The sequence below is a fragment of the Rhipicephalus sanguineus genome, chromosome 5 (assembly GCF_013339695.2).
Source record: "Rhipicephalus sanguineus isolate Rsan-2018 chromosome 5, BIME_Rsan_1.4, whole genome shotgun sequence".
NCBI lineage: Eukaryota > Metazoa > Arthropoda > Arachnida > Ixodida > Ixodidae > Rhipicephalus > Rhipicephalus sanguineus.
In genome coordinates this window covers 127,912,774-127,984,862 of record NC_051180.1, presented here as the reverse complement: position 1 = coordinate 127,984,862, position 72,089 = coordinate 127,912,774, and the positions used below count along the sequence as shown (strand labels likewise).

Genomic DNA, 72,089 nt, shown 5'->3' with positions numbered 1-72,089 from the left:
GTTTCGCAGCTCCTTTGCGTCTGCGAGCTCTATTTTAACATACAGTCAGTTTGTCATTTCCTGCAATTTATTCACAATTTTAACGACTTGCTTTAAGTGAGATTGACACTGTTTCAAAGCAAGTGCTATGCTTGCAAGAAATTATAGGCTGAAAGAAATCGCAACGTGAAAACAAGACTTGGGTAAACAATAGCATTTTTGAAATTTTAAGATATTTTCCCTTTTCAGTCCACCCAGAGTAGCGTAACACTTTTATTTTGTACAAGCGGTGCAAGAGAAAACTTAAATGCCTAAATATATTCGTTTATGGTAATGCGCAAATCCGCACCAATGTGTTGCGCTACTTCATACCCTAAAACATTTTACACCCTTATGGGCGTTCTGTTATCCGGTAAGTTCTGTTGTTCTCCTTTACTCTTACTACTATGAATATTTTTATGTGATATGTGAAAAAATATTTATATTGCGTATTTCGCGTCGTCTATAGCAGCTACCATAATTTTTCCCTAAAGAGTTTGCATCAGAGCTGGGCAAAGATACTTTGAAATTGTATCGCGATACGATACAAGATACTCAGGCAAGAAGTATTTGAGATACAGATAGAAGATACTACAACACCGATTGTATCCGATACGATACATTCCAATTGTATCTTAAGATACTTAGATACATTCGCAAATTTCTTACTATATATTCATATAATGTAGCACTAAAGGCCTATACATAACAATTTTCGCTCGAAAATTTATTAACTGCGAGCAATTTTGTTCCATTTGAATAAATGTCAGTTCGTATCTCATAAGTTTTGTACTTCTAGCTCAAGCTATGCCAGTTTCATTCCGAAACAACTTATGGTGTTTCTTTAGCTGCTTAACATAATAGCTCTTTATACACTTCGCTGATGGCGGTTCTTGCTTGTCTCTTTTCCAATTAATGGAAGTCGCTGCTATGCTTGCCGACCAGCTAGCGGGTTGCCATCTAATTACAAGAACGTCAACAAGAAGCCTCTGCACGGTGGTGCAAATACCGCTGTGGAGTTCTACCTTGCCCGTAAACGTATTACGGTTTTCAGCATAGCGGATCACCGGACAGGTGTACGCCACCAAGAACATGTGCAGCCCAGAAACCTTTCAGACGTATTGTACAGTTGTACAAACGCCGCAGGACGTCGCCCTGTACACACTATTAATGAGAACTAACGGACAATAACGCCAAGGAAAGTACTTTCCTTGGCGTTATTGTCTGTTAGTTCTCATTAATATTGTGTCTAACAAAGAAAACGAGCCCTTAAGTGTCATCTTCTTTCCTTTGTACCACTATTGGCACTTATAGCTACGATTATCTGGTGATTAGTAACAGTATACAGAAGAATTTAGGGAATCTTAAACGAGGAAAACAAATATATCTAAGTAAAATAGAAAAGCGGTTCCGTATCAAACACAGTGAAAAAGTATAGAAACACAATACAGACGGCCACCCCAAGAACTGGTGATATTTTAGGAGCTAATAATACGATTAAGAATAATTGTTGCGTTTTCCATCGCAAAGCCACGATACGATTATGAGAGATGCTGTAATGGAGGGCTCCGGAAATTTCGACCACCTGGGATTCTAAAACCTCAATATAAGCGTACGGGCCTCGAGTATTTTCCCTCCATCGAAATGCGGCCCCCGCGACCTTCGGGACAGCAGTCAAGCACCATAACCACTAGACCACCGCCGCCAGTGACCCCTATAGCTATGCCAATCAGGCATTTAAAGGGGTCATGAAGCACCCCTTGGGCTTGTTGAAAAAACACATCCTGTGGAAAGCTGACACGGCTATGAACTGCTCTGCCAAATATTACAGTCGTGCGCGCCGCGTAAAGGCCACAAGCGGAGCAGAGGCCGGTTCTCAGTCTCGTCGGTGGGCGGAGCGTCTGCACGTTGACGTCGCGGATCTGCCAGTTTACGTCGCAAGAGACATAGCATGCTTACTGGTCGATAGCCGACGTAAATCGAGAGCGGCGTTCAGATCAGATGCGCTTCTTGCCACGGGGTGCCGCCACTTGCCGGCGCCGCACTCCTCAGTACATGGTATCCGCACTCGCGCGCGCGAATCACAGCGGGAGAGCGATCGCATTTCATGACGCGCGCTGACGTAACTTCTTTCCCCCGTTCCATCCCTCCCTATGTAGCTTCCAGTGCGCTGGTCGGCACGAGAAAAGAGAGAAAGCGCTGAGAGCGTGCGCCAAACCCCCGTAACTCCGCTCATTCTTGACGGATTCGAGAAATTTTTGCGGCAATCGATTCGGGAGGCAGTAAACTCCGATACTGAGGTCATTAGATCATTACTTGGAAAAGTGGTTCATGACCCCTTTAAGGTAAGACCATTGAAAATTCAATGTCTACGGAAAATAGCGTAAAACGGCTCGCATAGAAAAACGGAGCATTTGGTTTCTCAAATTCCTTTGCTAACAGCTTAAAGATGGTTATTATAATGAAAACTTATTTCGCTAATTTAGTTAGCAGTAAGCAGAAGTTGTTACTGTATACTCTAGACACGCCCGGATAATTATATATTTGTTCTCAACATCGCCTTTACGTGACAGCAAATTCAAGTGGAATATAAGTTTGTAAACAGTAGCACAAATGAAGCAGACATCTCAAAGGTAAGCGTAAAACAAAGAGCTTACCTTGGCACCACGTTAAAGACATATTGCAGTAAGCAGACCGAAAAAAAAAACGACATAGAGACATAGGTAATGTATGGGATGGAAAACAAGGAAAAGAAGGACAGCTAAGAATGAACTTGAGCTTGTGATTTTAAGCACATGATTGTGGTTTTTTGTGCTTATGGTTTCGTGCGTATGACTTTTTTATGATTTTGTGCTCATGATTCTAATTATAATTTTAAAAACTTTTTCAATAAAAGAAGAGACGTACGCCACGATAGCTTCGGTTAGGTGGATGCCTGTTCTGTTAGATCCAGCATCTGTACCGGTGCGCGGTGCTATAGCTGTTAGAATGTTGTTTGCATATAAGTCAATCTCATTGCATGTAAACCAAACTTACATCCGCGAAATCCTTCCAATCACCGATGTGTGAAAGTCACAATACGCAAAGCAACCCCCCATTCTCGCATCACTTAGACTTCGCAACGAAGCACCACGCTAGAGAAACTTTGACAACGATACTACAGCGGCATCAGGATGTGTGCGAAAGACGCCGCACGCATTGGAGTACGCGGCACAGGAAGGGCTAAGTGCCAATCGTCATGGCACTGAGACAACTAAAGAGAAAAAAAAGCGAGGAAAGAAAATGTCGGCTAGGCATAAACGTTCGCGTGCATGTCTGTCGAGACGATGCGAACGCCACCACGTGACTCTGCTCCACCAATAGAGACGCTCAGAGCTCTTCGCCTATCCTCGCAGGAAAACTCTGGCGTAAAGGTAAAATAATATGTCACTGCCTTCAGTTTTATTCTGGGGACAGTGGCAGCAGTACCAGCTTGAGAAGCGGAGTTCAGCCAACGTTTATTGTTTCGCCCGGTGGTGGTGCGACCGTATTATCTTGTATCTTAAGATACACGGTACATTCTTCAATGTACCGGAAATACAGATACTGATACACGTCTTGCGAGACGTATCGCGATACAGATACAAGATACCCAAAGAGTATCTAAGATAGTATCGAAGATACATGTATCTTCGATACTGCCCAGCACTGGTTTGCATAAAAGAACGCCATATTTGTTCTTCCCTACGGTGCGATCTTATACCCATTAAACATGAGGTTGTCAGCCATACAATAACTAAGCACCCTTTATACACACTTAAAGCTGTTCGTTGTTAGTGTGAAAGACACAATACACCCTTCGTTGTCAGCTTGAACAGTCAATAACCATTTCGAAGTTAGAGATGATGTAAATTTAATAAGGATAGTGTATAATAAGAAATGTTGATTATAACTGTACATAATAGCCTATTTTACCCTTACCTCCCAAACGCCATGGTTTCTGCAGTGCATCCATCGGTGGGAGCAATGGCACACGGGGCACCTCCCCAAAGCTTCTCACTTTCAACAAATCGGCCGATTTGTTAGGAAACGCCTTCTCCTTTACCGCACCCGTGCTACCCAAAGCGCCGCGGCACTGCACCGACATAAGAAGCAACGAAGTGCGGGCCCCGTTGAGCCTTCCCGGGAAAATCCGGAAAGCGTACAGCGCCATGTGAATGTGTAAAGCTGTTCGCCGAAGTCCAGCAAAACGCCAGCGTCTTCACAACTGAACTGCCCGTTTGATGTTTTCACGCAGGTTGCTCTCACGCAAACACAAGTGGCTTCTTCGCATGTGTTGGCGACGTTGCCACAAACAAGCAGATAGCACTGGCCTTTATCGTCTTCGGAAAAGTAAACAGTATATTCAGCCGCATATTGATCTGCCGACTGCCCCCGACGTCGGATGTTGAAACGTCACTGACAAGAGTTCAATGTTAGCGCAACATGTTGACCTCTTATCTGAGGGCAATCGGTCCTCGTAGTCCGCGAAGTGCACTTATGAGCGGAGGTCAAATTCCGACGGCGTAATCTTTGTGCGATAAATATGCACTCATTTGCCTCCAGGTCGATATGCTGACAGTTTGGGTCGGCCGGTATTCAACGGCTTTTTTATAATCAGGCAATGAACCCGTACCCACTAAAGCAAGCAAACGGGCACTTTGCTCACTTTGTTTACGCGCGAGCGTACATGTAGCTCACAGAGGTTAAGCAGGCTCCTCATAGCTCCATAAAGTAGAATACATAGTGCCCCATAATCGTACTCTTTCTCACGTTAATAGGTATTCGAAAGGAGAGAGCAAAGCAAGTTGTGAAATAATAAGGAAGAACTTATATGTTCTTACAACATTCCGCTGGCATTTAAGACGTCCTTTGTTTGGCCTACATGCAATGTTTCAGATGGCACTTTGCTGTATCGGCACGCCTTCTCTCATGTCTGATAACGTGCTCACCACCTCTGCTTCGTGATCTCTTTGACCAAGCCATGAAACAGAACAACAATATACAGTCGACCGCAAAAGTTGACGGACCGCACGAGCGCGTGCTAAACTGCCGGTCCCCTCCACCTAGCAGTGCGTCCCCCCCCCCCCATTCCCTTCTACCGTCGACTGCAGTGCTGGACCCGATATGGGTGTTCTTGTTATTCCCTATCATAACAGTTTGGCAGTGCCGTGCAGCGTGTAGTTAGCTTGTTTTTTAACGCGAAGCGCTCGTCTGCAGTAAGGTCATCGCACTTGTACTTTGATAGCAGAATCAGAGCAATCATGGAGTGCGGTTCATTTATCAGTTTGTGTGAAGGGCGGCAACTGATAACAGTTATACTCGTATACGGTTTTCAAGAGGTAACTACGTAGCGAAGGCTGCCGAAGAGCGCGTAGCCTTAAATGTAGACCGGGAATATTTGTGACTAGTAATAAAATGGACAGTCCATCGATTAAGAGAGCTACGCGTCTTGGACGTAAAGCAGCGGTCGATCACCGCTGACGTAGAGAAAAATGTGAGAAAGATGTCGTTGGCTCCACGCTCGCGTAGTTCGTGAAGTCTTGCGGTTATGTGTACAGTGAATCTAGCTATTCACAGTTGCGTGCAAGGTATTTGTTTTCTTAAGACTTAATTGTTCACTTTTCATGCAATAAGTCACGCCAAGTCATGCTGTAAACAGTGTCATTTAGTATTTTCACTCCAATCGCCTTTTTATGGACGATGTAGGCGACCGCATCAGGTGTTCATCGGAGCTGTCGCCCGTTGCAAGAAAAACAAAATACCAATGTTTGCACCGGGACCGAACCCAGGCACACTGCGGGAAGAAAAACTATTTGGCGCTGGGCATAAGGGCGAAGCTCTTTATGCCGTGGGTCTGTCCATCATCCGTTTGTTTGTAGCGTTGTAATAGCCACCTCTGGCTCGTGAGAAGCGCGCGTTCTGGTATGCAGTAGAGGAAGAAGAAGACGTTGACGAGTGAGACTCTCGTGCGTGTTCGCCTGTGTGGCATTCTTTCTTCTTTACTGCGCACGTTCTGGTATGCAGTAGAAGAAGAAGACGACGTTGACGAGTGAGACTCTCGTGCGTGTTCGCCTGTGTGGCGTTCTTTCTTCTTTACTAAGACCCCGCCGTTCGAGCCCGCGAAGCCGAAGCTGCTCGACAAGCTGCACGGCTGCGGCGAGAAGACCCCGCCGTTCGAGCCCGCGAGACCGAAGCTGTTCGACAAACTGCAGGGCTACGGCGAGAAGATCCCGCCGTTCGAGCCCGCGAGGCCGAAGCTGCTCGACAAGCTGTACGGCTGCGGCGCGAAGACCCCGCCGTTCGAGCCCGCGAGGCCGAAGCTGCACGGCTGCGGCGCGAATCGGATCTTCAAAATGTGAAGGACCGTGAAGCGGCGAGAAAGCGCGCGTACCGGCAGGCAGAGCCAGAGGCTGTGCGAGCACGTGAAGTGGCTGCAAAACGCATCAGGCGGGCTCTGCCCGAAGGCGCCGAGGCGCGCTTCTAGCGAGACTTCCCTGATAACAGTTTCGGCCATAGTTGCGGTGTGTGCAACAGATTGTGGTTCTCAAACAGTCTAGTCACAATATCTTCCATGAAGAAGAACCACGCTCGCGCCAATGCCATCGCCGTGCTGCAGCGCGAGTTCGCTTCGCCCCAATCATCATTCACCACATGGATATGCTGTGATTTTTTTCGCTTCTTTCTTTCACGGTGTCTATTTCGAGCAAAAGGGGCGCTTCCAGGAAACTTACTCATTCAGAGTCAAGGCAATGCTTCGAAACCGCTCTGAGAATATTCAAGATGTCATGCTGAGGCGTCATATCTGGCGAGAAGTCACGTGTGCTGCTGCGTAATTTCTCGGTGCATTCAAATTGTGTACTATCCAGCAGCGTGATTGCTAAGCGAAATACGCTCGTTAAGTCATAGGGTATCACCATCAGTGGCCGGGCCATACCTTTCGCTATGACACGGCTAGCGGGGGTGTTTCGACAGTCTCGATAGCAGTGCACAGACTCCTATGGCTCTTCCATCCCTGTCTTCTTGCGCTGTTTTCTTATTACAATGCCTATATTGAAGGAACATAAAAGAAAGCGGAGGAGGGGGGATGTGAATTTTGATCTTAAGGGCACGGCCGCGATCGTCGGCGCGCGCACTATCTCGGCAGGCAACAGCAGACGGCTCGTATACCCTTCTACGTGTTGTGCTCCAACGCGAAGAGACTGTGCGAAGACCACAGCTGCCTCTGGAGCTGCCGTATTCTCTTACACTAGCGTTTTGTAGAGTTACGCGAGATCGGACCCAAAAGAGTTAGCGGCCAGCTTTACTCCTATACTTCTATAAAATAACAATACGTTGGAATAACAGAGAGCTGAGCTAGTTGGTAAGTATTCATTCTAAAAAGACAGGGCGTGCAAACACGGACACAAGACAGAAGTCAGGACACCACAAACGCCGACTAACAACTGAAGAGACGCACAACGGCTGAAAAGAAAGAAGACACGAAAACTTATCTGCGCATGTCCATGCAACAGGCGAACCTATCAATCCGGCACGCGTGGCGGTCTACGTGGAAGGTAACTGTTAAGGCATTTTATTTCATCTTTATGCAAGTTAATCGACGGTTGGCTCACGCATGCGCTACCACTATTCTCGATATGCCATGCTTCAATCATCAGGCGCGTTTCTTCATTTCTATGACGGTACAACACTTGCCATTCATCGAATTTTGGCGTGCACTTACAATCTCGACAATGTAACGATAGATTAGAAGGTGAGCCTCCGGTTAGCGATCTCTGTCTTTTTAGAACAATACGTTGCTATCGCATTCATTGACTTTTTTTTTCATGAACAACAAAGTATGAAAATTTCACACTGCGTGTCATTCGCAGCGTACCTTTCAGAGGGCAATCCGCATCTGATTGTATTTCGGTAAAACTACGTTGATTAATCCGCTGCATCATCATTTGCTCGGAACTTGCAGTGCGCGCCCTCAGAACGTAAAAAATGACCACCTACGACGACGACGCTCGTCCTGGTTACGCTGTGATTGTGCAGCGTGTTCCACGTAGTGTTGGTCTTTTTTTGTTTTGTTAGAATTTTCTAGCACTTAATATAAAGCAACAATTACGCAGTGTAGGCCGTAGAGATTGCTTCTAAATCATAAATGAAGTGAAAATTGAAGCACAAAGAGCAATAATAATAATAATAATAATAATAATAATAATAATAATAATAATAATAATAATAATATTAATAATAATAATAATAATAATAATAATAATAATAATAATAATCAAATCAAACGTAAACGTTTATTTAATGTGCCCAGGAACAACCGTAAGGTCTTTGTACTGGCGCACGAAAAAAACAAAAAAAAACAAAAAAACAAAGGAAACATTCATAATAAAATATCAGGGATAAAAAACGTTACAAAATTGCACATATACAACTATGCGCAGGCAGAAAAAAAAATATCAACAGTGTACAAGGCTATGTAAGTACAGTGCAAAGCTCGGAGCAGAACAACGACTGGGAGCTGTGAAAAACATCGAGCTCCAAAAAGTAAGCATTGTAAAGACGTTGTATCCTGCCAATGGTCGAATGTTCACAGAAGCAGGCGGTTACATGAAAAGGTCTATTCTCTCTGGTCAGCTTACGTGGAATTCGGAAATTAAGACAGTTGAGCAGTACAGGGCAGGATATGATACCATGCACAAGCTTGTAAAGAAATAACAGATCAGCGCGATTTCGTCGGCAGCAAAGTGATGGCAATGATAATAATCCAGCAGCGTTAGAACGAGATCCAGAGTCATTTGTAGCGAAACGATGGTTGTAAATGCTTAGGAATTTTTTCTGGACTCGCTCAATGGCGTTGCTGCTGGAATTAGGAATGCCATTCCAGATCACAGATGCATACTCTAGTTGAGGAAGACATAGCGCGGTGTACAATTTTCGGAAGTGCACAGGAGAACGGAATTCTCTAGACATTCTGCAAACACAGCCTAGGGTGCGAAGACCCCGCAAAGCAACACGCTTAACGTGAGCAGAAAAGTGTAAGGTGCTATCAAAAAGAACACCTAGATCATTGATCTCACATACCTTACACAACGACACAGAATTGACAGAATATAAAAATGGCACACTAGATGTTTTTCGAGTGAAACTCATTACCTTAGTTTTTGAAATATTTAGGGAGAGGTTATTGCTCCTGCACCATTCAGAAAAAGAACACAAATCAGATTGCAGCAAGCGACAATCGATAACTGAATGAATTTCCTTAAATATCTTTATGTCATCGGCATACAAAAGGAAAGAAGAATTCCGAATGACAGAAGAAACATCATTAACATAAATTAAAAAGAGGAGTGGGCCCAGTACCGACCCTTGAGGAACCCCACTAGTAGCTTTATACAAAGAGGACGTTTGGCCATTAACGGCAACGTAACATGATCTATCCAGAAGATAGCTATGGAGGAGATCCACAATTGAAGAATCAACATCAAAGTGTGCAAGTTTATCCACAAGCAGCGAATGGCTGACAACATCAAAAGCTTTGCTAAGGCCACAGTAAATAGCGTCAACCTGTCCTCTCTGCGAAATAGGCGTGGAGACTTGCATCATGAAACTGGCAAGATTAGTGACAGTTGAGCGGCCAGCAAGAAACCCATGCTGATTCATAATCAATGAATTTTTTACATCAAAAGACAATATTTTGTGAAGAGCAAGCTCAAAGATTTTGGATGCGGCACAAAGAAGGGAAATAGGGCGGTAGTTCGAGACGTCACTTTTACAGCCAGACTTAAACACTGCGAAAACACGAGCAGTTTTCCACATGCTAGGAAACGTTGAAGCATGCAGACACTTATTAAATATGGCAGTCAATACTGGGACAAGTATACTGCCATAGGCTTTTAGTATGGCAGAGGGGATGCCATCTGGGCCAGCTGAAAAGGATGGTTTCAAGCGCTTAATGCATTCTGAAATGGAATCTTCATCTAGCGACACAGCATCAGCTGTGCCAACTGCCTTAACCTGTCGACCGTTACTAGCTACAGAGGCTGGAGACTTATAGACAGATGAAAAATGCATGGCAAAACAGTCAGCAACGGCTTGAACTTCTACTCCATGTGGGTCCAGTATCCTGAAGGACTCGCCACTTTTGCTCGACCGTTTGCGCACATACTTCCAAAACTCAGCCGGCCTGTCAGACGCGCTTTTTTTCTAAAAATGAAATATATAGACTGTGATCCCGTTTATAAAGGCGTTTACAAAGAGTAGGAAAACGACAGAATTCTTCCTTCAAATGAGTTGATGCAGAACGTTTATACTTCCTGTGTGCACGATCTTTATGTTTCAGTGCACTTATAAGTTCTGATGAGAACCAGGAGGGATATTTACAATGATGAGGTGTATACTGGGGAATGAACTTGCGCATGCTGGTCAAGATAAGCTCCGTAAACTGATCGACTTGATCATCAACATTGGGTTTGTCAGTTACCAGTGACCAATCTGTGGTGGACAAGTCATGGTACAAGCCAACGTAGTCACCTCGCTTGAAGGCAAATCTGGGCGTTTTGTCGATTTTTCTGGGAAAGCTTGGTTTTTCTGGTGAAATACAGAGTGTTAGTTTGAGTGGTGGGTTAAATTTGTCAGGACAAACAAGAGAGATGTGAGAGAGTGATACTTCGATAGGTTGATTATTAGAAATACACAGATCTAAGACGTTACCACAGGAATTGGCAATACTATTGTGCTGCTGTAGGGAATTAAAAGCGAGAAAATCTAACAATACGCTGCATTTGTTCTTTAAGAAATGATGATAATGAGAAAATTTAAGTGTGGTCCAGTCAATTCCTGGTGTGTTAAAATCGCCAAGTACAAGAATTTTGTGCTTCTTATGTGAAATTACCACATTTTCAATAGAAGAGACGATCTGATTAAAAGCAACTGGTGAAACGCTAGGCGATACATAGAAACATCCAATCAACAATTTTTCACAGTGCTCAAGACTAATTTCGATCCAAATTGATTCAGAAATTGTCTCTATGTCCTTGCGTCTAACAGATCTTAGAGAACTGTCTATAGCCATCAATACACCACCACCTTTTTGTTTAGTTGCACAGAAGTCCCGATCACTGCGGAAGGTGGTGTAGTTCGACGGAAGATAGTCACAGGAAGGAATTTCACTGCACAGCCACGTTTCAGAAATCGCAATAAGGTCAAAAGAAGACGAAACAACATTAGCAAAGAATTCGCGCGTTTTAGTGCGAAGACCACGAGCGTTCTGATAAAATATATCCAAATTACACGGCACCGTTGCTTACGGGTGCGCACTCTGAGGGATGGAGCATGTCATCGTGGAGAATCCCACGGAATGGTTTGAAAATGCAACCGCACGGCCACATTGACGGGTCATTCAGACGTTTCGATGTATCTTCGTCAACTGTAACGCAGAACGAGGAGTAAGAAGGATATTTTGTTTTGAGCCGCCGGCAGGAAATGGCAGAAAGGTCAACAGACTCAATGTGTTTCTTGAGGTCAGCAGATGTAGTGTCAGGGCTCAATTTGGACACAAATATAGCCCACTGCCGCTGGGGTCGTTGGGGGATTTGAGCCACTAACAAAGTGGACGAGTCCATGGCTCCAGTAGATATATGTGTTTTTCTTTTCGTTTCCTTTCTTGCACTCACTGTGACATTGGCCGAAGAGCTTTCCGTACGATCCACAACGCGGAGCTTCAAATCACGCTGAAAACCTGGTGGTGGGGTAAAAGGTGGGAGCGTTTCGGTGTTATGAGTCGTATCAGAGGTCGCAGGGGTGTCGGAGTTCACGGAAGACTTTGCCGTTGGAGACGTTGGAGAATTTGCAGCCGTTGGAGACTTTGCAGCCGTTGGAGACTTTGCAGGACGTTCCCCTAGCTTGGGGGTGACGCAGCGTGTCAGCTCATCGCGCAGAAAACGAACCTCACCACGAAGGGAGGCGACGATACGGACCTGCTGCTCAGCCACTCGGGAATGTTCCTTTCGCAGGCGCTCATTGTCCTCCCGCAGCTGTGAGACCTCGTCACTCAGGAACGAAATCCCTTCCAGCGCGTCGAGGAGCAGGCGGCGAAGGCCGGCTACCTCCTCACCCAGGTCACCCGAAGGGGCGAGAGGTGGACCGGTTGGGGAACCACGTGGCGGCAGGGAACACGCCGCCGGCGCGCATACCTTGGTCTCGTCGATAGGCCTGTCACCATGCTGGGCGGAATCGCACAAATTGCACGAAAATGTAGGCGATCCGGACTTCAAGAGCTGCAGTTGGTCATCCGGCCAAGTCACACACTTCGCGTGCACACGTTTTTCGCAGATTTCGCAGCAGAAAAACTGCTGCTTACCGAAAAAAGGGCACGAGCAGAGCACACACGCATAATAATAATAATAATAATAATAATAATAATAATAATAATAATAATAATAATAATAATAATAATAATAATAATAATAATAATAATAATAATAATAAAAAGAAGAAGGAGAAGAAGAATCGTCGTCAGCCTATATTATACACACTCCAGGACGAAGGCTTCTCCTAATAATCTCGAAGTCCCCCTGTTATGCGAGAGCTGATTCCCTTTTATGCCTCCATATTGAGTTATGTCGTCACTAAGCTTCTGGAGTGGTCGGCAATACAGAGACTATGTAGTCTTGTTCATGCTGCAGGTGGTGTGCTACTTCCTGCCCTCAAAAGCCGTCGCACATATGACATCTGCCGTTTGAGCTTGTGCGCTCGTTCCACTATAGGCGAACCATTTATTTCAACACTGTGCCTCATCGCGGTGTATGTCACAGCGAAGAGCAAAGTTTGAACTCGCAACTGTATAGCAGCTGTCCCTGGGTTTTGCTGTTCATCTATTGCAACATAGCTTGCGTCAAATATATATTCTGCAGTGGAAGAGTGTCGTCCTGCCGTCTTTTTTTTTTTTTTTTTTTTTTGCGCTGGCCGCCGTTGCTCCCGAGTGCTTATCATCTTTTTATCTGGCTCCTACAGACGCTTACGCATGTTGGCCATGAAGTACTGCGTCGATCGCGCGATGCAGCTTCATTGTTTTTTGCCTACTCAGTCGCACTGAAATGATCCGCGTAGTGCAAACCTTTGCATCTCGTGTTGCTGCCTCTGAATCAAGGTGGGCTGCTACGAGCTCTGCCGCGGCAGGGAAGCCCTGTGCTTTATCAGCGAACGCGAAGCCGTTCCGAGAAATACCCCGAATTCCAGCGCTTCCTGTGATTGGAAGTTCTTGGATATACACACGTTTTTTACGTAAGTGTCGCACTTTTTCGCGAAATCTCTTTGCTTTTGAGAGCGTGTTACTTAATGTACAGGGACAACGTAAAAATTCACCAGTAAGTAAAATGCATAAAATCTACTTGGCTAGTCTTTTACATTTCACACTTAGCGGCTAATATCACACTTTCTATAAATGAGTACTCGACCTAGAAAGTCATTGCACATTGTGTACTATCGAAGTAACCGGCCTTTCTTGCTGTCACGTGTGGACAAGGTTTCCATGAGTTGATAGCATTATTGACGAGTGAGCGCAGTTCTAAGTTTTGATGACACGCAGAGTGTGGAAGAAAGCACTGTTTGGCTCTGCTTGTTGACATCAAAAACAGGGCTTATCTCGGCCCGACGCAACTTTTCTTTGTTGATAGACTTCAGTGCGCTGCAACATCATTGATCGTCACGCTTTGATAATCTAACGCCTCTCTTATCTCTCGTGTAGCTTTATTTATCTCCATATTTATAGCGCGTGATGACACCACAGAGAAGAAGGCACACGAGACACAAGGATTCTTCTGTGTGGTGTCGTCTCGCGCTGTAAATATGGCAGCTACAAACCAACTCGCCCAACATATTGCTTTGTTTAACACTCTACATCAAGGGTACCAAACACGCGGCCCGCGGGCCTCATGTGGCCCGGCCCGCACATGGCGGCCTTCGTCCATAATTTTTTTTATTTTTTTAGTACTTTCATGAGCTACGCAGGCATGATTAGCCTCAAGCATTATTTTTTTTTCATGCGTCACCATATGTTGAAACAAAAACGTCAAACAAAAACTATATTTCAAAATTGGTGTCCAGATTTTAGTATCACATCGGCATCGATGTCTAGTTCGAATCCTGACGCCAAATCCCCTTCAGGAATGACCCGTGTATGACATATGGGAAAGGCCGGCTTTTTAATGGCAACGTTAGCTGATATTTCGTACAAACTACAGCCCCCCCCCCCCTCTCTCGCTCATAATATTATCATTGTCCCAGCCCTCGGGGGACTAAATTGCGCGGGTGCGACACGCTTGCTGAGGTGAGTTTGAGACCACAAGTGTTGAAGATTGGGCGAGTTGGTTCGTCGTCCTTGAACTGGTGTAGCGCATTACGGGGAAGAAGAAACGGCCGAGCAGACCGACACAAGAGGACAGAGCGCTAACTTCCAACTGAGCTTTATTGTGAAAATGCATCAAATATGAAAATGCATCAAATATGTATCAAATATGTATCAAATATGTATCAAATATGTATCAAATATGTATCAAATATCAAAAATGCATCAAATATGTATCAAATATGTATCTTGGCGTTGCGTTAGGGTGTTTCTTGTATGCTTGCGCAAGTCTACATATTTGATGCATTTTCACAATAAAGCTCAGTTGGAAGTTAGCGCTCTGTCCTCTTGTGTCGGTCTGCTCGGCCGTTTCTTCTTCCCCGTAATGCGCTACACCAGTTCAAGGAGTTTGAGACCCCTGATCTACACAAATATTTCTTTTTGATACCACAACCAAGGTACTCAACGTTTCCTTGTTACGTCAAGGTGTAGTCTTCACTGAGATTGTAATTGACTTTATTGTCTCATGAGCATAGAGGTAAAGACTTCAACAAAAAATAATAATGAGCCAATCGCTAATGTTTACACCGTATATACCTTGCAGGAAATGGTCATCCTGATGAAAGGCACAATGTCTCCATGGAAATGTACAGAAAGTACGGGCCCATTTTTGTCGAGAGGCTGCAGGGTCGGCGCTCGGTGGTGCACATCGTCAAAGGCACAGACGTACGAAAAGTGCACCAGGAGGAGGGCAAAGCACCTTTCAGGTTGGGAGCGATGCCCCTGAAACACTATCGCAGATCCAGGCCCGAGTACTACGCCGACGTCGGCATTCTTAACCTGTAAGTCACTCTTATGCGCTACCTTGACGCTGGTTACACCGAGCATGTACGTCAGCTAACGAGGACTCTAAAGAACAAAACGATTTTTCTCATATTAGCAAAATACTCTTTCACGATACCATAAACACCACGTTTGCTGCGAGAAGACGCTTGGTAAGCGACAAAACGCGCAAAAACAAAATGTGGGTGGCGACGCCACCTTGAAGTTTCGGCACCATTCGCCGTGACGTCACATGCTTTGACGGCGCCTACTAGGGACTAGGTAGTTCCTAATCGGTAAAAATGAAGTACGTTGTCCTCTCAGGGGGCCATAGATTTAACATACCAAGTTTAGGGCAATTTTGTTGAGCCAATGGCGCCAAAATACGATAAATACACTTAGAAATACGTTACGACACGCAGGGAGGTTTCGGCGCGAAATTTAAAAATGAGACCTTGAATTTGATTTTCTCCTCTAATAATAAACCTATGATAGCGAAATTAACGACATTAGAGTTCTCAGAGCACAGTTTATCGATCTAAACCGATTCACTGTTTCGCTTTAGTGTCCCTTTAACGTTTGTATCAATCTGAGTGACTGGATCACGTCTTGATAACCGTCTACCCCAAAGAGACCACATTGTCTCCGACATTGACACAATAAAAGATTTAATGCGCCTCAGAAATGATTCCCGGTGATTCGTTCCCCTGTGTGAAAAATATGGTAACATTTAATCTGCGCGCTGAGACAGCAATATTGACACGCGGTCGTGACGTTGAAGAAGGCGGCAGTCGGACTGTTAAAGACAAAACCATTTATTTGGCGGACTTGTGCCCAGAAAATAAAAAGTCTTCACAACACAGGCTATATAACAAGCTGATATATAGCATGTGTACCATGTTGCAATAAATCAGTCGATGGTTAGCGCTCACATTGCTCCTTCTCCCTCCCTTTCTTCATCGTTTTCGTTAAGTTATCATAGTTCTATGATCAATATACAGTGGGAACCGACTAGACCAAGAGCGAGTACAGCCACCCAAATCTTCAACTAGCGTTCGCAGCGGCGACGTTTCTGTGTGTAAGCGCCATATGATGGAACGAAGTTGCAAGAAATTGTTTTGTGGGCATGTGCTTTGTGGACATGTACGTGGACGCACCCTTTTTGGAACTTGATTCAGTCATATGGTGAAGCCACACCGAAAATATTGCCACTCGCGTACGCTAGTTGAAGATTTGGCTAACCGAACATTTATACGTGTGGGATGGAAGATTCTACTCATATTGTTGGTGGCCTCGTTAGTTCGGGTAAAATTGCGGGACCCTTAAGCCTCGCCTTAAGAGTTCAACGTGACAGCGATAACCGAGCGCGCGCACGCACGCACGCACGCACGCACGCACGCACGCACGCACGCACGCACGCACACACACACACACACACACACACACACACACACACACACACACACACACACACACACACACACACACACACACACACACACGCGCGCGCGCGCGCGCGCGCGCACTTACAAACGCACACACAAACGCACGCACGCACGTACACACACACATACACACAGACTATCACATTCCCAATCGCTAGCCTGCTTTCGCTTTTCGGTGGAGACCTGAACTGCGCCGCAGGGAAAGCCAAAGTGCAAACGCCCTCCAGCTCCTATCTTTATTTTCGAATTTTCGCTCAAGGCCAACGCTGCTTTATCGCTCACAACCAAAGACGCTGACGCCGCCGACACCGGAATTTCCGCGAAAAGAGCTCTTTGACATTTTCGCGTCAATAAGCTCTACTGTTCGCATTGTGCGCTCAAGCTTATCAGAACAATGATAAATGATATGGAATGTTCTTAGACATTCCGGCGCGGCCTGCACAAGGCAGTGGTTATAATTGTGACTGATCGATTACATAAAAATGGAAAATGAAGCGCTAGTGTCAATATTGTAGTCAATAAGCCACTGTAAGCTTCGTGGCGCGGACGAGTGTTTTTATGAAGCGAGAATACTAGACCTCTGTTATTTGAAATAAAATAGAAGTGTTGTCATTCTGCCATTCTTCGCAACTTCGCAACAGGAATCCATACTGGTGCCGGCGAAATAAATTTCCTTAGTCGACAAGGTATATTCGTGTAGTTTGACATCCCTCTAGCCCACTTATATATCCTCAGCGTTCTCATTTTTAGACCTGTTCTACGAGCTGGGAAGATATTGCTGATCATACTTCCAGATCCACGTATCCGTGTTGCGTATGAACACAGGCATTGCCACAGCCCGCCACGGTGGTCTAATGGTTATACGGTGCTCGACCACTTATGGTGCCGAAGGTCGCACGATCGAATGCCAGCGGCCGCATTTTCGATGGAGGCGGAAATGGTTGAGGCCCGTGTACTTAGATTTAGGGGCACGTTAAAGAATATCAGGTGGCTGAAATTTCCGGAGCCCTCCACTACGGTGTCTCTCACGATCATATCGTGATTCTGGGGCGTTAAACCCCAACAATTATTATTATTAGCATGCATTGCCACGCATAACAAAATTATATTATTCGGGTTACAACTCGGTGCAACGCCCCTGCATTATCCGAAATGTCTTGAGCTTTTTCAGCCACATCACATGCATTGACGCCAAGCAGGTCCCGAATAGTTCTGGCTTCTCAACTGCATGGGAATACGTACTAGCAGTTACTCCGCATTGTTTAGTTAAGCGGATTTTATGTGTGAATAGAGGGGATTTGATCCTTTAGCTATCACCGGAGAAATAAATTTTCTTAGTCAACAAAAAATTCGTCTTAGTTGAGGATGGAGAGCTTCCGGCATGGTAGAGATTGTCGTGCAGCTGATACTATAGACAGAAAGGAGGCTGTCAGGGTGAGGTGCAGTTTGCTGATTCTTTGCTAGTGTATCTCACGCCAGAATCACGAAAATTTTGGATATTTCCGATCTCAATAATTTTTTCTGCTATTTGCTTGTTATTTTGCATTCTGTAACAACTTTGGATGCACAACGAACAAACAAAGGTGCCTTCCGAGATATGCTTCTGCATTCCTGTTCTCTGCATAGGGAAATTGTATACTTCCGCTGCACCAGTACATTGTTTTTGATCTGGCACGTCTGGCTAGTTCCTTGCACCTCTCTCTACACACGGAGGACACAAAACTGACAAGTTGAATAGATTAGCCGGTTTGTATTCGTGGCTATGTGATATGAGCATACCTCTGACAAACACGCAGTCCCTTATGAGTCAGTGCATGGGCGCGCGATATTGCTATGTGATTTCGTTCTTTGCGGTGTTTTCCAACACAATATATTACCCTAGTAGTGCGTTTATTTTTTTAGCTTTATTTATCTTTTCTCCTGGGCAAGAATATCGTCATATTTTTAGCTCAATAAGCCATTATTTAAAATTGGAGCAGCAATTATGTAAGTTAGCTTACTCGTGATGGGTACATTCATGGGTACACAGCGTTGATGGGTATACAGTGTTGATGAATTCTTAATGTTGATTTTTCTGTGTAGTTCCATATTGTGACGTGGCTAGCCACTCGCGTACACTTGAGTAAAGAGCACATTGTCTACATCATAGGTTGGAAAACTCACTCATGAGTTGACTCACTAAGACTCACCAGACTCAGATCGGGCCACAAGTGAATGAGTGCGGGTGGGTAATATTCTGGTGAGCTTAAGTCCTAGTGAGCCGGTTGAGTTAAATTTTAGTGAGTCTGAATGTGAGTGAGTCTGGTTGAGGGAAATTTTGATGAGTTGGAGTCCGAGTGAGCCCTAAGCGCAAAATATATTTCTTGATTGAGCTTGACTGAAGTCCATTTTTGCCGACCTACGGTCTGCATCTACCACGTTTAACTGAATTCAAATGTATGCCTTTTTATGAACGAATGTATGGCTTTTACGCGTTTTACGAACGTATTTATGCCTTTTATGAAGCAGTGATAACGTTACATTGTAAGTAAAGGTAGCCCGAGTTATCGTCACAGTAATCTGCGTATGGTACTTGCTAGAATTCCTCTGCAGCAGCACATTGTTTTTGATCTGGCACAACTGACTATTTCCTAAGCGCAAAATGTCCCAGGTCAAGAAGGCAGCCGACAGATGGATACACGGAGTGGGATAGGTTTCAAACAGGAGAAAGTGCCTCAGAGCAGGCTGGCCGACGTTTCGATAGGTGGATCTATCTTTCTCAAAGGCGCCTTGTCATCCTTGGCGTGTTAGTTTTAATTAAAGGGTTAGTGATGACGTGATGTCCAGCGGTGGTGTTTGTCGCTGTTGGTGATTCCAGCCTGGAAAGAGAAAACTCGAGAGAGAGGAGTGTAGCCCTTGCCACATCATTTGGCGCAAAATATATTTCTTGAGTGAGCCTTACTGAGCTCCACTTCTTTTGCCGACATATGGTTTACATACCTGCAAGTTCAACTCAACTCAAATTTATGCTTTTTATGAACGGATTTTTGTCTTTTATGCCTTTTACGAAGCACCGATAACATTATATGGTGCACTGCGACGATAACTTGGGCTGCGTTCATTTTCAGGGGCGTATCCAGGGGGGGGGGGTTCACCCCCCCCGAAATTTTTCAGTTTTGCTTGCGTATATATTCACGTGCGCATACGAACGCACGCACGAACATACATAAAGTATGGTTGAATCCCCCCCCCCCCTCCCCAGAAAAATATTTCTGGCTACGCCCCTGTTCATTTTCGTTTGGTTTGTTTATCCACTATAGTCACGAATCAACAAGCCTAAGTGTCCACGTTTCTACCATGAGCTCATTGTCTTTTAATTTTTTGCGTGTCATTCTTTATGCAGCCAAGGAAAAGAGTGGCTGAGAGTTCGGTCCAGCACGCAGCCACACACGCTAAAAGCCCGCACAGCCGGTTCATACCTTCCAGCCATGCACAGAATCTCCGACCAAGCTCTGACTCTCATTGATAACGTTATGGATGAAACCGGCTGTGTAAGAGACTGTTTTTCTATCTTCCGACGATGGACCCTGGAAAGTAAGTTCGTGAAAGCATTTATACGTGACTGAGATTGCAAATATTTGTATGTAAAGCAATGGATACCCGATGAACGCTTTTCCTGACGTCGCTGTATTCGACGCATCAGAATTGCGCAGTTCAACGTGCTTAATTACCATGCATTCACGCACGAAACGCAGCACTCTGCAAGCAACGCCACCCACATGCATGTAATTTTGTATATGTGAGACAACATCGATCTTTCACACAATTCCCACCTCTAGGAAACTCTGCTTGAAATGCCCGTTATGCACGCATGCGCGTGTATTTCTATGTTTAGAGTTGTTCGTATATGTACGTAGTATAGCTGAAGAGGAAAGAATTTCAATGCAGTTTTACAAACACACAGCTAAGGTGCTTGTTATACCTGTATTGTGTCAATTTCGTTAAGAAATGGACCACTGAACTTCCAATTATTGCTGAAACAAAAGTTCAAGACTCCAGGTTCATCACACTGCAAGTTTTCCTGGCTATTGTTGGGAATGCAGCTGTCATCGGAGGCAGTATAATCTTAATTTCACATGAACCCGGGCGACTGACCATGGTTATTCAGGCACACAACGGCCGTGAACATGTGCCGACCTTTTTAAATATGACCTAATTTATTCTTTCGGGTAAATAGCTCCTTTACTTTGAAATGAAAACGTATAAATTCTCTATTGAATTATCAGTAATATTGTTAACAATCATAATACAGTCACGGTGCTTATTCCAATCCTTGGTATCGCTTTGTAACTTCTGGATATTTTAACGTTTTCAATCTCAACTATGAATTGAACTCAATTTCACGGCGTTCTCTCGAGTATGAAACGACATATCCGATCCCAGATTGTACGTATAACTGCTGAGATAATTGAATTATCTACTACAGCAGCCTCCTGTTCTACAATGCCACCGGTCGCGTCATCGAATTTACAACTTCGGTTTGTGCTTCTAAATAGCCAGGTTCTTTCTGGAATACAAAAACAATAATTACAACTGCAATGACGACTTTGTCAATGACTAAATTGTAATCCGGAAATTACTTTTCAGTTTTAGATACGTGGGCAGCGGATGATAAATTGTTATTCTGACGCCCCCGCGAGGCATTTTTCTTTCTATTGTGGATTGTACATAGAAAACAACTACTGATCATCCCACCGGCAAACTGCCTTTCTGCTTTGAGATTAATTGATCATGAACAGACTACTAGCTATTCCTCGACATTGCCGTTTCACTGTATAGCCCTGATAAAGCATTTATTTGCATTTATCTAAGTATTAAATTCTACCGATCTCTGTTTCATCGACACACTGTACAACTGAAATAACAACATAAACTAGAAAAAGATGACTCGTTCGTTATAATGTTTCTTGCGAGAAACTATATATGTGACGCGAGTCTGTCAAACTCTGCCGGGCATTACACTGCAAGGCGAAGGTGCTAATTCTACCCTGCTTGGCTCCACCACTAAAATATTAAAAAAATGGTGAATGCTGCTCATGCCGGACAAAATCCTGTTGCCCACCAACCACGTTGTCACTTTCGGAACGGTCTACTGCATAGTAATTTTCGCAACAGCTTAAGTGGCAGATCATTCCTATTACAGTCATCCGGTAGCTATTTTATCGCATTGAGTGTTAGCTTAGAGTGGCGCATCCTGCATTGCACAGCTCACAAATTATTCTATGCCTCATTTCAGCCTATCAACTCCTCGTCTCTCCCTATCTCCTTATCTTCCCCGACATGCAGAAAAGTACGAAGTGTACAGGTTCATTTTTTTTCACGGTGTCCACGGTTACTGCAACGCCTTTGTGCCAAATAAGTTTATATGACGAAACAATAAATTCTACAGGCGTATTACTGGACAGTTGGGTGTTATATTTCAACAAAATACCTTATAAGTGGAGAAATTGTCCTTGAGGACAAATTGTTCCCTCGTGAATGCGCGATCTGGAAATTTCTTATAGTTTCTCATACCTTGTACATTGAAGCCTTACTTCTGCTCTCCCTTCTGCTAGCTATAAGTTTATTTGCCGCGCTAAAGCTGCCGTGTGAAATATAAGCTTTAAAAATGAATGTTCCCGGCTTGATAACGTACACTCGTGCTTCGCATCACAGCGATCTTGCGAAGTGGCTGAAGAGGCTCCTCTGGTTACGTTGTTAGAGAATTGGTTAATGTTACTATTTCGTTACAGTAGGCACATGTCCCAATATACCGTTATACTCTTACGAACCACCGCTCCCCACGCAGGTATAGCGTCGATCGCCGCCGACGTGGAATTGTGTTGTTTGAAGCACCCACTTGACCCAACATGTGATGGCGCCAGCATATTAGATGATATAAAAAAAGCTTTTACGTGCTTACAAAAGCTTGGCTACCGGTTTCCATACTTCCACTACTTGCTCACACCCACTTGGCGAAGTTTTGAGAAAACGATGGATGACTTCACAGAGTGAGTATACCACTGCTTTGTATCGCGTGGAACAAAATGCAGCTATTGATCTTATTAGAGCGCAAGAATTATTTACTCTTTTATTAAAGATAATGCCCACATTCACGAACACGCCTGGCGTTTTCTCGTCAGCAACGCTGCGTATGCAAATCTGCAGCATAAGCAAGCAGTGAGTGACGTCTGCAACGTCTCAGTGGGTCTCTGACACAGCTCCAGTCAAACCTCAGAGGTGCTTCAGTACACAGAGCGTACACATAGTTTTCGCTTTCAAACACTGCTAGAAGTAAGGCAGACATCGTGATTCATACGTGTCTAATCACGGGTACCGTGCTCACATTGGAATGTCGAGTGTGAGTTTGTTTGGGCCAAATAACATAGGTGTTTGGGCCATCTACTCATCTCGGTGTATTTATGGTTTATTCAATATGAGTGCATCAAGCTCTGTTCTGCTTCATTGCGCAAGTTTTCTGTTGAGAGACTGCAGTGTTTGCTCGATTGGTGTTTCGTCTATTTTCTGCACAAAAAAGTGAGTGGTACTCTGGCTGTGGACAGCAATAAAGAAGAGACTATCGGAGTGTACAACTATTGCTTGATTATAATTCTGTCATCTCTATGTTAAGCGAGATAATCTAGAGAATAGAATGTTGCTAGAATATATAACGACTCACAGGATACGACAGTATGAACATTCCGATATCTAATCGAAATTGAAACCTAATTTGTCGAACGAAATGCGGAGTTTAGTGGCCCTCCTTGATTCTCTTTATTCTTCTCTTTCTTTCTCCATCTCTTTCTTTTCTTTCCTCTCTGCTCTCTATTTTTATGAGTTTTTCTCTCCGTCTGTGTCTCTGTCTCTCTCTCTCTCTCTCTCTTTGTCTGTATATATATATATATATATATATATATATATATATATATGTATATATATATATATATATATATATATATATATATATATATATATATATATATATATATATATATATATATATATATATATATATATAGATGCTGAAGTGAAGTGGACGAACGAACGAAAAACGATGCTTTATTGCCAACGTTGCGGCCGGGGACCGGCCTTCGTCAGGGCACACATGCATATGACTGTAATGCGTACGTCTTAAATAAGGACATGGCAGGGGGCGCTCCCATTGTGCATATTCACTGCTAACAAATTTTTACACAGAGGCATTCACTGTTAACAGACAGATATTCAGACATGCGCAGTATTTTGTATGGTGATAGCATAAATAGCGAAGTAGCAGTACATATCGAAAATGTGACAAAGCAAACCCAAACATAAAATAGCGATAGTATGTAGGGTGGTTGAAATATCACCACACTTGTGACACAATGAAAAAATTAAAAAAATAAATAAAAATAAAATCTCTACAATGTTGATAAGTCACATTTGTTTGTCTCTGTCTTTTTTTCTCTGTCTCTTTTCTCTGTCTACGAGCAACTAGCCCAAGTTTCAGTCTTACTGCTCTTTCTTTCCAGCCCTTTATTTCTTTCTCTTTCTCTCTTCCTTTCTCTCTCTCTCTCTGGGTACTCGGTCTTTCGTCAACCCAATTTATTGGATGGGCGAGAGAACGATTGCTTTCCACGCCGGACAAATGCTATGTTTTACTCTCTCCCCTCCTTCTTTCCCTCCTCCTCAACCTCGCTTCCCATTCCCACCCACTTGCTTTTTTATTATACAAGGCTATGTTTTGTTCTGCTAGCGTGCCTGCATAGCCGAGTGCTTACGATGCTCGCCTTGGAATCGTGGGAACGCGGGTTCGAAGCCCGCCTCGTTAAGGCATTTTTTCGCCATGAATTTTTCTCTTTCTCTTGGTTTCTATCTCCTTCTTTCGCTCTCTATCTCTGTGCTCTTTCTCTCGCCCATCCGAGCTATTGCATCCCACGCCGGACATATCGGCGCAGCGGAAGAGCGCGAGCAGGGCGCACATGTTCGGGAAGCGAAGCAAAAGACGAAGAGAGAGCGCGGCGGTCGAGTTATTGCGTTGCACGTGCTAGAAAGGTAGAGGGCGTTCATGATGATGACAGGTTATGCGAAGCGGTAACGACATAACGAAAAGCATAGTGCCTTCGCTGTGAAAAAATCAGTGTTTCGCGATCGCAAAAAAGGTGAGGCATTTGTTTTTGTTTTTGTTGGTCCGCAATACGCAAATTTCGTCATAGGTATCTCTAGTGCTAAGATTATAAGCAAGAGTTATCAAGGGCTATTCAGTGGCTGGTCAGACAGCACTCACCGTTAAACTGTTGAGAACTTCACCGCAACAAAAAGCTGTCCTTATAGCCTGCACCAAGGGCCTGTCCGATGGCGATTTTCACCGAATCTAAAGGACCACTACAAGCATTGTTCAACCGCTGAAAAAACAAAACAAAACATCGGCCTATTTCTTTCTACATAGCGTACTGACACCACTTGGCTACAGCCGCAGGTCACAGCATCACGTTTCTGTGCGTACTGGCTCATTGCGGTATTCTGTCCAAAGAAAAAAACAGATGAAGCCGCACGCAAACATCTTGAATACCAAAGCTATAAGGGAATTTATTTCCGAGCAGACCTGACGCTTTCCAAATGGCTAAAAGATTTGCTTATGATGAAAAGAAGGTGCTTTGGAATCATCGAGCTCATTACCTTCTCATTAACTCTACTGACCCATATCTCATAAAGACTATCATCCAGCATTCCTCGACAACTCAAAACTCTGTATCATCGCTTTCGTCTAAACACTGCTTATAGAAAAGTCTTACGGTACCGTTTCGGTGTAGCGACAAGTACACAAAGCAACAACTATGGCTCAATCGAAACCGTGGAGCGTATTCTGTTTGAGTGTCGAGCGTATGCCGATGAGCGTGAGCTTAATGAACACTCCATGCTTTCAACTACACAGATACCTTTATCATTGGACTGTGTTTTAGGCGTTCTAACCTGCATCACGCAACATTGGCGTGTGATGACCAATCTACTGCCATGTTTGGACAATATCGCGCAACTTTAAAAACTAGTTCTATCTTGCCTGTCACCCTCATACACCTCATGCAGCGAAGTATGTCCCTTCATTGAACGACGATGCACACAATGAAGGACTGTAGCACCACACGTGATCACCCAGGAGTCGGAAAATACAGTGCCCAATTTTTATATTAACACGAAAGTGTTTTATGCTGGAGTCCACCAAAATTTTCATGACCTATTTCCGTCACGGGAAACGTCAGCAAAATGAATGCCATCAAATCGCAAAAAAATATGAGAAAAAGTTGCGTTAACAGGAGTCGAACCCACGACCTCTCGGTCCGCGACGATGGCTGGCGGGCGTTTAACCCACTGAGCTACCGCTAAACTTTTTTTTTTCTTTATTGGCTGAGCTACCGCTAAACACATAATGGTGGCTACATGAACGCGCCTTTTATCTTTCACACTTCCCTCTCGGAGTGTTCTTGCATGGATGGATAGTTGGATGCTATGAGCGTCCCCTTTATAACGGGGTCGTGACATGTGTGCCACCAGGCTCGAACAAAAAATGCCCCCACCTCCCCGAAGGGAATCGTGAGGAAATGCGAATGCATTTCTTGCGCCGAGAGTACACGGCGTAGTAATTGTAATGGCGTAAAGCTGGACACATCGACGCGCTCAAGTGTCTCTGTTTTGGGCGCCTCTTTCAAGGAACGCTTCCTACGTGCGTTCGTAATCACCTCAGTGATGTTGCCACCGCCTTCAATGCAGCACAAACGCGTTTAGAACGCGCTGTTTTCAGGCTGTGCCAAGGCAGCACAAACGCGTTTCAAACGCGTGTCAAACGCACTGCATTGAGGCGGTGGCGCAGGGAGGAGAGAGAGCGAACGGCGAGAGGAGGAGCGGCGAAGCACTGTACCAATGCCACCTAGAATATTCTAGAGGGCGCTGACTGTACCTACCCTCTCCTACACTCTCTCCACACACGCGGGAGCTCCGCCGAGCTCCCGCGACGCGAGCGCCCTCACACGCCAGAGCGCGCTCCTTCTCTCCACTCACTCTCCGCTACTCCGCCCGCACCACCTGCTCCGGTTGCTAGACGCGAGGATAATCGCGCGCGCCCGCAGCTGTTGCTATGGGAGAGGGAGTGAGAGCGGAGAGGCGCGCGGACACCGAACGACTCCTGACATGGCCCCACTAAGAAATTCATTCGCATTTAAAAAATACGCACCTTTGCTGCGACCGTCCGATTCCGCGCGTTTCCAATAAAAGTGTAATTTCATTTAACACACCGCGAGGTGGTGTCTTTAGCCTATAGTGAACTAGAACCAACTTGTTCTAGTTCACTATACTTTAGCCTTAACTGAATCATAGCATCCATCCATATCGCAAAATAACTCTCCGATGCTCGTCTGGCTGTCGCACCGCTTTCCCCGCTCACCCTGTACACGCCGCTATATTTTTTTTTTATGTAGCGGCCGTGCCCTGTGAGAATTAACTGCCAGACTAGAGGGAAGACAAGACGCGCGTAGCGTTTCTCTTCGAGTTTCACGACGCTTTGGAGCAGTGCATATCGAGTATCAGTGTTTATTATGTGCTTGTTAATGCATTTGCGTGGGATTCACCATATGCGCTGTCCACGTATATGTTAAGAACTTCAGCTACCGCAAGCGTTAAATCATGATCATTGGCGTTAGGAGTCGGCACGGAGATGTACCACTAGGCGTCAACGTGAGTGCGGCTACATCAGGCGGTGCTACATCTGCCAAACAACAATAGACATTATACAAGTTCTGATATACCGATGCTGCACTAAAGCAATCAACTACTCTCACAACACGTTTCAATTTCGTGTTATACCGATTCCTATGACACAGAGATCAACCATCTTTTTTTTTTCGTTTGATCCTTTAATATTTTTCCGTCTCCCTTATCACGTCTTCCTCTCCCCCCTTTTCTTGCCACGTCGAGTAGCAAGTCAACATTTTCTGTACGCTGACTAAGTTATCTGCTTTTCAATGTAGGGTTCTCTGTCATCCTGTGTTAAATGTGAAGGCGTGGTCTGACGAGTGCAGTCATGACATCTAAAGTTGTTTTAAACACTTTGTTTGTGCGCCTACAACCAACATTTTGAGACTTGATGAAACCTTCCATATGACGCACATTGGTTTATGCAACTGTGGTGCCTTACCATTCTGGTAAGTGTTCCATGTAGACATCTTATGAGTAAATATATCCTTGTTACATCTCCTAGGCGCACATATCGACATATCGAAGCAGCAGCTCGTCGTATAGATGATGAAAAGCTGGGGAGCCACCCAACTATTCTTCGAAGCCTGCTGCTTGAAAAAAAGTTGACATTTGGTGAAATCTTCACATTCACTAGCGATTTAATACTCGCAGGCGTTGATACCGTAAGTGCATACTTGTTGACTACCAGCTTTCTTTAAACCTGACACCACCAAATAGCGCATATTATAGCTGCGGTCTTATTTTTCAGACCGCTTTTGCAGCGACCTGCTTGCTGTTCCAATTAGCGAGGAACCAAGAAGCTCAGAAGAAAGTGCGCCAAGAATTTCAGGCTACTGTTCAGGAAAAGTCGGGTTTCGTGGTGCCTGAACAACTGGATAACATGCCGTTCCTGAAGGCTTGCCTTAAGGAAAGCCTAAGGTAAGCGGAGCACTTGTGCAAGTCGGCAGTAATATTCTATTCCGTGCTCCTGCGTGAAGAAAAATATGCCCCCCAAAAACAAGAACCCACACGTGTGAAAAAAAAAACCGTTATGGTTCATGAACTATTAACCTACCCTGATATATACGTCACTTTCGTGAATTTTTAAATAAGAAAAAGCTTTTCGCTTATACATACTTGGACAATTGTATCATGCTATGAAATTCAATGCGCATGCTGTCAAATTCTTGCCTCAGAATTGCTATAGTTTTTTGAAGCTCGGTAACTATTGCAGCTCGGTAAATATTGTTTCCATTGCAGGTTGAACCCGCCTTCACCTGGAATCTACAGATTATTAGACCACGATGTTGTGATGTCCGGTTACGTGGTGCCGGCTGGGGTAGGTTTTTTTTTTCAGTTTTCAAATATTTACCTTTTTCATTTTGAACAATAAATGGCGTCGGTATTAGGTATACAAGTGAACGAAATCGATCTTCGTGACCAGTATTCGTAGGCGAGCAAGATGAGCTGCATTCCGGTGACAACAATTCTCCAAGGGGATTTGTTTTTAATGTTTTACGTTGTTTGTATTGCGTAGAAAATCTAGTGAACCGAGCTCAACTATATACATATGGCTTTAACGACAGTTCTTATCCTCGATTTGCATGTTACGAGCCAGTATTAAAGCTAACTTGTTTTGTTTGTAGGGTTTTGCCGCCCCTTCCCCCTAGACGTACAGAGCGCGTGACCTTGATTTTCATAAACACAGTAACCATTTTAAGAGGCGGCGGACGATCCTTGTCAATTACCATGCTGTCTCCCCAAACACGTGTTATTCCCTGAAATGCTTTTATGGGACATACTGTCAACCAGATGTAATGAAAGTTGTTGCAAATTTGAGAGGCAGAGTTTTATCCAAGCGACTGTAACAAGCATAGATTTATTTCATAACAAGTAACTGTTACACAGATTTTCCATACTTTAGAAAGCTTTAAATATAGAAACGCGAAGTTCATAAATCCCTGTACCAAACAGATATCGCAGTTACGTAAACGACATCCGCTAGAGCATCACAAGCGATTATATGGGATATCTTGCTACATCTAATGCGAATTTGTTACCAAGCTCACAATGGTCTTGCGAAACACCTGTTTGCCGCCTCAGGGCTATGCGGTGTCGCCTGTGCATTCAGATTTAGGTACACGTTAAGGGAACTCACTTCTAAATTCATGCGAAGCTTTTCACTACGGCGTGCCTTAGAAATATATCCTGGTTTATGTGCCAAAAACCCCGGGAATTAACATTTCGTTGCAGGCATTGCCGCTACGTTCACACAACCCTTACATTATTCTCTTACGCTGCTGCAATTATCGCGGCTTTCACAGTTTGAGGCCCTTCGCAATCAAAGAACGCATTCCATAGTTGAAGGCAAGTCAGATTTTCGAAATATTGACTGCTCGAAACATTGTCTACGACAGAATGAAATTTGTGGTTTTGTGCACAAATATCCCCACAGCCACATGGCGTATATTTCGTTCGGAAAAATAAGAGGGATCAAACGTTTTTTTTTTGTTTTTCTTCCTAGGTGCCTATCTTTATAGATTACTACGTCGCTGGACGCGTCACTGAAAATTTCGACAATCCGGAGCTTTTCTTGCCTGAGCGCTGGCTGAAAATGCAGCGGAGCGATTTGCACTCCGACAGATACGCCTCCCTTCCGTTTAGCTTTGGACCACGCATGTGCCCTGGTCGAACAATAGCGGAACTCCAGTTGTGCTTGCTTGTATCCAAGGTACGTACGGACACGGTGACTCAGCTGAACGTTGTTGTCGCATGCATATGCCATAGCAGAACCCATATTAAAGGATATATATACGGTGAAATCCGCGTCGACTTTGCCTCTTTATCTCAGGCGCAAACTCGGAGGCAATATGCAAATGAGGTTGTGCGGAAGCGCTTAACGGACACCGTTTTTGTCGAGAAACATGGACAAACGTTAACGTCTGGTCTCCTTTGGAATTTGTCATTGGCTCGTCAAGCAAAAAGGCTCCAAAAATGAAAAGAGTAACTGCGAGACTTATTCATCGAATGTACTTGACATCTACAACAATCTGCTTATCTAAACTACAGAGATGCAGATAACAGCCTCCCAATTGTTTTCCCAATTGAGGAAAACGAAACAAAACACACAGATGTGTACGAGCTGTTTATACTGCTGAAGCATACATAATTCCCTGTCAACGGAATGAGTAGTTAATTATTACAAAAATAACAGCGTCAGAAACACCGTGTCATCGTGGGGCATCCTCTTTATAACTGCAAATTTGGCTCACAAAAGCGTAAGGTCTCCTACTTAAGTTTCCTTCTGACTCTCTAGGTCCTTGTATTCTATCGCCAATAGCGCTTTTTCACTTTTTCCATCACCGTTTAGCTATAACTCTTATCGCACACACATGTTCACCTAATAACCGGAGCACAAGTATTTGTTGTCACACTTCTGTCATTGCGAATGTAGGTTCTCAGCAGTATGGCTAGCCTTTACTTCGGCATAATTTGCCTGAACCTTTCTTGCTTTCAGCGGTATTTAAAAACGCTCATACTTTGCTGGACGCAAAGTATGCTGAACAACTGTTATCACTTTAGTCGAAATTCTGGCAACTAAAGGAATCAGATGACTATCGTGATTACACATATCAATGTGTTAGTGTTTATTCTTATGACGAGTTGAGAGGTAGTTCACGGTGACACTTAAAAACAGATAATGTAAGCCTGCGAGACAAAATCAGCACCTGATGGTGGGCAGAATTTCTTGGAATGCACGAACGCATTGCTCAAAATTAGATATTATATAACTTCATTATTCTGAATGTATATATTTTGTTGCGGTGCTGAAGAGAACTGCGTAGCTTTCGCGCAATCGTCAGCGAAGGTTTATTAATGGTCGGAATGGGAATTCAGTGGCAAAAAAACCTTGGTGGCCTAAATTCGACAAAAAAGTAGTTTCTTTGTTTAGGAGATAAAAAAAAAGTCAAGCGATAGTTGCATCAAAGCAGTAGAAAAATGCCGTATTTTGGCTTTCATCGTTAGTTGATCAACCACTTTCTTGATGCCAATTTTCCTGCTTTCAGATTTTGCTCAAGTACAAGGTTCACTGTGAGAAAGAAGACATCGGATTTCATCGACGTTTGGGAAATGTACCAAATGACTCAGTCGACTTTTCTTTTGAAAAGCTTCCTTAGCCCGCTTTCCCGCAAAATGCTACGCAACATAACCATAATACGCCGGCAATGCGAGATGCCTGTGATGATGGATTATCCTGACACATTTTAATCAAGACAATCTGATCGCGGCAACAGATGCTATTCGCCAATGGATTGCATCCCATATGTATTAGTGGAATACGGCACTTCGAATAAAAAAAGTGCAACCTAAAATAAGAACGTGCTCAGCAAGAGCAACAAAATTTGGTGTGACATGTAAAACTAAATGTAAGTAGTTTCTCATTCTATGTCGTTCAAGCAAGTGCGTAAAGGACAAGGATGAGAGACTAGACACACATGATGCGCAGATGTGGTTCTGTCAGTAGCAACTGGTGCACCATAACACAAGAATTCCTCTAACAATTCGTAGTGGTCGAGTGAGCTTAAAGCTCAATATATGTGTCCCACGTTTTATAACAAATGTCCCTGATATTATTACGGTGCGTCTCAGCCTTCCAAGTCCACAGCCTGAAGGTAGTGCTTCTTGGCCGCAGACATTTATTTAGACCATATTCTCCCTAAGATAGGCAGAGAAACAATCGATCTGAACTAATCTTCCAGTTTTCATCATTTCATTTTGCAATTCATTAAGATTGACAATGCTGTAAAGCATTGTGCATTCTTTTTACTACTGCCCATATTGCCGTACACACCCAGGGATTTCTTCGTATCTCCGGGGCGTAGACAAAAAGCACGTATCACAAACAATGGAATAACATGAGCCCGAACAAAGGAAATGCAGCTGATGCTCGAGCTGACTGCTAGCAGACACAGCATTTCTTGGCGCCTTCTTTTCTATTCATATCACCAGATTAATTCAACAGGCTACCGACTATCAGTGCGAACACGTGAATATTTTGCAACCGAATGACGAAAGGCAGAGAGAAGCGAAACAGAAAATGATGATTACAAAGCTCGTCATAGTTCTTTATCATAGGTTGTACGGTAGATGATCGAAGCTACAGGAACACAAAAAAATGCGGGAGTGTTGTTGCTGTGGCAGTGCATTCGTCGCTACCAATGTGAACGGAAAAACACTTTGCCAGTCACACATGTCTACCTGTGTTTACCTGTACACCAGGGGCGTAGGCAGAAATTTTTTTCGGGGGGGGGGGCACCTCCTTGATCTGTAGTGGGGACGAGCAGGCAGATGTAGTCGAGTGTCATTTTCTGCTCTGTATGCTATGGAAAAAAAAAAATTTCGGGGGGGGGGGGGGGGCACGGGCCCGGTGTGCCCTAACGTGGCTACGCCCCTGCTGTACACGGCCTCTGCCAATGGCAAATCAGTTCTGCGAACGCCCGCAGAGTGGAGCAAGCTTCCGGAAAGGAAAGATCGCCATCCGCAGGAATTTTGTGGGCAGAGAGAAACGTAACGCATACTATTTTCTCGGAAAAAAAGCTTGGAAGTTTCACTGCCATGATTTTTCGCAGAAATCCTCGCCTATAATATCTGGCTTGCAGCCCAACAAAATTTACATCTGCAGTTACTCGCTTGTGACATTCTCCTGATCACGTAATTTCAGTATACCTGAACGTTGTCGCTTCATGTCTGTAGTAGTCTCGTCATCATCTCTTCCATTCCTTTCGTTTTTTACCAATATTCCAGTCGCGTCTTGGTTACGTTCACCACTGAGCAGCGGCTAATGCTACAGTCAGCTCGCGCTCCCTCGCTTCCGCTAGCACCATCCAGCGGAAAGAATGTCGTATATAAAAGTGAGGAAGTTTCGGATTCGTCGCGAGATGGCGTCGTAGTTCATTTAGTGGTAAAGTCACTGTAACGGGAAAAGTACCGCGTTCCTTTTCTCTTCGCCGCCGCGCCCTTTCGGCGGCTTCGCCACATAAATGGTCCAGCTCGCTCGCCTCGCTAGTGTCTCCCGGCCGCAGACGCACGGCGCTTTGGAGGGCGATTGTTTTTATAGGCTCAGGAAAGCGTACAGGAACAGTACGACATCCCGTATCGTTTTGAGACTTCATCGGAAGCCTATCGAGGCATCGAAGAATGCCCAGGTAAGGCCCTGTTTTCCATTCCCAGCGGGAAAAAGGATGCCAAACGACGGGCTGTGTGGCTGCACAGAATAAGGCGGGAAAGATTTGTTCCCACGACTGATACCCGCATTGTGAGGTAAGCGCTTCATTGAGAATTCGCGAATGTTTCGGGGAATGTTGGCGCCTACCCTGCACACAAGTGCAGCTTGTTTCGCGTGGTTGTCGCAGGAGGTTCATGCACAATAACATTTTATTATGTTTGGCGTAAAATTGACGCCTTTGGGCTCACATATAATGATCAGCGCGCCATGAAAACTGACTGCTACAGAATGGTACTGCCTGACGTGACTGTATGACGAACACAAATAACAGATGGTAGCATGAAAATAATGGCTGATGCTGTCGCGGCCGGTTCGCTTGCTTGATATGCCCCGAAATCGGTATTGCGTGACGTGACTGTATGACGAACATAAATACCGTGCTGTAACATGAAAATATTGGTACGCATGTCATGTAAGGCATGATATCCATGCCATGCTCATGATGCACTCGCGGCCAGTTCGCTTGTTTGATATGCACCAAAATCGGCATTGCGTGACGTGATTGTATGACCAACATATATACCGTGCGGTAACATGAAAATAATGTTACGCATGTCATGTAAAGCATGATTTACATGCCATGCTCATGATGCTCTCGCGGCCGGTTCGCTTGTTTGATATGCACCAAAATCGGTATTCCGTGACGTGACTGTATGACCAACATAAATACCGTACGGTAACATGAAAATAATGGTACGCATGTCATGTAAGGCAGGATCTACATGCCATGCTCATGATGCTCTCGCGGCCGGTTCGCTTGCTTGATATGCACCAAAATCGGTATTGCGTGACGTGACTGTATGACCAACATATATACCGTGCTGTAACATGAAAATATAGGTACGCATGTCATGTAAGGCATGATATCCATGCCATGCTCATGATGCACTCGCGGCCAGTTCGCTTGTTTGATATGCACCAAAATCGGCATTGCGTGACGTGACTGTATGACCAACATATATACCGTGCGGTAACATGAAAATAATGTTACGCATGTCATGTAAAGCATGATTTACATGCCATGCTCATGATGCTCTCGCGGCCGGTTCGCTTGTTTGATATGCACCAAAATCGGTATTCCGTGACGTGACTGTATGACCAACATAAATACCGTACGGTAACATGAAAATAATGGTACGCATGTCATGTAAGGCAGGATCTACATGCCATGCTCATGATGCTCTCTCGGCCGGTTCGCTTGCTTGATATGCACCAAAATCGGTATTGCGTGACGTGACTGTATGACCAACATATATACCGTGCTGTAACATGAAAATAATGTTACGCATGTCATGTAAAGCATGATTTACATGCCATGCTCATGATGCTCTCGCGGCCGGTTCGCTTGTTTGATATGCACCAAAATCGGTATTCCGTGACGTGACTGTATGACCAACATAAATACCGTACGGTAACATGAAAATAATGGTACGCATGTCATGTAAGGCAGGATCTACATGCCATGCTCATGATGCTCTCGCGGCCGGTTCGCTTGCTTGATATGCACCAAAATCGTTATTGCGTGACGTGACTGTATGACCAACATAAATACCGTACGGTAACATGAAAATAATGGTACGCATGTCATGTAAGGCAGGATCTACATGTCATGCTCATGATGCTCTCGCGGCCGGTTCGCTTGCTTGATATGCACCAAAATCGGTATTGCGTGACGTGACTGTATGACCAACATATATACCGTGCTGTAACATGAAAATAATGTTACGCATGTCATGTAAGGCAGGATCTACATGCCATGCTCATGATGCTCTCGCGGCCGGTTCGCTTGTTTGATATGCACCAAAATCGGTATTCCGTGACGTGACTGTATGACCAACATAAATACCGTACGGTAACATGAAAATAATGGTACGCATGTCATGTAAGGCAGGATCTACATGCCATGCTCATGATGCTCTCGCGGCCGGTTCGCTTGTTTGATATGCACCAAAATCGGTATTCCGTGACGTGACTGTATGACCAACATAAATACCGTACGGTAACATGAAAATAATGGTACGCATGTCATGTAAGGCAGGATCTACATGCCATGCTCATGATGCTCTCGCGGCCGGTTCGCTTGTTTGATATGCACCAAAATCGGTATTCCGTGACGTGACTGTATGACCAACATAAATACCGTACGGTAACATGAAAATAATGGTACGCATGTCATGTAAGGCAGGATCTACATGTCATGCTCATGATGCTCTCGCGGCCGGTTCGCTTGCTTGATATGCACCAAAATCGGTATTGCGTGACGTGACTGTATGACCAACATATATACCGTGCTGTAACATGAAAATAATGTTACGCATGTCATGTAAAGCATGATTTACATGCCATGCTCATGATGCTCTCGCGGCCGGTTCGCTTGTTTGATATGCACCAAAATCGGTATTCCGTGACGTGACTGTATGACCAACATAAATACCGTACGGTAACATGAAAATAATGGTACGCATGTCATGTAAGGCAGGATCTACATGCCATGCTCATGATGCTCTCGCGGCCGGTTCGCTTGCTTGATATGCACCAAAATCGGTATTGCGTGACGTGACTGTATGACCAACATATATACCGTGCGGTAACATGAAAATAATGTTACGCATGTCATGTAAAGCACGATTTACATGCCATGCTCATGATGCTCTCGCGGCCGGTTCGCTTGTTTGATATGCACCAAAATCGGTATTCCGTGACGTGACTGTATGACCAACATAAATACCGTACGGTAACATGAAACTAATGGCACGCATGTCATGTATGGCATGATTTACACGTCATGCCCATGATGCTCTCGCGGCCGGTTCGCTTGTTTGATATGCACCAAAATCGGTATTGCATGACGCGACTGTATGACCAACATAAATACCGTCATGATTTTCACGTTACCACTTGTCATTCGTGTTCGTCATACAGTCACCTCACGCTATACCAATTTGGGTGCATTTCAAGCTAGCGAAACACCCGCCATCGCAGCATGAGCGTGGCAAGTAAGTCATGCCGTACATGACATGGAAGTCATGATTTTCAGGTTAAAACCTAGCACTAACGTTAGTCATACAGAAATAGCTCGTCATAAAAATTTTGGTATATATGCATTTCATTAAACGACCGCGAGCGCCCGGAAACCATGTCATGTAAATCATGTTTTACATGGCATGTCTGTCATGATTTGCACGTTATAACCAGTCACATGTTCGTCATACACTTTTGTCACGCCATACTAATTTTGTTGTGTGTCAAGCTACCGAAGCGGTCGCGAGCGCACCATGAGCGTGGCATGTAAATCATGCCGTACACGGCATACATATCATTATTTTCATGTTATCACCTTAATTTAAATTTGTCATACAGTCATGTTATGTCATACCAAATTTGGTGTACTTCCCATTACCGAAGCGGCCAGGACAGCGCAAAGTCGTTGGCGGATAGATAGATAGATAGATAGATAGATAGATAGATAGATAGATAGATAGATAGATAGATAGATAGATAGATAGATACGTACATAGTCACAGAAATTCGCTAAGAAATGCTTCGCATTTAACAAACGCAGACAGCCGAGCGCGTAAATGCCGCGCAGTTCGCATTTTTTATCGCGTTAGTACGCGTCCGTGTGCATGTAGGCAAGTGAAAATTGCCGCTATTTCTTTCCTAATCAGTCAGAGAACAACGGTATGCTTCATTCGGGCCTGCAAAAGCGCACGCAATGCGTAAAACATGCGTTACTCCACGTGAAATCAACACCGCACCACCGCAGCTTCGGCGGCGCTGGACCAAATATGGCGGCGCGCACGACGGTCGCGGTACTTTTCCCGTTCCAGTGACTTTATTTAGTGGCTCAGATTTTTTGCGTCTCCTACAAGCCACTGCAACTTGTTCACTGTGTGCATGACTATCTACGACGTTGGATTCGGTTGGTGTGCAAGCTACAGAACCGAAACATTTGCGTGTGCTCACTCCAGGAAATAGTACTTACTTTTATTTTGCAATCTTCAGAGGTATCTCGAATAAATAAAGCTTTCTTCATTATAAAAATAAAATAAGTATTCGAAGCTGTTGGCCCAAAAAGTCTATTGTACACCTTAAATTTTCTTTTTTTTTTTCATTTCTTCAACATCACCACGTTTTCGCACGCCTGTTCTCTCAGTAAACATGGTGTCGCCGATACCGGCTGGAGCATATGCGGCGGCAAACTGGCCGTTTCATTCTCCGAGAAACATATACTCGTAATGTGACGGAAAGTGGCTGTCAAAACAGACCAAGGAAGTCATCTGCAACGTCTATGCTGGTGTAGGCTTAGAGTAAGAGAGCTGAGCCAGTTGGTAAGTATTCATGTTAATAGACAGGGCGTGCAAACACGGACACAAGAGAGAAGTCTCTTGTGTCCGTGTTTTCACGCCCTGTCCCTTTAACATGGGTTAAGGTGCCGCCATCCTGTATTGTCGACGAATGCTGTGTGCCGGACTGTCACCGAGCTCGCCGGACTGGTTTAGCGAACGCGGGCCCGAATTAAGGCTGAAGCTCTGCGGACCATACGCATGACCGGCAAGAACATGCTGCCGCCCTACACACGTTTGCAAGTACAGGGATGGAAAAAACTCGCAGGCCATCACCCTCTGTAAAGGTGCTTGACCAGGGTAATTTCATAAAAAAATGTGTATCAGTCATCTTGATTTAAGCGTGAGCATACTTAAAATCTTCCAATTCAACGGCATCATGGTACTTGCATCTTTTGTCTACCGTGTGTCCTTGGCGTCATCTTGCACATTTTGCGTCGCTATTGTACCGCGCCGCAACCGGCTGTCTATTTTGGATGCACCAAGGTTTAGGACTGTAAACGTTAACATTCGATCAGGTGTGTCGCATACCCGCACAACTTGTGTTGATTGAACATAACTACACGGAGCCTAACCTTCATTGTTATAAAGGCTGTAAAATGCTGTGACAACCTTCTGAAAAACGGAAAATTTTCTGAATATCAGTCTATATACAGTAATTAGATGAATCTATGCACAATTATCGGAATACCGCTCTCCCATTCACATTTTGCATGTATACGTTTTTGTAAATGCGCTATCGCTGGGAGCAAGCAAAACCGCAGCTAGAGCTGAAATCGGCTGCAAGCTGCCGAACTACTTACGTAGTAACAAAATTGTGCGGATGCCCCGCCTGCGTAGCCTTCGCTCCACTGCGAAGACAACTGGTCGCCGAGTATAGCTGTGTTCTTACTTTTATTAAACGCATTCAGAAATTGTTACCTCCAGGACAACTGAATAATAGGCATGTCGCCATGGGCAGAGAAAATTAAAGGGTATGGCATGATACTCAGATATTGCGACTGTGTTTTGACAGCACGGCTGTGAGCAATAAGACAGGTTCGTTTAATGGTGGTCATATTAAACAATAATAGGTGATATCGGCAAACCCATGTAGTTAATACTGCGAATCACAGTTTAGCTTAGGAACCCGAAATTTTCTGTTACAAATGAATAGTTTGCCACTTTCCTGTTGGCTCGTCAATCCATCTCCAATCCTTCATATTTCATTGACTTTGCTGATATAGAAATAATTGGAATAGGCCACAACAAACCTTGGGAATGGAATTTTCAGGAGGTCGCATGAGACTTATTGCGCTTGCTTTTTAACTCCTGGAAAAAGTTTACCTCGCTATGAGATATATATATATATATATATATAAATATATATATATATATATATATATATATATATATATATATATATGTGTGTGTGTGTGTGTGTGTGTGTGTGTGTGTGTGTGTGTGTGTGTGTGTGTGTGTGTGTGTGTGTGTGTGTGTGTGTGTAGAGGCTTGCTGCCTGCACGAGACGAGCCGAGCATGCGCAGTGGGGGTGTGGACGGCGCCGCCGACGCTCCGCATTTAAAAGCGTTCCGATAGTCAGCGCGCGCCGTTCGCTCTCTCTAGCCACACGGCGAGCGCTGAGGCGGTGGCGCCCTCTCTCGCGCTCAAACAAATGGAGCAGATGACGATGCACAGGCGACAGCAGACGACGATCGCACGATGCACGGCGACACGCCGAGACTCTAAGGTGCTTCGCCCCTAAAACATCCAGCTGTTACCTGTACAACAGCGAACCATCACTCAGGAATTGGACAGAAACTGTGCTACAGAAGAACAGAGCCTTAGGGTGCTGTTTACCCGTAAAAAATGCTTCAAGGCACAGGAGGCTGGAAAGTTATGGCTTCGTAATGACGCGCAACTTCTCACCATGTTTCCTGCATCTACGTTAGTCTATCGTTCCTGCTTTTTTTTTTCTTTTTTGCTTTTGCACATTACATTTTTCTGCTCACGCTAAGCGTGCTGCTTTGCGGGGTCTTCGCACCCTAGGCTGTGTTTGCAGAATGTCTAGAGAATTCCGTTCTCCTATGCCCTTCGGAAAATTGTACACCGCGCTATATCTTCCTCAACTTCAGTATGCATCTGTGATCTGGAATGGCATTTCTAATTCCAGCAGCAACGCCATTGAGCGGGTCCAGAAAAAATTCCTAAGCATTTACAACCATCGTTTTGCTAGAAATGACTATGGATCTCGTTCTAACGCTGCTGGATTATTATCATTGCCATCACTTTGCTGCCGACGAAATCGCGCTGATCTGTTATTTCTTTACAAGCTTGTGCATGGCATCATATCCTGCCCTGTACTGCTCAACAGTCTTAATTTCCGAATTCCACGTAAGCTGACCAGAGAGAATAGACTTTTTCATGTAACCGCCTGCCTCTGTGAACATTCGACCATTGGCAGGATACAACGTCTTTGCAATGCTGACTTTTTGGAGCTCGATGTTTTTCACAGCTCCCAGTCGTTGTTCTGCTCCGAGCTTTGCACTGTACTTACATAGCCTCGTACACTGTTGACATTTTTAGATCTGAAGCATCTTATGGCGGAGTTCAATCCGGTGGCGGTGGTGGTGTGCGGCGTGACCACCCTTACTGCGCATGCGCAAACCCTCTCCACTCCCCTCTCCATTCCCCCTCTCCCCTTCCCCTATCCACATCCTCTCCCCTTCCCTCTCCCCCGTCCCTCTCCCCTTCCCCCCTTTCCCCTCCCCCTCTCCACATAACCTCTCGCCTTCCCTTTCCCCTCCCCTCTCCTCCCCCTCTCCACTTCCCCTCTCCCCTTTCCCCCTCACCACTCCACCTCTAGAACGCGGGCTCTACATGCCGAAACACTGCTTCGCATCGCCTCATGGTCCCCTTTAGCGGGAGATGGTGTGATTTTTTTTTGCCTGCGCATAGTTGTATATGTGCAATTTTATAACGATTTTTATCTCTGATATTTTATTATGATTGTTTGCCTTTGTTTTAGTTTTTTTTTTTCCGTGCGCCAGTACAAAGAACTTAGGGTTGTTCCTGGGCACATTAAATAAACGTTTAATTATTATTATTATTATTATTATATTATTATTATTATTATTATTATTATTATTATTATTATTATTATTATTATTATAGTCATCATCATAGTGGCGATCGGCCTTTATTATATTCATTTCAGGGCGAAGGCCTGTCCCAGTGATCTCCAACTCACCTTCTCCTGAGAGAGTTGATTCCCCTTTATGCCTATAAATGTCTCAGTTTGGTCCCTAACCATGTGACGTCTTCGGCCATACTGAAAATATGTAGTCTTATTCATGCTGCTGGCTTTACACTAGCTCCTGCTCCCAGAACCTGTCGCAAATTTGTAATCTACCACTTTAGCTTGTGCGCTTGTTCCACTGCAGACGAAGCATTATTTCGATTCGCCGCAATTTTAACCGTTTACCCGATTGCATTTCTGTCACACTGGTGAGCAAAGTTTGAACCAACCGTTGTATAGTATCCGTCGTTGACTTTCGCTGCTCATCTAGAGCAACGTCGCCTGCGTTAGAATGTATAACCTGCCGTGGAAGCTTGTCTTACGGCCTTCGTTTTTGTTGTGCCGGCTTTGTCTCCAGCATGCTTATCATCTTTTTATCGGTCTCCTAAAGCCACTTAGGCACGTGCGGCCACGAGCTACTGCGTAAATCGCGCGATGCAACTTCTATTTTCGCCCACTCAGTCGCATTGAAATGAACCGCCTATTGCAACCCTTTTCTTCTCGTGCAGCTACCTCTGAAGCTAGATGGGCTGCTACGAGCACTGCCCCTGCAAGGAAGCCATGTGATTTATCAACGAACACGAAGCCTTTCCGGGAGATTCCCAGAATTCCAGCGTGGCCCCTGATCGGTAGTTCATGGATATATTCCCGTTTTTTACGTAAGTGTACGTTTCGCGTAACTCTGTTTACGTTCGACAACGTCTTGTACAATGTAATGGGAACCTGTATAAGAATTCACCCGTAACTAAATGCCGAGAATCTAGTTGGCGAATTTTTTTTTACATGTCGCACTTCAACGGCTAACTCATTCTGTGCACGTGAGTCGAGCAACACCTTGCACATTGTGCTTTGGCGGAGTAACCAGCCTCTCTTGCACAAGCTCTGTATGCGCTGGTAACATTACTGGCGAGTGAGCGCAGTTGTAAATTTTGATGCCAGGTCGCGTGATTGCAGAGTGTGAAAGAAATGATCTCGTTGTGCTTGTTGGCATCAAAAACAGACATCTCACCTCAGCGTGCTTCGTATAATAAAACATTGCTTTGCCGATAAAGCCAAAGCCGTGCAACGATATATATATATATATATATATATATATATATATATATATATATATATATATTAATGAGAACTAACAGACAATAACGCCAAGGAAAGTACAGGGGGTGTTATCTGTAGTATTTAGAACATAAATGTGAAGAAAGTAAAGTGGACGAAAAGATGACTTGCCGCCGGCAGGGACCGAACCTGCGACCTTCGAATAACGCGTCCGATGCTCTACCACTGAGCTACGGCGGCGGTCATCCTCCCGTCCATATATGATGATTTAAAGTCATCTTTTCGTCCACTTTACTTTCTTCACATTTATGTTCTAAATACTACACATAACACCCCCTGTACTTTCCTTGGCGTTATTGTCTGTTAGTTCTCATTAATATTGTGTCTAACAAAGATAAACGAGCCCTTGAAAAATCATCTGCTTTCCTTCATTCATAGCGAGGGTCTCGTCCTGGCAGACTTAAGGCCTTCAGGTAGTATGCGAGGGATTATTGCTCAGCTGCCAACTCGTAAAAAGATCACGTGCTACGTGACTCCAACAGGCAAAAAAGAGTGTGCCACACTCGCCGCCATGGCTGCGATTGGCGCTGACTAACACTCCTAGGTTTAAATCATCATATATACCCCAGAAAGTGGACGGGAGGATGACCGCCGCCGTAGCTCAGTGGTAGAGCATCGGACGCGTTATTCGAAGGTCGCAGGTTCGGTCCCTGCCGGCGGCAAGTCATCTTTTCGTCCACTTTACTTTCTTCACATTTATGTTCTAAATACTACAGATAACACCCCCTGTACTTTCCTTGGCGTTATTGTCTGTTAGTTCTCATTAATATTGTGTCTAACAAAGATAAACGAGCCCTTGAAAAATCATCTGCTTTCCTTCATTCATAGCGAGGGTCTCGTCCTGGCAGACTTAAGGCCTTCAGGTAGTATGCGAGGGATTATTGGTCAGCTGCCAACTCGTAAAAAGATCACGTGCTACGTGACTCCAACAGGCAAAAAAGAGTGTGCCACACTCGCCGCCATGGCTGCGATTGGCGCTGACTAACACTCCTAGGTTTAAATCATCATATATACCCCAGAAAGTGGACGGGAGGATGACCGCCGCCGTAGCTCAGTGGTAGAGCATCGGACGCGTTATTCGAAGGTCGCAGGTTCGGTCCCTGCCGGCGGCAAGTCATCTTTTCGTCCACTTTACTTTCTTCACATTTATGTTCTAAATACTACAGATAACACCCCCTGTACTTTGCTTGGCGTTATTGTCTGTTAGTTCTCATTAATATTGTGTCTAACAAAGATAAACGAGCCCTTGAAAAATCATCTGCTTTCCTATATATATATATATATATATATATATATTTCTAGAGAGAGAGAGAGATTCTGTTTTCAGGCGACAAGGACGAAGGCGTTTCTGAAAGGTTTTATTTATTTATTTATTTATTTATTTATTTATTTATTTACCTATTTAATTAAAAGTGCCTTGCAGACCCCTGGATGCATTGTGTAAGGGGGGTAATGCGAGAAAATGCGACAACGCGAACAGTGTTCAAAATGAACGGGCCCTTGCTAACTCATGAGCACACAGGTAAAGACTTCCAAAAAACAAAGAAAGCTTAGCACTCCTGTTTATACCGTATATCTCTTGCAGGAAATGGTCATCCGGATGAAAGGCACAATGTCTCCATGGAAATGTACAGAAAGTACGGGCCCATTTTTGTCGAGAGGCTGCAGGGTCGGTACTCTCTGGTGCACATCGTCAAAGGCACAGACATACGAATACTGCACCAGGAGGAAGGCAAGGAACCTTTCAGGTTGGGAGCTACGCCCTTGAAGCACTATCGCTCATCCAGGCCCCTGTACTACGCCAACGTCGGTCTTCTAAACCTGCAAGTTACTCTTGGACGCAATCTTGACGCTGCTTCCCTGGAGCACATACGTCCGCTAATGTATCAGTTTGAGTGACTGAATCGCGTCTTGATAATCAACCTCAATGAGATCCCAATTTAGTCGACAGTGACACTGTAAAAAAATTTTATGCTCCAAAAGAATGCTTTCCGGTGATTGCTTTCCTTTAGAGGATAATATGGGAATAATTCTGCGTGTTGAAACAGTAATTATTGTAGCCAATAAGCCGCAATAATTTTAATGGCGTTGAGGAATGTTTTTATATGGTGAGGACACGTGGCCTGTGTTATTTGAAAGGAAAGGAAAATACTGTCATTCAGCCATTTGTCGCGTAAAGCTGCAACGGAGATCCATACTGATGATTGAGAAATAAAGCTACCTAGTTGACGAAAAAATCGTGTCATTGTCGGTAAGTGAGACCATCCGGTATTGTGGAGTGCGTCATGCGGCTGCAACAGGATAGAAACGATGCTATCAGAGTGGGGTGCTATGTCCTGATTCTTTGCTAGTGTATCACACAGCAGAATTGCCATGATTGAAAATATTACTGGTTTGAATTTCTCCGCCATTTACTTTGGGCTTTCTTTTCTAAGAAATACTTTCTTTGTGCCTGTCTTTGTGCATGCAGCCAAGGAAAACAGTGGCAAAGAGTCCGTTCGAGCACGCAGCCACACACGCTGAAAGTCCGCACAGTGACTTCATACCTACCAGCCATGCACAGAATCTCCAACCAAGCTCTGACACTCATTGATGAGATCATGGATGAAAACGGATTTGTAAGAGACTGTTTTTACATCTTCCAGCGATGGGCCCTCGAAAGTAAGTACGTGAGAGCATCAATACGGGACAGGGATTGCAAGCATTTATAAGTAAAAAGAAGGGCACTAGATACACGCCCTTCCTGAACATCGCTGTACTCGACTCGTCAAAATCTCGCAATTCCACATGCCTAATTAACATGAATTCACCCTCGAAACGCAGCTTCCGCAGCACAGTGCAAGCAACGCCGCCGACTTGTGCAATTTAAAGCATTGGTGCGTACGAGGCAATACTGAACTACCAGGCAATTTTAACTCCTACAGTAATCGGCTTGAAATGCCCATTTTATGTGACGCAGTAAGCGTCTGCGTGCGTGCGTGTAGCTGTGTAACTTAATGTTGTTCGTATATATTGGTGTAGCTCACGAGAAAACGAATTCAAATGCAGTTTTACGAACACACTGATGCTGCACTTAGCGTGTCTTTATTGTTGTTATCTTCAAGAAGAAACAGCCCACTGTAATTGAATTGTGACCCCTAACACTTGACTTAGATACCTTGTAGCGGCACTAGCACGCCAGCACTCGTGTTTCCAGGTGTATTTCATGGGTATTTCATGGTGTTTTGTCGCGCCTACGCTGAAAGAAGCGGGTTGTGGAGATCGTCTTGGGGGCCAGATGCCGCAACGTTCCCTGCTGCTAACAAAAATCCGTCGGTTCGTTCATTGAAGCCACAAAATTGACTTTTATTAATTATTGAACCAGTTCATTCGCTCTTATATCAAGTAATGTTATACTCCGATATCATATGTATCTAACTCTTCACTTGATCTAAAACCATCTATTTTCTGCCAGTTGTATTTTGCGCAAGCTTTTTTCTTCCTGAATATTGGAAAAACTGGTACGGAGTGCTGCACCGGAAGTGCTTGGAACAGAAACACGAGTGTTACTCGGTGCTTGTAACACTAAAAATTAGGGGTTTGAGATTGATCGTATTGTAAGTTTTCTTGGCTATTACTAAGAATACAGCTGCGATCGCATACAATATGATCTCGTTGCAGCTTCACACGAGTGCAGGTAACTCATCGGAGATATCCAGGCGCACCTTGGCCATCAGTATGTGCTTACCCTTTTGATTGTGACCTACGTTCAGGGAACCTGCATACTTTATTTTTTTTTTAATTTATAGTCACTATATAGCTCCTTTACATTATTATGGAAACATAAAAATCTTTATTGAACCGTCAGCCTTAATGTTAGCGGTCGTAATACAGTCATGGTTCTTGTTCATATCCTTGGGACCCTTGTCGAATTTCGAAATATCTGAATATTGCCAATCCTAAATATGAATTGCATTTTTGACCACGCTTTTCTGCAGTAAGAAAAGATATTATATTTCATCACAAATTATACTTATAACTGCTGGTATGAATTACGTGGTATCGCAGTGTAAACTGTCCTACTTGGCAATAGCACTGGTCGCATCGTTGACTTTAGAGCATTCCTATTGGTTTGTGCCTTTTTAGGCGCCTTTAAATGGCCAGGAGCTTCCTGGAAAAGAAAAAAGACTATCTTGTGTGAATACAACTTCGTTATTCGGCTGACCTATCCCGGAAATTGCTTTACAATTTTGGATACAAAGTCACCTGACGGTGAATTATTATTATGGTGCTCCCTCAAGGGATATTTTTCACGGAAGCGACGTTATGGTCGAGGTTTGTCGTGTGTCGTAGACATAAAATTATCATAAATATGTACCCGCACGCGGTCTGTTCAGCCTCGTGTTCATCTTCCTCCTCTTCTTCATCTTTTGCTTCACTCCGGGAACAAGTGCGCCGATTTATCTGGCGTGGCATGCAATAATTTTGATGGGCGAGAAAACGAATAAAGAGAGAGAGAAAGAGACAGAGATAGGAAGAAAGAGAAAGAGAGACATTCTTGGCGGGGCGAGATTTTGAAAAACCGTACCCACGATCTTAAGGGGGTCGTCGTAATCGCTCGGCTATTTAGGCACGCTATCGGATCATATAATAGCCTTGTGTAGCAAGAGGGTGGGAAAGAGAAGTGAGGGTAAGTCAAAGGAAATGAGAAGGGGAGAGGAAAGCATAGCATAGAAAGAACGGAAAGGAGAGAAATAGAGAGAAAGAAAGGGAATGCAGACAGAAAGAGAAAGAGAGAATGAGAGAATCAAAGAGATAGAGGGAGAAGGAAATAGAAAGAAAGAGGAAGCGAGAAATTGAGAGAGAGAGATAGAGAGAAAGGAAGCAAGAGAAAGAAAGATAGAAAAAGCGAGAAAGAGAAATAAATGGATAAAGGAAGAGAGAAATAGAAATAAACACACAAAAAAGAAAAAAAAAGCAAGCATAGCCAAGTATAGTATAGCATAGTAAGGGGTGGGAAAGACAGAGCTGAAAGGGGCATCTACCTGGTCCTGGCCAAGCCAGGACCAGGTAGATGCCCGCCACCTCAGTTGTGCAAGCTGCGCTATTTACGCGGCATTGTGCAAGCTGTGTGCGGGAAGCTTTTATGAGATCATAACAGCCGATTTTGGTGGCGTAGTTGTCCGCCACCGCCGCTGCCATGGTCCGTAACCGCTACCGTGCACAATGAGAAAAAGGTATCCGGGATAGAGCGGGATTTGAACCCAGGCCCTCTGCGTGGAAGTCGAGCGTTCTACCACAGATCCACGCGAGCGCTAGAAAATCATTCGCAAAAAAGATTCTCTACGATCGTCATGTCGGGGAAGGAGTCACGCCAACAGATGTAATATACACTCTAAGAAAAAAGTCGAGTATTTGGGGAGTATTTCTGCCACACAACAATAATCGTCATCTGGCTTGCTCGCGTTTCCTTTCTTGAAAACCCGGCTCTCGTTACTTTCCAATCAAGAACGCTATGTCACGCTGATAACGCGCGCGCCGTTCGTGACCGGGAAGTGCCGGGACCGCGGTGATAACGCGAGGAAAGTACGCGCGGTGGATGACGATTACTGTTGTGTAGCAGACATACTCCCCAAATACTCGACTTTTTCTTAGAGTGTAGCCTGGTACAAGAGTAACATAGCAACTAGGCGTCACATAATGCGAATTGCGTAACGAGTGGGTTGTTTAATGTTTCCCACTCATTACACAGGACTTAGCCGCAATTCCTCATCGTCATTAGCCATAGCGACAACAATGTGCACATAATGCCTTACACGTGTGTAGCGAGTACCGCGCTTCTCCGCAGAATGATGAATAATGGCTTAGTGGGTGCTTCTCTACTTCCCAAAATTATATGGTTTATGGCGTAGTGGGTACTTGCAACTGTGCATGTAGTAGTTGCCCCAATATAGTTTAAAACAAGCTCCAAAAAGGCCGCTCCTCTAGCATTCGCGGTGACTGTACTGCCTGTTTTGCGCAGGTCTGGCGCTCTATTGTACAGAGAAAAAAAATACTGATCATTAAAACATGCAGACGGCGTTTATGCTCATCGATACACTACCGGCAATACATCGACATTCCCGTTGCACTGAAAAAATAACCAAGGTAGAGCGTCTAAGCATTTACTGCTCAACAGAAAGTAACATAAACCAGAAAAAAAATAGGCAGATCACATGCGTTGTGGGAATCGGTTTCATGCGAAGCAGTCAGTGAGTACTTCTATGCCGTACTTTATGCCTTTGAGCCAAGCGTTACGAGGTGGATCGACGTGTTTTGTAATTGTAGTAGCTATGTACACATCGTGGGCTTACTAGGCACGTCGACATCATTAGGTTATAATTTTTCTTTCCTGAGATTACGTGAGGCGAGGCCATGGAACAGTGCGAGGAATTACATCGAAATGTGAATGTGCTTTTTTACCCTGCTTGATTACACTACTACTATAAAAATTTAAGAAAGACAGAATTCTTCGTACACCTGACGAAATCGTATTTCTCATCAGCCACATAGTCGCTTTCCGAATGCTCCACTGCATAGTAACTTTAGTAACAGTTTAAGATGCCGATGATCCTAATCACTTATCCTGTTGCTATGTTACCTCAGTGAGTGGTGCCTAAGTATTGGGCATCCTTCATTGCACAGCTCACAATGTGTTCTATGAGTCATTTCAGCTCATCAATAACTTCACTCTCTCACACCTCTGCCGTCGCCATATTCTCCGACATGAAATACGACAAAGAATTCAGGTTTATCTTCGAGACGGCGACAACTGCTGACCGTTTGTGTCAAATAACTCTACAGGTGACAGTACAATAAATTCTGCTGGGATTATACCGGATAATTCATGGTCATATTGCAACGCAGTGCTCCATAAATAACGGTTCCTGCCGGACACACTTCTCACTTCTGCACGATCGATATTTAACTTATCAGTTTCTAAGGCGTTGCACATTGAAGCACGTTGTACATTTCTTATACAGCATGACATCTTCTACAGCCAACTATTGATGGGCTGGTTTAAAATGAATGAGTGCGCCGTTCGTTTTCTGGGGAATGGAATAAATACGTAAATATCGGTCAGATTTTCACATCAGCTGGATAGTACAGTTTAGTTAATCTACGTCTACGTAATTACGCGACCATCATGATACAATCTTCTCTCCGTTGTTTAAGAAAATGACGCAACAAAGAAGACGAAAATACTTTTTATCCGCACGAACACAGGCATCGACTCACAACTGAAGCTTTATTCAAAAGCGCAGAACAAATATATGCACGAAAGTAGCTACATACATACAACAAAGCAAAATTTTTGTGGTTGAAAACACGGCAGTTTCCTCGTATGGACCCCCGCCCACAGGGGCCCTCCGTTCGCGGGCAACGGGATTGCCCACGCCGCGGCTGGAGGACTTAGGCGCCGAGCTGCGATGCCTGCCGGCAGTCGCGATGTCTCGCTCACCTCAAGATCGATGTGGGAGAGGGCGTGGGGGGATTGCATAACCACTTTCAGAGACATCACGCAACACTACAGATTGAACAGATGCGAATATCCACCACCACACGCCAAACTAAACAAGAAGCAGGAGGTTACCTGAAGACAACTATAAAGACACACGTACCTGAACCCAGCGATCCTTCGCCTCTGCTACCAGACATACGCCTGACGTGCTCATCCCCGACCTCGCCGACCAACTGTGGGCCGTCCGGCATGCCCAGGAAGCCGCCCGTGTCCAAGGACTCGAGGCCATCACTTAGGCCGGGCTGCTTGTGGCCCGACACCGCTTAATACCGCCGCACGTATTTAATAAAGTTTTTACTCACTTACTCTTAAATAATGAATCCGTACCAACTCGCCCAACTGTCAGGCCTACTTCTTTGTATGTTTGTTAACATGCACGGAGAAAAATATTACCAGCGGGTGCAACGAAGTGGAACAGATAACATCAGTAATCACCTGAAGTTGCGGTCCTGCTTTGAGATATAGCCGGCTGATGAAGCTTGGAAGCAAAGCGCACATGAATGAAACACTTTATTCTCATGGTCTCTGACAATAGTGAAAATAGAATTACATCACGTCTGCCCCTTGTTATCTCGTTTGGCCTATTTGAGCTTCAGTACAGCTCCACTCAGTGGCACACACTTGGTCACCAACTTACAAAACTTCAATTAAGTTTTTCTGCGATTGGTAATACTTCATTAGCGGTCTACAGCTTTCTTGCTAAGTATCTTAGGATCTTTGAAAAATAATGTTCCCAGCGTCATAACGTACACTCATGGCTGACATCACTGGGATTTTGCGAAGAAGGTAAAGGTGTTCCACTGATTATCTTTATGCAGAATTGCTTATTGTTACCATTTCGTTTGATTTTGCACACGTCACTACATGCGGTTATGGCCCTCTGAACCCCGCTCTCAACGCAGGTATAGCGTCGATCACCGCCGACGTGGCACTGTGCTGTTTGAAGCATCCATTTGATCCAGCATCGGATGGTGCGGCCATATTGGATGATATAAAGGAAGCTTTTACGTGCCTACAGAAGCTCGGCTACCGGTTTCCATACTTCCACTATTTGCGCACGCCCACTTGGCGACGTTTCGAGAACGCTATGGATGACTTGACAGCGTAAGTACCAATGCCTTACATCGTGGGAAACAAAATGAAGCTGTTAGTCTTATTAGAGCGCACAAAAGAGTTATTGACTAAAGTAATGCCCAACTCGCCTGGTCTAGGTTCGCCTGCTACGCTGTTCGGACAAATCTACTTTTGACTACCCCTCAAGGCCAAGGGCATTACAGTGCGAGGTGGGAACAAATTACATCTATATCCATCCATCCATCCATCCATCCATCCATCCATCCATCCATCCATCCATCCATCCATCCATCCATCCATCCATCCATCCATCCATCCATCCATCCATCCATCCAACCATCCATCCAACCATCCATCCATCCATCCATCCATCCATCCATCCATCCATCCATCCGTCCGTCCGTCCGTCCGTCCGTCCGTCCATCCATCCATCCATCCATCCATCCATCCATCCATCCATCCATCCATACATACATACATACATACATACATACATACATACATACATACATACATACATACATACATACATACATACATACATACATACATACATACATAAAGCGGCTCCACTTAATTGCGCCGCGCAGTAAAAATGCTTCAGAGAGTGTTTTCGCTTTAGAAGATTGAACAGCTAAATTATGCCGATGATCAATGCGATGACACGTATACTGTTCTGGAAGAATCATAGTTTCTCACAATGATACCTAGAGTGAAATTTGGCACCACCGTCTATGCGAATTTCTTAAGGGGCGCCGTTGCCGCGATGGGAATGACGGTATATGTGTCTGCGAGTCTTGTGTTGGCTGGTGTTGAGCGAGGCTTCGGCGAAAAAGCATATACGACTGAGCAAATAAAGCTTCTCTAAAAGAAAACATTTATAAATTGATCTCATTCACGGGTATTATATTCTAGAATAAATGTCCACCCACCTGTACGGCATAACCAAACAACGAAAGAAACAGACGAGAGCAGTCGCAGAGTGAACGCTGACCTTGTCGTCTGCCTTCCAAGTTTAATGGCCGTTCGTTATTTTTACGCTTTGTAAAACGCTCCATCAACGCATATGTTTCCAGAGTTAAAGGACACTCTTTTCTGTGCAATGATAAAAAAGAAATACCTTAAGCTGCTCCTTCAGTACGAAATCAACCATTTTGACGCAAGGAACGCGTTGAAGCCAGATATTCGGAGGGGATACAGCGCAAGGGAAGACGAGGACAAGAAAGGCGACGCACACAGAGCGCTGACTTACAACACTTTATTGGTAGAAAGGGAAGGATGAACATTTATACACTTCGCTGACACGCGCCACAACCGGGGCAAATGACGATTTTTTGAACATTATACATAGAGCAACCACCACTGCGCACACGGGCGTATCACTCATGGTCTGTTTAGATATGATATTTCATGAGATGAAACTGCTATCGAAGGTGAGCTGATGCAACTGCTATCTAACTTTCTGATGAAGTCTGCCTCGATGATTTCGCGTGTCAACTGTAAATTATGCCTAGCCAGGACCTCGCTTTTTCCAAAGATGGGCGCGCAGCCACAGTCACGACAATGAATGCCCAAGTGGCCTTGAACCGTGTTGTACACATTGTTTTGGTGCTCTCTTAGACGGTCGTTCAAGCACCTACCAGTCTGTCCCACGTATTTCTTCCCACAGGACAGAGGAATCACGTATACCACGCCAGTGGTACAGGGCACAAACTGCTTTTTGTGTTTCACAGAACAGCCATTACGGCTGCCACTCGAAGCAAACATGCAAAGCTTGGACAACTACTCCGGTGCGGAAAACACTTTCCGCACCGGAGTCTTCTCTTGCGCTGTATCCCCTCCGATGTCTAACCAACACGCCCAAGCATCGATACTAAGTATGAAGCCAGACACTTTTTCGAGGTCTGTTAGAGGTGTACGGGCTCTTCGTGAACGATACCAATTCGTACCAAGTTCGAAGCTCACATATCCCAGCATTCCCATGCGTAAAACAGCTCGCAGCGCCAGTTTTCCCTCTAGGTAATTGTAAGAAACTCTATGGGAAAAACAAATGTATTTCATGTCTTATATGCTAGTTGTGCGATTGTAGTTAGAGACAGTGAAACGAGCCGAGTTATTCTCCATCCACCATCCGATGATAGTATATAATGATCTCCAAAGAGTTCACGTGTCTCTGTAAAGGGAGTCATGTACGTAACAAGTCACGGCTCACAGAATAATAAAGGACTCTCACTTAAATGCGAAGCTGTTTAAGCCGGCCGTTCGTATGCAATGTGTTCGCAGAAACTCTCGTAGCTATGACGTCACTGTGCGTTGCCTAGCAACCACCTGGCACATCTGAGCCTGGCTTGGCCGATGAACACACGTAACCTAGGCATGATGCCACTATAGTGCAACCGCTTCTTTCAGGTGTACCGTGCCGTGACTACGCTTCTTCCAATTGTGCCGAGCCGTGACGTCACTCCGCATCTCCTAGTCGTGTCGCTCGTACCCAGCCGAGCTCCCGCAGCTGCGTATGCGGAGCGAAGACCGCAACGTCACTGCGCTGCTTCGTTCGCGGCCGGCTTGGCTGTGCCCGCCATGGCCATGGCGCCACTCGGAGGATATAGCTAAAACTTTGCAATACTGAGATAAGCGTTCGCATTAGGCAGGTAAACTTCGTAACACCAGCAAAACCTAGCTAAACCTTTTCAAGGCTTAGCTAAACTGAGGAAAATCTAGGTCGACTCACAGCTCCTGTGTTTCCCGAGCCTTGCTCCACAAATGGAAGCTTTTTAGAGTGCGGGTGTCTGACACCCGCATTTTCTTTTTAGAGTGCGGGTGTCTGACATGGCTTGACATCGCCTCAGCCATGTCAAGCCATGTCAGTGTCCATGAGAGTGCGCTCTAAGAATATTACGAATATTTCACCACACAGAGACCATTATTTTTTTACTCTGTCTTTGGCCCTTTAGCCTACCTCGCGTAAGAGTGGGGTACGATGAATGTTCCATTTATATATTTCTACAATATCGGTCAGCTCGACAAACTTTAGTTCTGTCTTTTCGGTCACTTTCATTCACCTTTGATGCAAAGAAATCTGTCTCCTCATTGTAGGACGATGCTCACAATGAAGGAATGTACCACCACACGTCATCGCCTAAGAGTCCGAAAACTCAGTGCCCGGTTTTTCCATCTTCTTCCCGATGTTAAAGAGGCCCTGCACAACTTTTTGAGCATGGTCCGAAAACGCTGCCGCTTGGTAGTCGAGGCTTCTGCAAATTTGTGAGGCAAACACTATAGCGCAGCACGCGGCCTGGATTTTACAATTATTTTCCAAGTCAGCTACATATAGCTCGCTCTAACTCGTCACAAATCGACCGCGCCGTAAACATGAAGTCCATGGCCATTGGCTGATTTGAGCATCGTGTGCTGCATAGTAACCGCGGCTGCCGCAAGATGCCGCGACATCCGCACATGCGCGCTAGCGATCCCACTTAAAGTAAGCCGCGCGTTCGCAGACAAAAAGAGAGTAAGGTTCGAGGTCGTGACGCGCGCTAAATAGCGGGCGTAGCTTCATCTCCCCTTGTCACCCCCCCCCCCCCCCGCCAACTGGGTGGCTTTCAGAGCGCTTGCTGGTACGGAAGGAGGGAGAAACCGCTTAAAGCATGCGAGAAATCCGCGTAAATGCGCTCGTACTTGACGGATTCTAAAAATGTTTGCGGTGTTCGATTCGTTAGGCAATAAACTAATTTGATGAATTCATTCGATGATCACTTCGAAATAGGTTGCAGGGTGCTTTCAATATTTTCTGCGCTTTTGTTCTCTTATCGTTCTGTCTGCACCACCGCTCCCCTCGTCGAGAAGCAGGACAGAGATTTCTATACGCCAGCTAAATTTTTCGCCTTTCAAGAAATGGTTCTCTCTATCTCTATTCATTGCCCAGGCGTCGTCAGACAACGAGTAGTAACCATGGGATGTGAACTTTCCTTTAAAACTTTTTCTGCGCGCCTAGCAACAACATTTTACGAATCGATGAAACCGCCCTTATTGCGTCCAAGGACTCAGTTATAGGAAACATCGGGGAGCGTGGCGGTCGCTCGGAACCACCACTGGCCGGCGGCAGCATCGAGCTTCGTTTAGGCGCAGTGAGCACCGTGCGCGGCGATCTTTCGTCGCGTGAACTGTTTGCTTCGCGACGATAGGGTGGCCAGACAGGCGACGATTCGAAGCACGGCAGCACACAGTAGCGGACGACGAAAGAGCACCACTCACAGTGTGCACTGCGCCTGCGCGAAACTGGTTGCAGCCGCCGGCCGGCGGTGGTGCCGAGCGGCCGCCACGCGCTCCTATGTTTCCTTGAAGAGTGGACCGCTGTAATAATTGTAGTTCTCGTTAGGGTTTAACATCCCATAACCACGACACGGTTGTAAGGGACACACTGGAGGGATCCTGAAATTTCGATCACCTGGTGTTCATTAACGTGCGCCTAACTGTAAGTACTTATATGGGCCTCAAGCATTTTCGCCCCCATCGAAAATGCGACCACCAGGGCCGGGATTCGATTCCGCGACCTTCGAGTTAGCAGTCGAGCACCGTAACCACTAGACCAGAGTGGCGGGTTGGGGATCGCTGTGTACGTGATTTGTTTTATACATATGCTGTGCCTTAACGTTCCAATAAATGTTCCAACTAAATCCTTTATGAGTGCATTCTTGTCACATCCCGTAGGCGAACCTATCGACATATCGAAGCAGCAGCTCGTCGTATAGATTGTCAAAAGGTGAAAAGCGAACCAACTATTCTGCGAAGCCTCCTACTTGAAAAGAAGTTAACAATCGCAGAAATCTTCACGTTCACCAGTGATTTCATGCTCTCAGGCGTTGATACCGTAAGTTGTTGACTACCAGTTTTGTTTAACCTCGCACCTCCAAATCAGGTATATAGCAGCGGTCTTATTTTCCAGACCGCTTTTGCAACGACCTGCTTGCTGTTCCGATTAGCGAAAGACCAAGATGCTCAGAAGAAAGTGCGCCAAGAAGTTCAGGCTGCAGTTCAGGAAAAGTCGGGTTTCATAGTGCCTGAGCAACTGGAGAACATGCCGTTCCTGAAGGCGTGCCTTAAGGAAAGCCTCAGGTAAGCGGAGCACCTGTGGAAGTCGGCAGTAATATTGTATTCCCTTCACGTGCGTGAACAAACATATGCCCTTTGATTACAAGAACCCGCCTATGTGGAAATTAGTAGGTGTTTGCGAGAATAGACTATTAACACCCGGATTTATACGTTTTCAGCCTCTTAAGCGAAGCCTTTATGAGTTACAAATTTTGGTAGCGGTAAGCGCAAAATCCGGCACCGGCAGATGTTCAGAAATGTGGCCCTCGAAGTTGCGTCGGTCCCGTGCGTATATGCACGCGATGTTTTCCAATAATTGATGCTCTCCCGATCGTGGCCTTGTCAGCGATGAGCCGTTTCTGACATTGCGAGCTGATGTTTTATAGAGGTCACTTATTCTCATTTCATATTGGCACATTTCATTGTTGCCTTTTATTTCTGCATTTCAATGTTTCACGCATGACCGTCGTTGTTGCCTGTGCGGCACGTGGGTGTAGGTCCAATTCCCGGCATGGAGGAAGGAAAAAAACATGGTTGATCCCTTTGTCATAGGAGTCGGTATAACACGAAAGTGAAACATGTCTTCACAGACGTAGTTGAGCGTTTGTTGTGGATTGTTTCGCCCCTAGGGCGAAGGAATGAATGCTGTAGCAACAAGTTGTAATGTCACGTGAAAAACGGCAAGCAGCTCGAAACTTGCAACGCGCTGCTCAAGCAGAGAGGACGCACGGAACGAACATACACAGGATGAGCGCGAACTAACAACTGTCACAGCTCGACAGTTAAAGCGCGCTGGTCAAATACAAAGGAGGACGCACGAAACGAACGCACAAGTATACACAGGATGAGCGCGAACTGTCACAGTTGTAACTTATTTGTTTGTGAGCAGCGCGCTCCTTTCGCAAAAGCGGCCGCTGCAGTGATCGAAGTGACTTTCGTGTTCTCTGTAACTTCAGCGCAAACTTGCGGTGACAGCGCAAGGCGCACAAGATAAGCGGGCGCGCAGGAGCGACCACACCCTATAGGGAACCCAAGCTCAAGTTTGCGGCGCGACGACAGCGCCGCGCCAGCCGCGCTGCGGCTCTGTCGGAAAGCTCTGAACCTTCGCGCGGCCGACTCAGCCCCTTTCACGGTAGCGGTATAGCGCACGTGCGCACGCGTTCTTCTCTCGGTGCGGGTAACTGGGAGGCCGTCAGCTGGGTACGTTGAACCGAGAGGCTTGCTGTGCGAAGCTGCGCATTTCCGCGATGGCAGAAGCGACCCGCGGAAGCGCAAGCGTGGTCCGAAGTATTGCGGTTTAGTGGCCAGCCACAACAGTGCAGACAAGGCACACGATTCACGTGTTAAACTGTATCGGTTCCCGGGCGTGTCGCACGAGAAATAAAGGCGGCAAGCGTGGATAGCTGACAGCGCTGTCTCGCCTTCTATTTTGGCTGTCTGAGTTCATCGCTTTCGTTCGTTCCGACTACCTGAATCGGTAAGTAACGGGGCGCATGCACGCAGCGACCACAGTAATGATTACTCGCTGTCTTCTCGCATTGTTAAAGTCCAGTTACGGTTGTAGGTGAAGCAACTTTGTGTTTTGATTCCCCGTGCTCGTGAGACCTACCCGTCGTTGTTGAACGTTCACATTCGCGTTATACCGTTAGCGTTGCGCGGTTGGTTGAATTCAACTGAACTCCGCACATTGTCAGAAGTTCGGCGCCTGCATTTCACGCGGCGGGAAGGCTGCTTTATCACGCCGGAACGCACGTCTGTGCATTGTCAGCAAGCTTTGACATCGTTCTGCAGGTTTGCTTTGTTTTTGTCACTTTATTGGGGTGATATATATATTTAAGCCGCTAAATATAACTGGCACTTAATACATGCTTTGCAATTGCAACCTTGAAGTAACCACCTTCTGACTTTGTGCGATTTTCTAGGCGCGTTCACGCAACAGGTGTTATACGCCTGTCAAGTCGATATCATAAAAAGAGACTGCAAGCATGACGCGAGAGCCAAAAAAACGAGGCGAGCAGTTCATCTTGCTTCACAGTGGTTGAAGCTCAGCTAGCTGCCTCGCGTCTTAATCGGCGGGTGATTCTCCAGCGGCACGGAGGACTTGACTCAAACCTTCTCAGGAAGCAGTGCCATGGCCGTATAATCTTTTTTTCGCACGCCGCAAACGTTTGTTCACGAAAGTGCACGGCTGCTACTGTAAGCATGCCATATCAAAACAACAATCATATGATTCGTAGTCCACGCCGCAGAACATCGATAGCGTGTACGGCTTCATTTCGGAGTGCATGTGGACCATTATTCATCTTTAACATGACAGAATGAGACTTACCTCGAGGTATACGTCCTACACGTTGTAATCGCGACTTGGGAAATGCATTTCGCTTTGAGTCGGGCGTGGTTGTCGTCGATCGTCTGCTCTTCACCGTTAACGTGATAGCCTTTCTCATTTTATCAAGTTCGCTTTTCGGAAGCGCCAGTCAAGCTTGAAGATCCTTTTGAAGCCGCACTGCACGCGGTACATTGTGAGACGCCGCAAGTGCACCGCGAGAGCTCTGCACGTGCACGGAAGCGAGCGGCAACGCGGTGGAGAGAAGGGAAAACGCTCGCTGATCACGCCCCAGTTTCTCTTTTTCTGCCAGAGATGGCGCTGCCTGTCAAGAGCAGCAGCGCCGCTAAGCGTTGCTTGGGAAGCCTATAGAGGCGCACGCTCATCTTAACGCGTGAGGCGACGCGCGCCGTTCGAGCCCTTCGCGCCATCTCGCTAGTGATAACGAAAACACGCTGATGTACCGCGATCTCTGAGTACAGCCACCGGCAAATGATGTATATAAATTGCACGCCGTTAGTAGGTCGAAGAACGTGCCGTCTGTGGCGGAGTCGTTTCGCGCTGCGCGCTGGGGCTCGAGGGGTCGTAAGTTCGACTCCCGATGACGGAACTATTTCTTCTAAGTTTTTTCTTTGTCATATGTTAGTCATTATATTTTAGAACGTCATATCCGTGACGGAAATGCGTCAGGGGAGCCGTGGTGGACCCCGGCATAAAACACTTTCCTGTTAAAAGTTAGGAGTTAGCATTGTGCAATGAGAAAGAAAGAAAGAACGAAAGTTATTAGGTCAGCCACACACACGCCAAGCTTCGCTTGCCTCAATTTGCCCGATAGGAGAAGAGCTCCTAATTTTGTAGGTATAAAAAAACTTTTCTCTTATATATACTGGGAGAAATGTATGATGCTGTCTTCTGCAATGCGCATGCAGTCACATTCATGCCTTAGAATTGCTATTTTCTTGTAGCTTGGTCAATATTTTTCAATGATGTAAATTGCAGGTTGAGCCCTCCTGCCCCTAGAATCTACAGATTATTAGACCACGATGTTGTGATGTCAGGCTACGTGGTGCCTGCTGGGGTAGGTTTCACGTTAAGTGTCCAAGTATTAGACTTTCGGATTTTGAATAACAAATTACTTGGATATCAGTCACACAAATGAATCAGTTCGATTTTCGTGACATTTATTGGTGCTCTAGAAGCGAAGCTCCATTCCGGCGACAACGCTCCTACAAGGGGGAGTTGTTTTATTTTCGATGTTCGGATCGCGTTGAAAATCTAAAGAACCGAGCTTAATTACATGACTGTCAAAGTTACCTTTTCTTACGAACTAGCATGTTACGAGGCCGAATCAAAGCTAATTTGGTTTGTTTGTACGCCTTCGCCTACCTTAGAGGCCCAGACCATGATCTTTGTTTACGTGGGCACAGTAACCATTTTATCAGGCAGCGCCAGCTCGTTGTCAGCTCTCTTGTCGCCTCTCCAAACACCTTTTATGCAAGAATTGCTTTACGGGACAGATGTTCAAAAAATTGTAATCAAATGAGAGGAAAACAAATTTCAGAGTCCGAGTGACTGCAACGAGCATAGCTTTATTTCGTAGCTTGTATACTCTACACAAATATGTCATGCTTTAGAAAGTGTTAAATATATAAACGCCAAGTTCACAAATCCGTAACCCTGTAAAATAAATGCCATCCACTAGAGCATTAGAAGTGATTATGTGTGATATATTGCTGCATCGCATGCGAATTTGTTACAAAGCTTACAAGGGTATAGCGAAAGCAATGTTTGCCGCCCTAATGTGACGGGGTGTCCCGCGTGTAGTGAGATTTAGGTACACGTTATTGAAACTCTGTACGCCCTAATTAATGTGGAGGCCTCCACTAAGGCGTGCCTCATAATTACATGTTGGTTTTCATGTCAGAAATCTTGATATTTACCTTTTTTTCTAGTCATTGCTACTGCAATCATTCAGCCCTCATCTTCATCTTTCACTTTGTAATTATTACGGCATTTTCAATTTGAGGGTATTAGCAATCAAATGAGGCATTGCGTAGTTTAAGATAAGTAACAATTTCCAAACATTTGCTGCTCGAAACATTGAATACGACACAATTAAAATTGTAGTTTCGTGCGCAAATACCGCATTTGTTCGACTGTAACGCGACCACGATTGTAACGTGAGGGGTGATTATTCATTGCGTCCATCAAGAAAAGATTATAAAAGTTATTATTTAGGTATTCGATTGTAACTCGAGGGTCGAATTTAGGTAGCAAAAACCTGGAAAAAAACTCGCGTTACTTATGAGTAATTACGGTATCACCACAGGACATATACTTCGCTCCCAGAAATCGCGGGGATCATACGGCTTCATGTTTCTTTTTTACTTTCAGGTGCCTATTTTTATAGATTACTACGTCTCTGGACGCATCCCTGAAAATTTCGGCAATCCGGAGCTTTTCCTGCCTGAGCGCTGGCTGAAAACGCAGCGGGGTGACTTGCACTCCGACAGATACGCATCCCTCCCGTTCAGCTTTGGCCCACGCATGTGCCCTGGTCGAACAATAGCGGATATCCAGGTGTGCCTACTTGTATCCAAGGTACGTACGGACAGGACGACTGAGCTGAGCCCTGTTATCGCATGCACATGCTACAACAGAACCCATGTTAAAACATAGCTATACGGCGAAACCCACGTCAACTTAACCACTTTACTACGGGCACCAACTAGGAGGCAATGCACAGATGACGTTGTGCGGGAGCGCTTAGCTAACGCCGTTTTTGTCGAGAAACATAGACAAAACATAAGTTCAGGGCTCCCTTGGGCTTTATTATTGGATCGTCAAGCGAAATGCTCCTAAAAGTGAAAACAGTAATTTTCAGGTGTATACATTGAATGCACTTGGTATCTACAACAGTCTGCCTATGTAAACTACATGCGTGTAGATAAAAGCTTCCCAATTGTTTCTCCAGCGCTGGAAAATCAAAAGGAATAACAAAACTGGATACTACCCAATTATGCTGCTCATGTCTCTAAATAGTTGGCTGTCAGACAAATGCGTAGTAATCGAGGACAATAATAAGAGCGTCAAGGACACTATATCTCCGCGCGAAATCTTCCTTATAACTTCAAGTGTTACTCACAAATGCATGTTATCTCATAGCGGTTTCCGTCTTACTCTGTAGGCCATTATATCTTACCGTGCATCTGCTCTTTCACTTTTTCTATGTGTCTGATCAGTAGACCGCTCTCGCAATATAGCTATCATCTCTGCTAAGCGATTATTTATATCACATGCACATATTTATCCAATAAACGTATCCAAAACATGTGTTATCTCACTTCTGCCTTGATCACCTCAATTGCCAGCAAAATGGCTAGTCTTCAGCGTGCTTTAAGCGGTGTTTAAAAAACATGGCTGATCCCTCCGTCATAGGAATCTGTACAACACGAAAGTGAAAGGTGTCTTCACAGAAGTAGTGCTTATTGTGTAGTGATATATGAGAGCTTGTACAATGTCTATTCGTGTTTGGCAGCTATAGCACCGTTTGACGTGGATGCACACATGTTGACAGCATGTCTCTATCGCGACGACTAACGCCCATGATCATGACTAAACCGTTGTGGTAGCTGATGGTGTGAACATATATTTGGGCACAGCGAATCGTGAATCCCGCGTAAGGATGATATCAACAAGCTCATAATCAACTCTGGTACCCGGTATGCACTTCTTCAAAGCGTCGTCAGTTAAGGGGAGAAACGGCACGGTGTGCGCTTTCTAGTAATGGGTAGCCGACGCCTGTGCCCATGCATACATAACACACACTGCGCTTCAGCAACGCGGGAGGTAGAGGTTCGTAGCCTGAGTCGCAAACGCGTGCGTCCCGGTGGCTTCTGTCTCGCAGGCGCTGCTCTCGCTCCACCAAGGCACGACATTCGCCCGTCGAAATCGCGTCCTTTCGCAACGCATATTGCAGCAGTTTTGTTAGTCGGTGCCCTCGCAGTTGAAGCAGTCGGCGGCGGAGAAATCCCGTTGGTGCACGTGGAAGCTGCACTACTCCGATGAGCCGACGCACGCTAACACGAAGCCAAAGGCAAAGAACGTAACTGCGTCAAGGGTGGCTCGGCGACGCCAGCGCGGCCAGTCTACCTCTGTGGTATCGAGACGCTTTAACCATGACCTCCGATATCGCGTGCAATCTCGGAGTAAGCGCTAGTAAGTGTCGATCGTGAAGCATTACTTCTTTTCACGTCTCACAGACGGCGGCACCGCCCCGCTCCGCCCGCCGCGAAAAAGAATGTGTGAAAGATATAAGGCGCGTTCGCGCCGGTGTCTAGCGTCTCCCGAGTTAGCTTAGTCGGTAGGGCGTCGGGCGCTTGCTGTCGCGGCCGCAACTTCGTGGGTTCGATTCCCAACGGGGTATCTTTCTCTTGGTTTTTTTCGTTCTCACCCGTTGGCGTCCATTTTATCAACGTCATATCCGTGACGGATGTACTTGGTGGACCCCGGCATAAAACACTTTCGTGTTAAAAAAGGTCATGTTTTGTTAAAAATACATGGCACTAAACAGCCGTTATCACTTTACTGGTAATTCTGGCCACTCAAGTGATGAGCTAACTATCGTGATCGTACATATTCTCGTGTTATTCTTTAATCTTTTTTGAAGTCGAAAGGTAGTTTGCGGTGGCATTTAAAAAGGAGGCAAGGGAAGCTCGCGAGACAAAATGAGCCGAAATGCTGGGCAGAATTTCTCTGAGCAATTTATTGCTGGAACTCATTGCTTAAAGGAGTACTGACACAAATTTAAAAAAAATTTCCGATTGTTGCTCTAAATAAAAATACTGGTGTCGAGAAACCTAAAACGAGTGTTGTGGTGCTTGTGAATGCATCGTATATATTTTAATTACCGGTACCTTAAAACCTAAAAAGACACTTTCGGTTTCGATATCGAGGGGGCGGCTTCTCAGTGACGTTTCATGTCAGCATGACGTCACGGGGATACAGAAACTCGCGACGTACTAGCGGCAAATCCGTAATCTGCTCGTGGTGCACATAAACAACGATGAGTGAACTGTCGTGCAGTGACCCTGACAGTGATTTCTACGATTTAGGCTGCATGCAGAACGCAGAACTCGCAAACTCGGAGGAACTGTCTTGACTCGTCGGGATAATGTCGATTGCAGTGGGGCTGGCTTGCAGATGCTCAGCGACGAAAACTTCAGTCAAATTAAAATAATTTATACGTGTTCTGCGACACCGGTGTGTGGACAGCGTTGACACTACATGCCAAGGAAACGGAAAATGTCCCTTTTGCAATTCGCAAAACCGTGTCAGTACTCCTTTAAACTTAGGCATTGGGTAGCTTCATTATCTTCAGTATACATATGGTGTGGTGGTCCTCAAGAGATCTGCGTAGCTTTCGTGATATCGACATCAACGGTGCAATAATTACCTGAACTGGAATGCAGCGCTAAATAAATTTAGCGCCCTTAATTCCACGAAGCATCAAAGCAGTAGAATAATGCACTACGTGTGTTTTCAGCATTAGTTGGACCACGGCTTCTTTAAATGTTGGTTTTCCTACTTTCAGATTTTGCTGAGGTACAAGGTTCACTGTGAGAAAGAGGACATCGGATTTCATGGACGGTTGGGAAATGTACCAAATGACCCAGTCGATTTTTCTTTTAAAAAACTTCCTTTGCCAGCTTTACCGCAACATTCTACATGAAACTAACCATAACGCGCGAACGATGCAAGAAGCTAGACTGTGATGCTGCACTACCATGACACCTTGTATCAAGATGCTTTAATAACGGCGAGAGACACTCTTTCTCAACAGATTGCAGCTCATATATGTTGGTGAAACACGGCAGTGCGAAGGAAAAAGAATAACCTAAAATGAGGAAGTGCTGAGAAAGAGCAACCAAATTTGAGATCACTTGTAAAACGAAATGGAAGTAGTTGTGCTTCAACGGTTTCGTTTTCTTTTGTTTTGTTTTCTCCACTTTCAATTCAATGAAGGTGCAACCATTCCAGCCAGTTACTTATTCTGGGTCATTAAAGCAAATTTGTAAAAGGTAAGCATGAGAGTTGCGAGGGTGCAGTTGTGTGAAAAGCGTCTGCTCAACTTCAGCCCGACGATTCCTTTGTCACTGTAGACAAGTGAGCACAATGTCTACTTGTGATATATAAATGTTTCATTATATAACACTCCCCCCTCATTTTATAACAGTACGTTTCGGCCTTCCAAATCCATAACCTACAGGTGGTGCTTTTTGGCCGCAGAAATTTCTTTTGATCATTATCTCCTAAGATAGGCACCATAGATATGAAGCAAAAGGTCGCGAAAGTTGTCATTCCACTTAATTTCACTGGCAAATTTGTGGCCATATAGAACAGAAGCTGTATCATGAATAGAGTCATTATTATTGAACAATGAACAATGCCATCTTCAAAATGCAATGCAATCCGAAGAAATAGGTGATGTTCGCTCGCGACTTGTGACATATGTTACCTGTTGTCGGCCTATTTAGGAGTGTAGCTCTGTTGTGTGGGACCCCGCCTAGGTAACCTTCAGTGAAGCTGTAAAGCAAATAGAAAACCGAGCTGCCAGGTGCGTATTGGAGCGGTACGGAAGGAAAGAGATCTGCACTGCAAGGAAGGATGAACTTGGATGGGAATCCCTTTATACCCGTCGTAATGAACAGAGATAACATTTTTGTATTCAATCAACTTTAATGAAACTGGAATTAAAAATGAAACGTGCCTAAAGAAACTTGCTGATTTCTCAAAACGTATGGAATATGACTGCAAAGTCCTGGTGTACCCTGACAAGACAAACATGCACACCAACTCATTTTTGTGTCCGGACGATTAATAATGCAACAGACTGGCTGAAAAGCAAGTGCACAGCGTGTACAAAGATGCATTTTATGACTTGTTGTAACCATCCTTCCATAACGCCTTCCGCGCTGCGGCGTAAATGATGAATAAAAAATAGAAGAGCACAATTTTTTTTGTCTTGCTCGGTCTTCAAGCCCGAGAAAAGTTGCAAATCAATAAATATATTGTAAGAAATTCAGTGTACCTGCATATAATTTATGTGCAACAGCGAGTTCATGTTAGACAGACAGTAACTTTCCAACATTTCAGCCGAGAAAGCAGTAGGAGCATGTAACGTTGAAGTGGTTTTTCCTTGATGCAGCCCGCCGAATTTGATTAGTACAGCCACGGCCTTCTTTTGCATGTAGCGGCCGTGGTACAGCCTACGTAATACCAGTCCAGCTTTAGATGGCGACGAAAGGTGGTTGAAGAGGAAAAGACCATCTTCGCTTTGTTGAAGATCTCTGTTTTTGTCAAGCTCACACGAGAGCACGTGCTGCGCACCAGAATCAGAAACTGTATATAGCATCAGCTTAGATTGCGGGCACCGTAAGCGGCGTGCAGGCCACACGTCTGCCGACATGCACGGAACTTCGCCCCTCCGTATTTACACGCCGGCCGTGCCTTGCATTTTGTTGCCTCGATGCGCACCAGCTTTCTGGTGAGCGGAAGACTAGCACGCGCATCGGCTCACACCACAGAAAAGCTTGGAAAGAGCGTACTTGATGTGCAAATTATTAAGGAATGGCTACTAAATGCCCCAACACTGAAGTGAAAAAGCAGGCAGAAAGTAACCATGGAGCCAACGTGATATTTTCTTCACCAGACGGGGTAGCAAAGCAGCTAATTCCGGGTTAGCAGCAAAGCAGCAAAGCAGACGGGGGCTTGGTCGTACGACTTCATCTTGTAATGTGCTACCAGGTATGACAAGAGTGATAACTATGAAATAAGGTAAGTTCCTACTTTGCGCATGACCTGTGATTTCTTTCGGGGTTTTTTTTCGCTCCTTGTCATACCTGGTAGCGCATTAGAAGCTGAAGCTGCAAGGTAGCCAATTTGGCGCAAAGTAGGCACCAACAACCGCCGTGCTTCCAGTTTTCATCGCCTCATTTTGCAATTCATCAAGATGGATACTGCTGTAGAGCATTTCGCATACTTTTCACTACTGCTCATATTGCCGTGAACCCTTGGATTACTTCGTTTCACAGGAGCGCAGACAAAAGGCAGTTATCAGCCACGAGAATGCCTTTATTTCTTCATTTGACACACAATAAAACAGCATGAGCCCGAACGAGAGATAAGCGGCTGATACTGTAGCCGACTGCTTCCAGGGACAGCGTTCTCTTAGCGCCTTCTTTTCTATTCACCTCTCAACATTTCGGGACTGAATCCCGGCCGCGGCGGCCGAATTTTTGATGGAGACGAAAATGCTTGAGGCCCGTGTACCTAGATTTAGGTGCACGTTAACGAACCCCAGGTCGTCGAAATCTCCGGAGCCCTCCACTATGACGTCTCTCATAATCATATCGTGGTTTCGGGGTCGTTAAACCTAATTGTTATATCTCTCACCATTCATTCAACATGCTGCCGACTATCAGTAAGAACACATGAATCGTTCGCAACCGAATGACGAAGGCAGAAAGAAGTGAAATAGAAAATGACGATTACAAAGTACGTCATAGCTCTTTATTTTAGGTACGGTATATGATCGACGCCATAGGAACGCACGCAATGTGGGAGTGTTGATGCTATGGCAGCGCATTCGTCGACGCCAATGTGAACGATGAAACGGATAGCCAATCACAAATTTATACCTCTGTTTACACGTCCACGGCCACTGCCAATGGCAAATCAGTTCTGCGAACGCACGCAAAATGGAGCAGCCTTCCTGAAAGGAAAAATCGCCATCCGCCGGAATTTTGTGTGCAGATAGAAATGTAACTAATACAGTTTTCTCACAAAGAAAGCTTCGAAGTCGCACTATAATCATCTTTCGCAGAAATCCTCACCCACAATTTCTGGCTTGCCGTCCAAGAAAATTTGCACCTGCAGTTACTCGCTTGTCACCTTCTCCTAATTGCGTATAAGTGAACATTGTCACTTTGTGTTGCAGTAGACTCGTCACCATCTCCTTTCATGCCTTTCGTGTTTTACTAGTATTCCTGTCGCGTCTTGGTTACGTCCTCCACTGAGCAGCAGCTAATGTTCCCGTCAGCTTGCGCTCTCGCGCTTGCACTAGCGTCATCGAGCGGAAAAACTGTGGGACAGAAACTGAAGAAATTTTGATTTGGCCGCGAGATGGCGTGATCGTTCATTTAGTCGCTCAAACCTTCTGCATCTCCTACAAACCCCTCCAACTTGTGCATTGTGAACAAGCAGAAGTGTCCGGTTTATCTTGTCTGCTTATATCACGAACTCAATGCTGTCGTTGTAAAAACGTGTACTAGCTGTGCTCTGACGTTTATTAAACGCACTCATAAAACAGTTAACCGTAGGACAACTAAATAATAGGCACATCGCCGTAGACAGAGAAATAAAAGCCTATGTATGACACGATACTGAGTTTTTGCGACTGTGTTTTGACAGCATGGCTTCAAGCAATAAGTAAGGTTGGTATAAAGCTTGTCGTGTTAAACGAGAATGGGCAATATCGTTTCATTGCGAGCCCACGTTGCTAAGTACGGCGAATCATTGTTTAGCTTAGAAACCCGGAATTTTTTACTAGCAGATCTTTTCCCACTTACCCGACTTGTTCCTCATTTCTTCTTTTTTCCCTTTTTTTTCATTGGTTCTACTTCTATGGAAACAACCTAAGGCCTCAGTTGGACTGAATAAACCTTGGGAATGAACTTTTCCCAAGTTAGTTAGTTAGTTAGTTAGTTAGTGAGTTAGTTAGTTAGTTAGTTAGTTTGTAGTTAGTTAGTTGGTTAGTTAGTTAGTTAGTTAGTTAGTTAGTTAGTTAGTTAGTTAGTTAGTTAGTTAGTTAGTTAGTTAGTTAGTTAGTTAGTTAGTTAGTTAGTTAGTTAGTTAGTTAGTTAGTTAGTTAGTTAGTTAGTTAGTTAGTTGTGGTTATACTAGTTATTTGTGGTGGCTTTGGTATTAAGTTTCTGTCAACATTTTCCACCGCATTGGCCGCACTTGATGTTTCAGCGAAGCACAACGTCTTTTGAGGCCGCAGTAGACACTATATTAAGAGTTTAATCGCAACCCTAATACTACTTGAACGTTTTCCTTTTGTTTTGTTTTGTCATAAAGCATAATGAACATGCGTGTTGCTACATCGTTGGACTCACTCTCACTAAAAAGGATACTGCTTAGAGTCCCTAGCTGGCCTGCTTGGTCTCCGCACATTATGGCGAAGGAATGCGAAAGACGGCACAGGTGCAAGCTCGGTGTTCGCTCTCTCACCTGTTCCTTCGTTCGAACTGTTGCTTTGGACATTTACAGTACCGCCCAATATGTGTTGCAACATGCTGCACGTGGTGAAAGCGGCGCCAACACTGCACGGTGGCGCAGGCATAAAAAACAATCAGTGACGTACACACTGCTTTGACTACTGGTATTTACAGGACCAATTTCACGTTTGCCGGTGTTATAGTGTAGAAGTTGGGCCCCTTCAATCAAGGCCACTATGTTGCAACTCATATTGAGCGCCACTGCACATGTCAGACGATTTCTGAACACGCGCTTGCCGCGCCATTTCACGGTGTCCGTCGCGTGTGCCGCCATGATTGAACACGAAATTGGCCAATCCAATCATATCTTACGAACAAAACAAGCCATCGAAAATGGCTAACGACTGCGTACACTGCAAGCCCGCTGCAATTATTTAGGGAAGTTCGAGTCATCATCATCATGAACCTGTTTGCCCACTACAAGACGAAGACCTCGCCCAACGCTACCAAACGCACCCAGTCCTGCGTGAGCCAATTCTATTTTATGCCTCCAAATTTCTTAATTTTGTCGCTCCAACTAATCTGTGGCCGTCCCCGTCCGCTCTTCCCATGTCGTCGTATCATTCCCCATCTCACGGTGCCAAAATGGGTAGGTGCCCAGGATAACTCGATATGTTGCAACGCCATCCATACGGCACTTACGGGTAGTGTTAAAATGTTCGAAGGATTTCAGCGCTTATTGGAACGATTGTGGTAATTAATAAAAATATTCCAGTGGGCCTTTAGAATACACAACCCTGATTAAATTTTTATTGCCACTTTTCTTCTTCGGAGACTTTTTCTCACCTATTTCCCATTGAATTATGGGTACGCATGGCCGCACTGCCGAGAGAAGGCGTGACATGAATATGTCCCAAGATGTTGGTGATGACATATATTCTAACAACCCAAAGCGGTGTGGGTTTACGAGCGGAATTCACAAACACTCGAAAATTCCTGATTTGCTCGAGCTCTTGAGTGTGTACAAAGTTTTGCAATGGGCTCTACACAGTTACAAGTGTTGAACTCTCGCGTACCAGTTGACATGGTGTAGTACGTGCAACTTCGTTTGATTACGGTATTACTTGAAGTGCGTACCTTAAAAGCGCAGTGCGTACAAAATATCTTTCTAGTATCGCTAGTTAATGCGACTTGCTGCAATTTCCTCACCTGATATTCTGGAAAAGTAACAGAGAAGAAAAAATCAGAATGAATATTGCATAATGATTGTCTTGCCCTCTGAGCTTATAACAATAAAATTATTTCAATGGATAGAGTTCAAACCAGTAATTACTATATGAAGCCTCAATTACTCAAGAACACTGCACATAACTGCAATAGGTTTTATTTCGACCAGTTCAAAATTTGCACAAAGGGCAGAATTGTTTCAATCGGGAAGCCAGAGACTTTTTATGACTTTCATACTAAAGGCAGTGGTCACGAGACCAGACACAGACACTGGAGCACTGCTGCCTAAAGCCAAATTTCATTGAATACTTCATTGAAAAAGAAATGTGAATCGGCTGGAGGGGCCTCCTGATGTTGAAAAAGAAGTGGAAACTCTGAATAAACGAAGATAGACGGGCCAGGTTTGCAGTGTATGGCTGCAGCTTTTAGTGGCATGGCAATTGTGCAATCGCCGACCATTGTAGTGGACAGAATGGATTGATTGAGATTTATTAGTGGGTTTTTGTGGCGCAAGGGCCATGGGTGGCCAAAGAACGCCATGTCTTTTTATGTGATGTTATCGATGACCAAATGGAGGACATGCCAACACTTCGCAGTGCCATATGATCGCCAACTATAAGTTTTCTCGACATGCACAGTTACTTGCCTAATATCCAAAACCAAGAATTCTTGGCTTGCGTATTGAGCTGAAAGATCGAAAGCTGGTGCGATTAGCAATATACACTGTACCTGCTCGTGCAAAAGTTGGGTTTCGTACCGTAATTAAGAAGTCAACCACTATCAGAAAAAAAATTACCTAAGAAAAACTTGTATCGATTACCATCGTAAATACAAATATCATGACGGTGATTTGACGACAATGTCAGCGCTGTGAAAATGCGCCAAACATCTTGATGGGCTGCTATCGACGAAAACAATCGTTGTGGAAAACGCACTAAGCATTTTTACATGCACCAATCACACAGCACCTTCCGAAAGGCATTTTTTCCGCTTCATGAACCATGCAAATAAAACGTCGCACTTTCGCCGCAAGGTCGAAGCAATGAATGCCATACCAACCAATAGGAATATCATACGAGGTAAGGCTAGCAGCCAACTCCAGTAGCATCCAACATGGCGTAACTCAACAAAACGCCGGCGTATCAGCATTGTGCGGTTGTCAAGCGCTGTTCAGACTCTATTACAGCAAGAGATGGGGACCTTTAGCTGTACACTTTGCGGCTACACAACAATGCCGATATCACACCCATGGCAAAAACTCACGTGGAAAGCTGGGAGATATCAGAACGTGTATTATTTGCTTTTAAAACCTGTAAAAAATCCTGGAAGCAGGCACAGCAGGTCGTGTAATGCGGACTCTCGGTTTTGTATCACTTCTGTCAGTGTTCTTGTAGTTTCAATACAGAATACGTATATCTTATGTTGTTTTTTTTTAGAATGAAGCTCTTCATGTTTCCGACACAAAATGTTAAGCTGAGTCCACCGTGTAACTACACTTTCATTAAAAGCATCTCTTGTTTTTACAGCAGCGCTATTATGGCCTAGGTTTGCCGTGTGTCGTAGATAGAAAATTATCATCATCATAAACCGGCCCGCCCTCTCTTCGTTCTTTTCTTGATTGTCGTCGTCTTCTTCATCGCATGCTTCGTTCCCAGAACACGTGCGCCGATTTCTCCGGCACGAGATGCAATAACTCTGATGGGAGAAAGGAAGAGTGAAGAGAGAGAGAGAAAGATAGACAAACAGAGAAATTCTTGGCAAAAAAAAAGTGTCTTGGTGAGGCGAGATTTGAAGCTGTGTCCCCACGATCCGAAGGCGAGCGGGCAACCACTCCACTGTTCAGGCACGCTAGCAGAGCATATCATGTCCTTGTATAGTATAGTTTATCAAGTGAGTGAGAAAGGAACATGAGGGTGAGCAGGACAGATGCGGGGGTGAAGAGGAGGATAAGGAGGCGGGGAGAACGAGTAGAGAGAGAGAACGAAATAGAGAAATATATAGAAAGAAAGGAAAGAACGAGACAAAAAGGTAGAAGGCAAGAGATGACTACAGAGAGGGAGAGAATGACATAGAAAGAAAAAGAAAAGAGGAGAAAGAATTGGAATAAAGAGAGAAAAAGACAGAAAGGTAGAGAAAGAAATAGACAGGGAAAAA

The 72,089-nt window shown here is 44.9% G+C and overlaps 3 protein-coding genes across 3 annotated transcripts; all 3 read left to right on the top strand.

Annotated features, from left to right (window-relative positions):
• The first annotated feature begins 14,985 nt into the window (after window positions 1-14,985).
• Window positions 14,986-20,479, top strand: LOC125758630 (ecdysone 20-monooxygenase-like). The gene is made up of 3 exons (XM_049416032.1): window positions 14,986-15,222; window positions 20,030-20,220; window positions 20,466-20,479. Exons 1-3 carry the CDS (start codon window positions 15,020-15,022, stop codon window positions 20,477-20,479), a joined length of 408 nt encoding a protein of 135 aa, XP_049271989.1. The 5' UTR covers window positions 14,986-15,019.
• A 1,992-nt stretch (window positions 20,480-22,471) lies between these two features.
• On the top strand, window positions 22,472-31,565 carry LOC119392951 (probable cytochrome P450 12b2, mitochondrial). The gene is made up of 6 exons (XM_037659849.2): window positions 22,472-22,676; window positions 27,896-28,055; window positions 28,142-28,311; window positions 28,633-28,711; window positions 29,897-30,103; window positions 31,440-31,565. The coding sequence occupies exons 1-6, from the start codon at window positions 22,660-22,662 to the stop codon at window positions 31,548-31,550; spliced, it is 744 nt and encodes a 247-aa protein (XP_037515777.2). The 5' UTR covers window positions 22,472-22,659; the 3' UTR covers window positions 31,551-31,565.
• Window positions 31,566-44,017: 12,452 nt separating this feature from the next.
• Window positions 44,018-61,811, top strand: LOC119394957 (probable cytochrome P450 49a1). Its single transcript, XM_049416031.1, has 8 exons — window positions 44,018-44,220; window positions 44,868-45,058; window positions 50,840-51,041; window positions 55,006-55,138; window positions 55,930-56,126; window positions 59,428-59,506; window positions 60,823-61,029; window positions 61,800-61,811. The coding sequence occupies exons 1-8, from the start codon at window positions 44,018-44,020 to the stop codon at window positions 61,809-61,811; spliced, it is 1,224 nt and encodes a 407-aa protein (XP_049271988.1).
• Window positions 61,812-72,089: the final 10,278 nt, after the last annotated feature.

Bases quoted from the DNA above. Each gene is read 5' to 3' on its own strand.
- LOC125758630 (XM_049416032.1), top strand. From the start codon at position 15,020: ATGGAAATGTACAGAAAGTACGGGCCCATTTTTGTCGAGAGGCTGCAG. The intron at 15,223-20,029 runs GTAAGTCACTCT...TTCTTTATGCAG, and splicing joins GACGTCGGCATTCTTAACCT to CCAAGGAAAAGAGTGGCTGA.
- LOC119392951 (XM_037659849.2), top strand. The intron at 28,312-28,632 runs GTAAGCGGAGCA...TTTCCATTGCAG, and splicing joins TGCCTTAAGGAAAGCCTAAG to GTTGAACCCGCCTTCACCTG. The intron at 30,104-31,439 runs GTACGTACGGAC...TCCTGCTTTCAG, and splicing joins TGTGCTTGCTTGTATCCAAG to ATTTTGCTCAAGTACAAGGT.
- LOC119394957 (XM_049416031.1), top strand. From the start codon at position 44,018: ATGGAAATGTACAGAAAGTACGGGCCCATTTTTGTCGAGAGGCTGCAG. The intron at 51,042-55,005 runs GTAAGTACCAAT...CTGCGCGCCTAG, and splicing joins GCTATGGATGACTTGACAGC to CAACAACATTTTACGAATCG. The intron at 56,127-59,427 runs GTAAGCGGAGCA...TGTAAATTGCAG, and splicing joins TGCCTTAAGGAAAGCCTCAG to GTTGAGCCCTCCTGCCCCTA.